Source organism: Alosa pseudoharengus, unplaced genomic scaffold, assembly GCF_046254945.1.
Source record: "Alosa pseudoharengus isolate Yale_2024_CS ecotype anadromous, Long Island Sound unplaced genomic scaffold, YU_APseudo_1.1 YU_APseudo_1.1_scf_6, whole genome shotgun sequence".
NCBI classification, from domain to species: Eukaryota; Metazoa; Chordata; class Actinopteri; order Clupeiformes; family Clupeidae; genus Alosa; species Alosa pseudoharengus.
In genome coordinates, this window is record NW_027468848.1 from 24,191,611 (window position 1) to 24,262,767 (window position 71,157).

Here is a 71,157-nt window from a genome sequence, read left to right on the forward strand (position 1 = left end):
ACTACCATACCAACGAGCTTGGCATTGGCCAGGTGCACAGACAGACAGACAGACAGACACAGATATACATGCGTGCGCACACACACAGACCTCGGTTGAACTGTTTTAGAGACGAAATAAGATTAAACACAATTTTAGGAGAAAACCTTTCAGTACCCAACACCCTGAACTAACTCTCGCTCGCACGCACACACACACACACACACACACACACACACACACACACACACACATACACAGAAAGAGAGACCCCCCCCCCCCCCACCCACACACACACACACACACACACACACACACACACACACACACTGACAGAGACACAAGCCCTCAGGATGCTGGTGGTGTGCCACTGACCTCAAAACAAACAAATATGAAAAAAGAGACCGAAAGTGGACACTGGAGAGGTCTTCTGTCTGCACCGTCCCACAGAACAAGAGGAGAGTGTCATTGTGATTTTTGATCTCTTAAATGTTTTTTTTTAATGTGTAAACAAATTCAACTCTGTTGTAAAGCCTATGTACACACAGACACACTTCCTCTCTCCTCTCTTCCCTTTGTCTCCTGTTCCCCTTCGTTCTCCCAAGAACTCTCGTGGGCTATTGAGACGAAACAGACAACGCCGCCAACCTCAACCTCAGCCCTAAATGTGCACTGCCTCGCATATTCTCAGGCCAAAGATAGCGTTCCGACAGCATATTAGTCGAGTTTTGCTCCCGTTTGTTTTGGAGGATCCCCATGTTTGTTGGCAGAGAATGAGATGACTTTTGCTTCAGAGAACCAGAAGTTAGAGGCAGTCAGTGAAGGTTTGTTTATTGCTGTTAACCAATCATAGATCGGCTAACTGAAATTGGCAGCTTTAGTTCCTCCAGTCAACAAAGAAGGAGGAAGGGTCACCCCCAATATCTCGAGGGAGATGGTGCATCTGAAGGTAGCCTTTACATTGCCCCCTGTATTGAAGACACTTGATTGGTGAATTATTTGGTGCGCACTTAAAGATAGTGTACACTTAAAACATACTGTACATTTAAAAGATAGTGTACACTTAAAAGATAGTGTGTGTGTATATACCCTACTGGCATTCCACAGCGCAGTCTTTAATATTGCCATCGGATGCCTCTATTGTAACATAGTGTGCTTTATAGAAGATTCTGTCACTTACATAGTGCCTAAGTACATAATACTGACCCCGCATATAGTGCATCAGTGAGTCGCCTGAGACTCAGCAATCCTGTGTTAGGTGTGCTATGAACAGAGGATGAGGAGCACACGTGATTACTGAAGGCCAAATGGAGACGCAACAGAACACCAGCAATCCATCCATTATGTCAGTAAATAATCTAACTACACTCTCAAACATACAGGAGTGCCCAGATGTAACACAGACGAACTCAAGTCGGGATGAGAAAGAGGCACTGAAATCTCACTGCACATGCAAATTAGAAAACAAAAGAAGCATTGAACTCAAGCACAAGAAAGATAAACAGGAGAAGAGGAGGGAAATCATGTATAGAGAGGAGAAAATTAAGGGAGAGGGAGGAATAAAAAAAAACTGACAGGGAACTTGCAGCATTGCACCCATATTTGAAATAAACTTGACAGGGAGCTTGTCTCCAACAGTGGCAGAGGAACTCGACCACATTTCCCTTATGTTAAAAAGAAACTATACTTAAAAAATGACATGGCTTATGACATTGTTTTGCTGTGATTCCTGGTTCTTTTTACAGCAACAACATTCAGCACTATATCTGCCCTAAGGAGCTCTAAGCACCAGAACACCAATAGGAGCTTGCAGGAGTGACAGGGAGAAAAGATTGGAAGTTCAAGTGCCACACCAATAAACTCAGGACTTCCTGTGTTGAGGGAACTCTATTAGGAACCAACCAACTGTCATGTTCACAAAGACAGCAGAGCTGCACTAGCTATTTACAAGCATTTCTCAGTTGTTGCCTCAATGCCAACAGCATTTCATCTACAAATTGTATTGCCTTCATAAATTTGTAACAGAAATTAGTTTTTCAGGCTGCTTTTGGACCAAGTCAGACATTTCAGGACATTCAGTGCTAGGAAGCTGGTTACTCTTGTGTGCAGCTGACTTCGAGAATAATCTTTTAGAGGGATTAGCATGCTGAAAGCATTGCAAACATTACATTACATCAGAAGTCATTTGACAATAAGTTACCTTTCCACAGACACCAAGACCCAATTACCATTGTGGGACAAGGGCCTTTTATATCTGAACACTGTGTAGGCATTGGAAAGTAAACATCCTATTTTGTATATTTAAAAAATGATCTACAGTCTACCATTATATACATACACCATCTGTAGCATCCAGTTTATTTATTATCATAATCTGCACCATATTATTTGGGCACTGTGCTGGTGTTACAGCATTGTATGCGACTTAAGGGTTCCTCGTCTTTTAAAGTTGGACTGCCGACATAGCAGAGTTCTCGGTTAAAACTACAAATACTTCTGGACCAGTTCATTATTAGAATGACGGTAAGAAAAATTCAATTCAGTGTTGTTGCTTGTCGTGTACTCCCTGTTTTATAGGTTTTCATCTTCCTTGATGGGTAGTGGGTAGATGACCGAGTTCACAGTGTGTTCAGACATCCTAATGTCAGTCTTGACTATTGTCTGTTACTTCTCCATCACCAAAGCCTTCAACAAGTATACCTTCAATCATAAACCTTTGTTCATTTCTAAAATGTTGACCAGGGGAACATGATTGACTACATAGACATAATGTGATAGATTATTTACAGCAAACGGGAGTTTCCATCAAATGCTTTGGCCATCATTAAAAGGGATTTTTAATATTATTGTCCAAAGCTTTCCTTTTTATGTTAACATTTCCAACAATACAATCATTTGAGAATCAGTGAAGTGCCTCCCTCCAAAAACAGTGCAGGCTATGCCCAGATTAAAGTTTGCACCTTCCATGTTAAGCATTGTTCATTGTCTTGTTTAGCAACACACACTTTACATACTGTTTCATAGGGTTACATAGGAACTGGTTGTAAGATACTGATTGCATGTGAAAAATCCGATGAGTTCTATATGGTCTGATTAAACGGGGCTGGCCTGAGGAAGTCAACGTGTGGGTCTCATTTCTTTAGACTTTCCTTGTGCTACTACACGGTATGTGGCCAACATAAATATTAGCAGTGAGTGTTAAATTTATTGTGTTAACTGCTTCAGCTGCATTCATTTTAACATGGTTTTCACATTGTGTTTGAAGATGAAAGAAACCATTTTCAAGCAGTGAAGTGTTTTCAGTGCTTTGAGACATGGACAAGAAATGGAAGAGAAAATGAAAATCAAAATAGGACAAAAGTATCATGCAAATGCTACCCAGATGTGCTGAGAATTTTTTTTTGCATAGTTTTCCTTGGCATTTGTCTCAAACAGCGTCTTTATGTAATATATATAATGAAGTCATGATTTTGATTTGTCATGGTGTAAGTTGACCTGGCTTGCTCTGGCTTGTCATACTTCTCCTTGGAGTCCATATCTCTTATCATAAAATATGCGGACCCACCCATCACAGCCTGTATATTGACCTTTTGAGCATATAAATCAGGTCAACATGGTATAATGCAAACATTGCAATTAAGTCTTAAGTAATTGAGAAACAACAGGCTACATAAAAAAATTAAAAATAAGAGAAAGTAATTAGTTATAATAAATACACTAAAATACGGAAGCACAAGAACTCAAAGTTACAGAAGTGAACCAAAATCTTATAATACCTTGTGTATAGATTTCAGATATGTGGCATCTAGAGTCCTGTGGAGTTACAACAGGAAAAGAAGGTCACTATTGGCCCTCTATTCAGTATTCGTGTCTGTAGGGCTGACCCCAGTCGTGGTCTTCCTCATATGGACTCTAAGGCCCAAACACATGGACTGTATTACAGCTAATCCGATTTGATCACTATAAAAAAAGCCCGCCTCTTTGTAATGTACAGTATATATACACATGTTGTCCAGCTGCATGGGAGTTTGCACTTCTTAGCTAGCCTCATCATGATGTCTGCATCTTTCCATGTCGGAGATTTTCTGGACAGCACTATGCCACTCCATCATAACACTGGCATTAAAGTCAGATTTAACCACATGGACGCATGAAAGAAACGTCACCAACACGCCCTCTCACTATGTGTGAATTTTAAAGCATGTTCTACGCCTCGTTCAGACACAGCACATTTACATAATGTCCGGAGGAAATACTAGGTCGGGGGTAGTATAAACACCGGGTGAATTCGGACTTCCATATGACCGGTTATGTCGTTCAGATATACGGCCCCACCGTTTAACATCGGCAGAACCTCCGGTCTTACACGTATGTCTGAAAGCGCTTATTATCTTCGTATTGGCTGACCTTTTAACGTCTGCTCAGACACAGCAATATGACTGCCTGCTTTCACAAGGCCTACTGGCCTATCAAGCTCAAAAGATCATGTTAATATTTTCAGTGCTATGAATACACTATGACGTGTCCAGAATAACCATTCTAGTTTATATTGGCATGTATTCCCAGGTACTGCAGCAGCAATATCAATTTTCATGTTTTTTTCTTTTCACTCGTCAATGCTTCAGTGCATTTTATCGCCAAACATAGTTTAGCTTACCTTTAAGCAGACAGTGCATCATCAATTGTTGCCTACAGTCGGTGTGCACAGACAAGGTCTGAAATCAGTAGGTCAACACACGATTTTTTATAAACCACTTTTTATTCCTAGGCCTATTTCCCCTTATATGTATTAAGCCTTGTCCTGGACTAAAAGAGAACTTTAGAAGAGATTCAGAAAGAGCCTTTAATCTAGGACTAGTCAAAATCGGCCCCAGAACTATTTGTGCCATGGGGGGGTAGAGAAAAAAAACTCTCATCTTTAGAGAACAGCAATTAGGGCAAACATCCTTGCAAACTGGGAATAAATTACCCTGTGTGGCAGCAGATGGCACATAGGGGTGGCAGGTGAAGGAGACTTTGGTCTGGCATGCGCGCACACACATGCAGCTGCCTACAACTTTGGGCGAAGCCCACAAACCCCCTTCCTGACCTACTTGGCAAGATAATATTTTTGTGCTCTTGAGAATGTCATTAAAGCAATATTATCCTGAGATTACGAGGGCCACAGGCCAGCCTTAGGAAACAAGGTTGTGAAAACGGGTTTGCTTAACCATAAACCACACCAAGGTGAGGGGATTTAGAAGGAGGACTTATCTGTCACTTCACTAGACAGTGTTCTCCTCTGACTGGTCACCTCATAATCCGATGGTGTAAAAGTAATCATAATCTGTGAAAGTTCATGGGATTTGATCAATAGCAGTAAGTAACCCAACAAGGGGGGACACATGCAATTTCTAAATTGGAATCAGATTCTGGGCAAATGTGCATCGCTGAGTATTCTTCATGTTCATCACACCTGGTTGAATTGAGATGAGAGGGCCTTGGTATTAACCCAGATGAGGGTTGAAATGTCCAGTGCAGTGGGCCACCATGAACGGGGCAGGGAGGGAAACATTCAGACGTGCCTCGGAGACCATCACCACAGATATGACAACTGATTACAGCACATGATGTCGCTGCTGACGTCGGGCCTTGGCTTTCAGAACGGATGTGTCGTTCATGTTGTAGCGTAGCCCACCCACTCACCCACCCTTAACCCTCACTACTCCACCCCACCCACTCAATTCATCTTGTTGCGTTTTGTGTCCACTCTGGTGTCTACGGGGCTCCCGTAACACAGTAGAGATCGCTACTCCTGTAGGTGTGGGTGCGCTCGTCTTCGGACTGTGAGGATTTCACAGGGTAAAAGAGGAGGTATGCGTTTTGTGACTACTCTGGTGTCCAAAGGGATTCCCTTTAACACAGTTGAGATCGCTACTCCTGTTGGTGTTCGTCTTCGGACTGTGATAATATCACAGGGCAAAAGAGGAAGTATCTTTCAGTGTGTGTGTCTGATGAAAGGGCCCCTTTTCGACGGGTTTAGGATGTACGAGAGGATTGACTTGATTGAGAGGCTCTCCCTATCTGAATCAAATTCCCTAATTTGGGGTTAAGGGGCTAAGGAAAATAGACCACTTCAGAGTCTCTCTCTATCTCTTAGTCGCTGTTCCCTATTCCCTTCGACTCGTACTTCAAAATGTGGTTAACCTCACTAAAAGAGGAAGAAATTCAGAGCTGTATTTGCCAGTTGTTTGTCATCAAAATCTGAGAGAGGTTAAAAACTCACTACAGACATTTGTCTGTCTGTCTAGATCTGAGGCAAAATCAACTACCCTATTATTTCGGGAGTTTTGTCAAATTGAAATTAAAGCTCTTTTTAATAACAGTTCTTGTAACATATAAGAACTTCAATTGACCACAACGGATCTATAACAATTTAGATTCTATCCCTAAATACACTTGTATTTATCAGCAGTGTTGGGAGTAATGCATTAAAAAAGTAATGTAATTACAGTAATGCATTGCTTTTTGCTGTAATGCAGTAATGTAAGGCATTACCAATACAATTTCAGTAATATTTTACTCGGTACAATTCTCAGTAACTGAAGTTACTTTGCTTTTTAATCCAAAATTGAGAAATGCTCAATTGGCACCAGAGAAGATTTTCCAAGAATTAAAAAAAGTAATCTATGCTGGTCCTGGAATTTGATTGCCTTGTTTAGATGACTGTAGAAATGGAAATTTGAGTTATCTCTGCCATTCATGCAACAGATCTAACATGGTTAGGCTATACTTCTCATTTCAAGCAGTGAGAATAACTAAATGTTGCTTTTACAGACAAAGATCGTAGCCATTATTTTCAAACTATTTGCATTAAGTCTACAACACTATAAGTGGAAGGAAAGGCAACCAGCAATGATGAGAACCATTTAAAGTCAACATACAATTTCACTATGGCTATATTTTACTATATTAAGTTGTGAGTGACCTTTGGCCTTTGGGGCCTACATTGTCCCATGAGCCATAACTGCAACCATTATATTGTTCTTTTGTTAGCCTTAAACCTAGCTTAGTCATTATGCCATACCACATCACCTCCTGCCGTGTAATGAGCTGCATTGAACACATGAAGATCTATTGAGAACACCAAATCCATATTTCCTGTTATTTTGGTAAAAGTAATGTAAACGTAGTGTAATGCCTTACAATTCAAAGACAGTAATATTGTAATGTAACAAATTACTTTGAAATGACAGTAACAAGTAATAAATAATGCATTACGCTTTTGAAGTAATTTGTCCAACACTGTTTATCAGACAGATTTCCATATCCTCGCTTGGGTGTGTGATGTGCATTTAGACCACAACGGGTCCTAGACCTTAGCTTCACAAACAATTTGTCACAACAAATAAATTTGCTAACAAAGCCTATTTGTTTTTTTTGTCTGCCCTGAAGCATAGGACTTTCCTTCCAAAATGCCTGGCTGAGTTTACTACTCCTGTGTATGTCAGTGCGTGCGCAGTATGTTTTTTGCCCATATACAGTGTCTTAGAAAGTAGCCCTCAAACAAACGCCCTACTCACCCGGAGCGAAGTCAAGTCTTTGGAGCAGAGGCCCTGTTGCAAGGCATCCGGGGTTCTCAGCAACACAGGAGAGGCAGAAAAATACGAGAAAACGCTAGACTAGGGTTTCTCAACGGGGGCGGTACCGCCCCCTAGGGGGCATTCATACAACCTAGGGGGGCACTGGGAACGTGAGAGGTTTTTTTTTTTTTTTTTTACATTTTAAACTTCCATGGTTTTCACATATTTTTGGTGCAAAAATAGGCTACCTGAAATAAATAGCCTATTTTCATTCATGGGTTTCTAACCCCTCTACCGTCCCAGCTACATTTTACTGTTTATCTATGCTCAGTGGTCATACAGTGCAGTTCGGGCCTGCACAGGCCTGGAGTCACGTCCCCAGCCCCAGCTATCGTCATCTCTATAGCCCGTTTTCCGCTCGCTGTTGTTCTGCAGCTGCTCTGACCGTAGTCTACACGAAAAAGACCGTTGCTAATCAAATACGAAATATAGGCCTAAACAAGCCTTACGCGCAGAATCTGTTTTGTGATTGGTTGGATTGGTTGGACGTGTTGTTCACGTGATGTGCACTTGATTTTTGTGCAGAGGATCAAAGTAAGGTCAGGGGGGCGTTTGCTCAAAAAAGGTTGAGAACCACTGCGCTAGACGGTCTTTTTACAAACTCCTAATCAAAGGTTAGGATTTTGACTTTTATTAAATACAAATAAAAAATACAAAGAAAGAAAACTGTCTAAGCCTGAAGGCTAAATGCTCAATCCAAAGAAAAATAAAAAGGAAAAAGAAGAACAAAGAACCCTGAACAAGGGGCCGTTCTCTTTTTATACCCCTCTCGGTCAGGCAGAACATGTCCAAGTTTGGTATTATGTCTTACCATGAAATATTGGTTCTGCTTTTTTTTTTTGTTTAGTAGCCAGTCAGCTTTTTGTTCTTAGATTCTGCCTTTACATTTTGTTCAAAGCACATCTCATTTAGCATAACACACTTTAATTCTAACACAACCATTTTATATCTAAGCAAACACATTTTATGCTTCAAGTAAATATTCGTTAAGTCTCAGCAAAACAGTTTTATAAGTCAAAAAAGTTTTATAAGCAAACTTTCTTTTATGTTTAAGAAAAACACTCTCTAAATATAAGAAAATTATAACAGGTTATTCTAGCAAAAACAAGTTATGCTTTTAATTAAGAAAACACACTTTAATTCTAAGCTTTTTAACATTACAAGTCTAACTTGTTTCACACTGGTTGTCTATCATCACCTTGCAGCATTTGCACATTTTTATTTGTTTTAGAGCAAGCTGGATTTAAGCAGTTATATGACTAAAAATCTTTAATAGTAAATTATGATTCTTATTATTAAACTATTATCACATCTTCATATTGTAAAGTCACGCTACAATCTGAATAGGACCATCATGCAGATTCACCCGAAACATGTGGCCCTGATAGACAGAGAGAGAGAGAGAGAGAGAGAGAGAGAAAGGGGGAGCAAACCGGAAGGAGAGAGAGTTGTGCGTGTACTGGCACGGCATGGCCAAGTTTTTGGGGCACTGGACTGGATGTTATCTGTACAGTGTTTATGAGAGACGGAGACAGGCTCGCCCTGTACGCTGGGCATCCTTGGCCCGCAGGGCTTGACTGATGAGACTTTTTTTTATCTGCGAGGTGACGGCAGTGTGGCCTTGCATTCGGCCTATATAGCATCCACCAGCAGGAAACTCAGGCAGAATTAAGTAAGCTTCGACTCCAAGTGTTGTTGTACTCGTTCTGTTCCTTAGTGAGAGCTTATTTATATGTACAATGTTGCCTGCAACTTTCAAGCTCGCTGCTGGTATTTCCTATCGTCACATGCGAAACATGACAGGTAAGTTGATGCACTGGACTTACTTTTGTGACTGAGAAGCTAAAGTTAAGGAGCTGATGGTCAGCAATGAATGGAATTAATTTCACTCAGATATGACTATAAAATTAGTTTGTGTTTGTATCATGTAACAGAGTTATGTTCAAGATGTTTATACAAAAAACATTATTAATACCATACTGTACATATCTGGTAATGTATTTTTTATAAAGGTCAATGTTTTGGAGTTCTCCAGAATCAATCAGAACTTTTGTCAACCTGAACTATTGGTTGCTTTTTTGACATGTTTGTGGGGTAACAATGATCAGTCGGTTATAAATTCAAGTCAGGAAAATCATGCTGTCTATTATAATCTGTTTTTACAGTATTGAAAGGAAGTATAGGTGATGGGTACAATATATTGTATTGAGTGTAAGGTATTGCAGGATAATGTAGTGATGTTTGCATAAGCAAACGTAAAAAGCAATTGTGTTTTGGCATGGCCTGTGTATATATGTGTGTGTGTGTGTGTGTGTGTGTGTGTGTGTGTGTGTTTGTTTGTATGTTTGTATCTGATTTTCCTGTGCTTGCAGGTTTGCAGAAGAATGCGATTGTGGCGATCCACCACAAGCTCAGCTCTCTGTCAGGTCCAGGGCCCAGCAGTTGGATCAGCCATGTCCGTCGCAGGAGCTCACTGCTCAGTAAGAGCCCCCCCCCCCCCCCCACACACACACACACACTTTATATGTGCATCCAGTCACTCACAACACATAACAGTTGCCAATAACTGTCATTGTAAACTCCTCTCCCCTTCTCTCTCTTTCCATTTCTCCCTGTCTCTCTCTTGCACCATCTGATATATACTTCCATGCTGCATGCGTCATTTGTTTACTGCTTAAACCTACGTCTTTGCTTGGTGTGTTTATCCACTGTACTTCCTCTGTGCGTGCGTGTTTGTGTGTGTGTGTGTGTGCGCGTGTGTGCATGTCAAAACCAGGCAGCCGAATTGAGGAGGAGCCGGCGTGCACTGAGGTGGACCTTGCCTATGTAAAGCAGGGACAGGAGGCCTTGCAGAAATCTATCAGCATTCTCAGTGAACAGGATGGCTGGCAGACAGAAATTATTACAGTAATTATGCATGCAACCTCTCTGATATGCTGCATGTGTTTACAATGCTGTGCAAATCTCCTAAAAGGAGTATTAGGTCTGGATATATGCTTACAGTGCCTGTGACTATGTTTGAAGATGCACCTGCCATTTCATGAGGGGTAATTCTCCAAAGAACCATTTCATTAACCCCATGCAGAAACTGACCCAACAGAATTGATAGTTCATAAAGAAAATGGAATATCCACCAAAATGTGTGACAAAAAGAATCCTAACAAAGAAATGTTCTCCAGGAAAATGTCATCAATTCATGAAAAACTAAACCTAGCAGGATTTTGCTGGTATGAGGTTAAGTGAAAATTATGTTCCTAGAGATTTCTCGGAACCAGGTATTGAATGGGATCACATAGAAAGGCAATTAAACATTCACATCCTTGTGCATTATCTCACTAAAAAGGTGTTGCTTAAAGGTAGAGCCATACTTAAACACCCATATGCAGGACTTCTTCCTTTACTTACAGGGAGAATATGAATTTGCACCACCATATGTCTATAATACCACAGTGATTAGTGAGTAATGTTGCAATTGTGTGTGTGTGTGTCTGTGTGTGTCTGTGTCTGTTTCTTTCTCCAGGCCAGTGGTGATAAGGTTTTGAGCAAGGTGCTGCCGGACATCGGTAAGGTGTTCAAGCTGGAGGTGGTGCTGGAGCAGCACCCTGACGACCTCTATAATGAGTTGGTGGACAACATGGAGCAGATGGGGGACTGGAACCCAAACGTCAAACAGGTCAAGGTGAGAGGGCTGAACACCTGATCCGGAGGGCTGGAAGCTTCCCATAGCCAGTAGCTAGTATTATAAAAGTGTATGCATTTTTTTGTATGTAATGTGATGTTGTGCTATTGTTTGATACGTAGAAGCGTCAGTTTTGAATGGTGACCTATTGCATTGTTCTACCATCTCCTCCCCTAACTGCTTGATTCAAAAGACCAGTCCCTCTCCTCTTGCTTAACAAACTCTTCTGGTTTTCTTAGTTGATGTGTGAGTATTTTAAAGTACTCTTTTAAACACTTTAAATGCAGATCCCTCTGTTTCTCCTCAACTCTGTCTTAGATTCTCCAAAAGATTGGCCAGGACACCATGGTCACTCACGAGGTCTCGGCTGAGACTCCTGGTAACGTGGTCGGGCCGCGCGACTTTGTAAGTGTGCGCTGCGCCAAGCGGCGAGGCTCCACCTGTTTCCTAGCTGGAATGTCCACCCAGCATCCGGGTATGCCAGAGCAGAAGGGTGTTGTGAGGTACTGCAGCTGTCTAAATATTACAATAACAGGTTGAACAAAGCCAGACGATACCTGTAATGTATTTATTCTGAAGCTGTACTATGTGTAGTATGTATGCAACATCTCTTGGTGTTGAGTACGGATGGAAAAATCTCTTGGTGTTGAGTATGAATGGAACATCTCTTGGTGTTGAGTATGAATGGAACATCTCCATTCATCTTGGTGTTGAGTAGTCCATGGGAGCACAGGGGTCAGAAAGCAGCTGGTTCTGGAACAGCTCTGTTCAGGAATCCTGCCAGATGAGAGCCAATTTGGACCAGGCACAGGTCCAGAATCAGCTGTTGTGTTTCAATATTCAACATCTGGAATTGATTCACTGGTGTCATGTGACAGTTACAATAATTATAATCACCCTCTACTTGTTAACTGCTGATGAAAGTAGTATTTGGAGAACCTGAAGCAGAATTTGGAGCAAGTTTCTCAAGCATTACATTGTGTGACCCCACCTTCAGGGCAGAGAATGGACCAACCTGCATTGTGATGCGTCCAAGTGCGGAAGATCCAGACAAGACAAAGTTTACCTGGTTATTGAGCATAGATCTTAAGGTGAGGATTCCAAACGTACAGCATGTCATATATAGTGACATTAATTTCCACAAATTATCCTTACCTAGGTATTTTATCACACCATATATTTCTCACTGAATGCCTTTATCTCCAAGTACTGCAAATAGCAATGGCATAAAGTTTGAAAGTCTGTAATAAGATGTATATTTTATTCATATCAAATAGAATCATTCTGACCTCTCTACACTCTCCTGGTAATTTCAGTTTGAATCAATAACCATACTGCGTCCTTTCTCTAAACATATTCTATATTTAAATTCTATCCAAAAACCTACAAAACTTGTAAACAACTCCACCCACTCTACTTTACCTTTTCATCATGGGAACCGCATAGCCCACACCAAGATTCGCAGTGAGTTCTATGCTTACTTTCTTTCTTCAGTACATGGTCTGATTTGCCCCCTCTCTTTGTCTACCCAGGGCTGGATACCAAAGACAATCATCAACAGGGTGCTGTCCCAAACCCAGCTGGACTTTGCCAACCACCTGCGCCAGAGGATGATGGTCAGTGGTGGGCTGGAGGCGGCTGCTCTGGCCTGCTGACCCCTCTGGCCTGTGGCTGCACGTCGGACGCTTGGCTCCTGAGCGCGGGATTCGCCGGCAGCCTCCTTCTTAAATACAGACTTGCCCAGCCATGATCTCCTTCACACCCACTTTTGTAAATACTACACACATGATTCAAGAGGAAAATGTTGCCCAATCCCCAATCAGTTTATAATAGCTCAGTGGAGTCTGAATGCCCCATTCCATTCCTGACAGGTATTTTGAATCCAAACTGTAAATGTAGCAGAGTATCTGGATGCACAAGCTCCTTTTACCATCCTGTTGGTCTTGGACAGCTTCAACAGCCAACCTGTGTGTCCACTGCCTTCTCCAAATTGTTCTGCCATTTATCTAGTTCTCTCTAGTCCAAATGTCTATGTATTTCCAATCACATGTGGTCACTTTGTATAAAGAAAAACACTTTTAAACTATCTTTAATATTTATTACGTTTATGTCATTGCCTGTCACCCTGGGTAAGGATGTCTGCCAAGTGAATAAACAGAAATGATCTAAATACGATTGGAAGTGTGTTTTACTGTTTGCACTAAATGCTTTTGTTCCAACCTTGATTTGCTCAATATAGTAATCTCTACAACTGTTGAAAGAAAAATAGCACTGCATGGCTAAGTTAGAAATCTTGGAATTGAGGAAGCATTCAGGTGCTTGAGGAAGCAGACATATAGTTGCTGTTATCTTCTTGATTCTATCTGAGCACGCTGACTAATATCAAGTGTGCTTTGTACAAAGGTTGCTTGTTGGGGTCACAAATGTGCATTCTTGGTCTGTAAGTCCTCTTTTGTGAACGAGTTCCTTTGCATGTGTTGCATTATGTACACTGTGTTCCAAATTATTATGCAAACTGGATAAGTGTCATAAACATTTATTTTTTGTTTTTCCAATTAAACTCATGGATGGTATTGTGTCTCAGGGCTTTGAAATCAATCTCAGATACCTGTGATAATTAGTTTGCCAGGTGAGCCCAATCAAATGAAAACTAAGAAGGATGTTCCACATTATTAAGCATGCCACAGGTTTCAAGCAATATGCGAAAGAAAAAGGATCTCTCTGCTGCTGAAAAGCGTGAAATTGTGCACTACCTTGAACAAGGTATGAAAACATTGGATATTTCGTACTGTGAAGAAATCTGTCGCTGATTCAGAGCACAGGCGGGTTCATGCAGACAAAGGCATAATAAGGAAGGTTTCTGCCAGACAAATTCATAGGATTAAGAGAGCAGCTGCTAAAATGCCATTGCAAAGCAGCAAACAGGTATTTGAAGCCACTGGTGTCTCTGGAGTCCTGCGAACCTCAAGGTGTAGGAAGTGTGCATAAACCACTATTCGGCCACCCCTAAACAATGCTCACAAGCAGAAATGGTTGCAGTGGGCTCAGGAATACATGAAGACTAATTTTCAAACAGTTTTGTTTACGGATGAGTGCCGTGCAACCCTAGATGGTCCAGATGGATGGAGTAATGGATGGTTGGTGAAAATGGGTGGCGGAGTCATGTTTTGGGCCGGAATCATGAGGAGAGAGCTGGTAGGCCCCTTTAGGGTCCCTGACGGTGTGAAAATGATCTCGGCAAAGTATGTAGAGTTTCTGACTGACCACTTTCTTCCGTGGTACAAAAAGAAGAACCGTGCCTTCCGTAGCAAAATCACCATCTCATGCTGCAAAGAATACCTCTGGGTCATTGGCTGCTATGGGCATAAAAGGAGAGAAACTCATGGTGTGGCCCGCATCTTCCCCTGAGTATGGGACTGGAGGCAGTTCACATCCAAGCAGCAGCTCTGGGAGGCTATTCTGACATCCTGCAAAGACATTAAAGCAGAAACTCTCCAAGAACTCACAAGTTCAATGGATGCAAGAATTGTGAAGGTGATATCAATGAAGGGGTCCTATGTTAACATGTAACTTGGCCTGATGTTTTTGATTGAGATAACTTTTGATTTAATTTATGACTTCTTAATGCTGCCAATTCAACAAATGACCATTTTTAGTTCTTTACAACCTATAAAATGTTTTGAAACTCTGTTGTGCATAATAATTTGGAACAGTGCATATTGAGTTTTTTATTTTTTTTTAAATATTGTTATCATTGGGAGATTTGTTCAATAAAATTTGAATTATACTCTTAACGGTTGATAACTTGAAAATTATACTGACTGTCATTTGCATTAACTATTTAGGAAAATCTAAATTTTAATTTGCATAATCATTTGGAACGCAGTTTGTGTGGTGTGTATGTGTGTGTGTGTGCGCATGTGCATTTGTGTGTGTGTGTGTGTGTGTTTGTGTGGTGTGTCTATACAAGTGAATAATACTGAGCCGATGAATTCATGAAAATGTCCTTCCTGCCGGGTGGACATTAGTGTGCACAGGGTGTTTGCCAAAGCAAGCAGGTGTTTGGCAATTCGCATGTGTGCGGGAAACCTCACAGCCCTTTGAAAGCACGGTTCAGGCGAGCTTCACACATTCCAGGATATGAGGTAAGCCCTGAAGCCTGCGCCAGAGGAAGTCTGACCCCTCCATTTTCGCGCTCGTAACATTTTCCTATGATGTATATTTTAACAGGATCCAAGAAAAGACTGGAGAGGCATGCTCTTTTCATGACTTTGAAATGCAACCTGTCAAGACCATTTCAACACTGTCAGTGGCCGGCCTGAATAAAACAAATCAAAGACAAATGCTGAATCTGGGATCCATGTAAATTCATACGACTGATTGGTAATGATGAGTTCACTACTGTTCCCTGTGGGCATATATGCATTTTGAAGCCATACAGCAAACACAGGTTAATGTTGATGTCTGGCACAAAAAAAATAAAGTGCCTACAGTTAATGTTATTGCATTTAATGCAATAGCCTATTCAATGGCCTGAACACCACAAATGAGATTTTTAGATACTATTATTTGAATAAATTAAGCCCCAAAAATGCTGTCACCGTCTAAACGAAAGGCACATCTGATAAAATATTTTGTTGGTTTAACCCGGGAGCGTTGTCGTGTAAAGCCGGCCTAATGCAGGGCTGACTGCATATAACCAAGCAATACACGAGCAGGGATACCCTAAAACAGCTAGTATAAAAGTGTACCTCCTCTGTGCTCGTCAGTCTATGCATCCCAAAAGGTTTGAACCGCACACACACACACACAAACAGTGGCGTCGTTGGCAATCACTCGGCACCACCTTAACCCATAAGAAGACAATAAAACCTGCCTTAGTGCATTAAACCCCAGTAACCATTATAGTCTTACAATAACAGAATGTTTGTACATACCTTGCGCTACAATCAGCACCCCGAAACATTGCTACACTCCAACACGTTCGCAGCTACAGTGGACGGCCACCGGCATGAGGACCCCAGGTGCCTACTGTATACACCTGCCTGCTCTCAATGGCGAACCTCTCCCACCCACATTTGGTGACGTAGAAATAAGAGGAAAAGCGAGCGGGGGGCAGAGAAGAGGGAGGTGAGGGAGAGTGTAAGGGACCGATCAGTGAGGCATGAGGACACAAGGAGGTTTGGTTCAAAATGGAGGGTTTTTATTACCCAAAGAATGATCAAAAATTGACAAAGTCTACAAACTGATAATTAGGCCTATAAAAGAGGTCTACCAAAAGTATAATCACTAACGTGACATAGTCTGAACAAAAAATTGACCTGACACAATGAAACAAAAGGGAACATATATATCGGTTTGGCCAAACCAAAGGACACAAAAAGGGGATACACTAAATACATAGACTTAAATCATAACACAGAGCAAAGTAACTAAGGCCAAATTCCCCCCTCGGGCACATGGCAGACGTGGTACGGTCTAATAGGTCGGCACCCAGACTTAGGTCCTCTTAGCCCTCAGCCACGCCTTTGCCCAACCAGGAAGGGAACGCCCCCAACGCTCAGCCCAGGTAACTCAAGACAAGGAAACACATGATTAGTAACAAACAACTTATATAACCTTACAGTGTTAAAATGTGTGCACCCATATAAAACAATGTAAGGCTAAAATACAAAAACTAATAAAGTAAATAAATGAAACAAAATGTTGAGTGAGTTATTTGAATAGAATAGCACATGTGACTGCAAACAATAAAATGTGCAGCAAATTCATGATGTACCAAAAGAAACTAATAATGTACATTTGTAAAGTGAGGGCTTGTGTTACCATGTGTGGCTGTGGCCATCACAGAGAGAAAAGAGAGCGTCTCAAACCTACAGGCCACTCTTGGAGCACGATAACAAGCCCATCCACATTTGTGGATCCACAATATGTCGTTGTTATATATTATGATGATTGTATTGTTGTTATGGCATATTGTCTCAGTCCAGGTATACGCCATATCCAGATTCACATGTTCTCTGTCCAGAATTTTTTAAAAATAATTTTATGTGGTTCTTTTTTCCTTTTCCTGGTTCTAAATGAATGGCCTGTGTGCTCACATATTTTTCTCTTCTGGATATAAACCAGAAGATAAAATGTGCCACAGAGATGTCTGAAAAAATTGTGGCAACTTCATGACTGTCACAATCAAAACCGAAATAATTGAAATGTTCTTCCTTACAATGCCTTATCTGCAAGTGTGCCTCATCGGTGTCAGCAAAGTGTTACCGCAATGACGATTCAAAATCTTCTTCTTCTTGCTCTTCTTGTTCTTTTTCTTCTTGTTCTTCTCTGACTTTCTCTGTTTGTGTGGTGGTGATGTGGTTGGCTCAGGATATGGGATAAGGGCCCCACACAACACCATGCCATTAGTGTGCGTAACATCAGCCTCCACCACCCAGGAGTGCAGTGACCACAGAAGGGGTTGGTCTGGTGATGTCCTTTGAGACTTTGAGAAGTTTGGGAATCTGTGAGGTGCAGCATCTTTAAGGTAAGCTGAACCAGTGCTTTCACCTTGGAACACTGAGTGGAAAGGTCTGCTTCAACTACTTTATCTTTTTTATAGTTTATAGTTTATAGTTTGTCTATGGAAGAAAAACATTGCAAAGGCATTATTAATCAACCAAAAAGGAAACATGATCATTAGTGGAAATTTGTCAGAATGATCATAACTCATGGCCGTAGATTTAGGGTGGGACGCTAAGGACTAGTCCTAATCAAAATTTTAAGATGACAAAATTGTCCCCACCAATATTTTAGCGAACTTATTATGACCGCCGCTAGCGAAGCTAGCGAAGCGGTCATATAGGGATTGTCAAAGTTTTTTTTTTTTTTTTTCCCGTCATCTACTTCCTGAAATTTTGGTCAACGATACCCGGGGCACCGAAACACCGGGGCACATGAAATTTGGTGGGTATGTAGCCCCACTAGACTTTTACGGAAAAATTTCGTTTGGTCCCCGGGGGCCACTCCCCCTCCGCGCGGGGCCCCCCGAAACCCAAAAAATGCAGTTTTTTCTAAATAACTACCTGAACCGTGGAGGATGAAGAAATTTTTATGGTATGTTGGTCTCAAGGGCCCACATAAACCTAGCCCATAATCACTCATTTGTGATTTGCACCCCCCCGGTAAAAAATGAAAATGCAATATAATTCTGCTTTAATCGCCCCTCTCTTCAGTTAAGAAGTTCAGAACTGCACCAAATTTTATGTGTATGATTAACCTGACATTCTCTGGGGGTATGCCAAGTTTCGTAGAATTTCATCCATGGGGGGGTCTAAAAAATGAAGTTATGTGTACATTTAGTGACTGTACTGTACACTCATTGGCCTGTAGATGGTGGTGCACACATATACACACATACACACACAGGCATGTATACCATCAGTATCGGCAATTAGAACGGCCGATACATAATTACAAATTCAGTAGGATTAAAGGAAAACCAAATATTCATCATAATAATTTGGCTTCATTTCCAGTATTGGCGTCCCGTAGTCGTTTGTCCACTAGATGGCGCATCGTTGCAGTGAGACGTAATTTTGTTGGAAATTAATCTAAAGTGGTTTGGAAAGACACTATGCTTCCTACAAGGACAAGACAGTAGGCCTACAGTAGTTTACCGCAGAGAACGTCTAAGGCAGGGGTGGGCAACTAATTTCCCCAAGGGGCCACATGACAAACTGGGACTGTTGAGGAGGGCCGGACCCAAAATACCGAACTCAAGTCTGAACTCAATTCTGGTCAATTCTATTCTGTTCTTGTATAACATTAAGTAAATCATATGGTTTTGTTTACTAGTCGTAAGAACAGATGAAAATGTGAGGGAGACAAAGGAAAAACAGCAATTTAGTCTATGTCCAGTATTTAGGCTAATCCTCATTCTCGAAAATGATTTTTTGACATTGACATTTTTTTCAGTTTTCAAAGACTGATATAAAAAAGTACTACAATATCTATATAATTAGGCTAGGTCATGAAAATGTGAAGGAGTCCAACCGATAGGCCTGTGCCACCATTTCATCAACACTCAGCAATATTTCATCATTAAATCATTACCATCATTAAATAACTCTATGCAGAATTAGACTACGAAAATGTGGAGCAGACAATAGTAGGCTGTCATTAGTTAATCAACATGCACAAAGAAAACTATTTAAAAAATGTAGGCTATGTTTTTGCTTTAACTTTATGCACATAACTGTGATTGGTCAACTCGCTCTGTGTGTTGAGCCGGCTGCTTCAAGCAACCTAGTAGCATCATAGTTCGCTAACATAAGCTTTGCAAATAAACTCAGACATATTTTGGTTACAATTACGGGTTATCCGATTGTAAACTGTCTATTTGCCAGTAACGTTTTGAAATGAACACTTCGTATCGCCAACAAACAGCAGGAGTTCGTTCTGACAACCTTTGCGGTGGTGAGCGACGCAGACATAAGACACACAAAACTTTGAAAGGTTTACGCCGACTTAAAGGCAACTGCATTGTGTCGACGCAGAAGCATAAATTCTATTCACCAGCACAATTTAGTGAGGGTGTTTACATCGTATGCATCCACGCACAAATGTATGGGCGTACAAATAGCAGTCGCTTTCAAAATAAAAGCAACGATATTGATTTGCGTGCATCTCTATGCTAGGCTCTTGACTATTTGTTCTTTCACGGACCTTACGCGGGCCGGTCAGGGAAAGCCCACGGGCCGGATGTGGCCCGCGGGCCGTATGTTGCCCATGTATGGTCTAAGGGTAGGATGATTTCTGCATGACATGTAATTCCCATTTCCTCTTGAAGCCGAAATAAATCTGAGAATGTTTATCGGACATGCTTGTTTTTTACTGCAGGTAGGCTACGTTAATCCTATCAATAGCAGAACGTAGGTAAAATAATGTTACCATTAGCATGGTTGAGTGATGGAGGCCAATTTGATTATTGATGTATTTGTAGGAAACCATAAATGCGTTTATAGGCTACCAAGCAAATTGATAACAGCACTAATTGTATCTTTCGACTGTCATCTCATTTGCTTATGACCATAACCTAGGCTACTAACAGGAGCTAAGTGAGTTAGCCACAATACTGTAACAATCTGCAAGGTTGTCTCAAAATGGTCTTTATTGGTTTCGCACCAAAACACACGAACAGCATTATGGGAGTACAGTCATACAGCTAGGCTCAGATCATTACACAGCCCCCCGAGACTTAGTCCATGTCCCCTTGACTCAAGTCTTACCCTACGTCAGTCCATGAGCCTGGCTGGGACGCGACGCTGGCGTTGTGGGCGCCCCGCTGTCGCGGCGGTGACTTCCGGTGAAGGCTGCACGGTGATCGGTGTTAGAGCCACAGCTCCATTGTCACCAAGTTCCACAGAGTCAGTGTCAAAGTCTCCACGACCCTCAGCTGAGGCCAGGGGTCGATACGGGGCCAGTCGATCACGGTGGAGAGCCACAACTCTCCGACGCTTAATCAGTCTCACACGATAGACCACATCAGACAGCTTCTCTAAGACATCGCACGGCCCGACCCACTGGCTAGTGAGTTTCGGGGAAATGCCTTTCTTTCTCTCCGGGCAGTACACCCACACTTTATCGCCGGTCTGGAACTCCTGGCCGCGACAGCGCGTGTCGTAAGCTCGCTTTTGACGTATTCCAGCTTCACTCATAGCCTGCCGGGCCAACTCGTGTACTCCCTTCAGTCTCTCGCGTAGCTGCTTGTAGTACTCCAGCCCTGGCTTACCTCCAATCTCCGCTTCCGGAGGCGAACCGAACACCAAGTCCACCGGCGTGCGTAGCTCTCGCCCGAACATCAGAGCTGCCGGTGTGCATTTCGTTGACTCTTGCACCGCTGTGCGATATGCCCAGAGCACCAGGGGCAAGTGTAAGTCCCAGTCCTTTTGTCGGCGGTCGGCCAATATGGCCAGCTGCACTGCTAGCGTCCGGTTAAACCGTTCGACCAGCCCGTCGCTTTGTGGATGCAGAGGTGTCGTTCTCGTTTTCCGGATGCCCATGCGCTGGCAAACCTCAGCAAACACCTCCGCCTCGAAATTCCGCCCTTGGTCGCTGTGGAGCTCTTCCGGTGCCCCGAAACGGCAGAACATCTCAGTGACCAGTTTGTCCGCTGTCGTGTGGGCGCTCTGATCTGGCACTGCATACGCCTCCGGCCACTTAGTGAAATAGTCCATAGCCACGAGCACGTAGCGATTTCCCCGCTCTGTGACTGGCAGTGGGCCCATGATATCGACGGCTACCCGCTCCATGGGAGCCCCGACTGCGTATTGCTGCAGCGGAGCGTGCGAGCGTCGCGTGGGGCCCTTCTTCGCTGTGCAGGCGTCACAGCAGTGAACATGCAGTTCAACGTCCAGCCTGCATCCCGGCCAATAGAAGTGGCTTCTCAGCCGACGAAGAGTTTTTGCGATGCCGAAATGAGCCGCCCCCACAGCCCCATGTACCTGTTCCAGTACACGGGCTCGTAATCCAGCAGGAACCAGCAACTGGAAAATGTCAGATTGTCGATCGGGGGCTCGCCAGTGTCTATACAACAGTCCTTGACGTGCTACTATTCCCGGCCACTGTGAATAAATCGCTTTGGTCTCTGGATCGAGTGCTGATACGTCAGTCCATGGCGGTCGCTGACCGGCTTCGATCCATGACCACACTCGGCCAAGCGTGGCGTCCTCCGATTGCGCCTTCCGGATCTCCTCCCTCGACATCACGTCCACCGGCGACTGCGCGTCCATGGCCTCAGCTGCCGCTCTGCAGTGCTGTGTTGTGGCGTTGGGCTGCGGTGCGTTGTGTCTCTCGCTGGCGTGAAGCTGGCGAGCGGTGGCTCTCTTGATGGCGCGGCGCTGGCGAGCGTTGAGTCTCTCGCTGGCGTGCTGTTGGCGAGCGTTGACCCTCTCGTTGGCGCGACGCTGGTGAGCGTTGAAAACAGCGACTCTCTCTCTCTCTGCCAGCGGTGATGCAGCCTGTAGCCGACGAGCGGGCTCCGGTTGAGCTGCGGCCAGGCTCCTCTCCTCCCTCCGGTGGCAGTGTTGGCACTGGTCTGCTGCACACGGACGCCTGGACAGGGCGTCCGCGTTGCCGTGAAGGCGACCCGCCCGGTGTCGAATCTCCATGTCGTAGTCCTGGAGCGCCTCCAGCCAGCGAGCCAGCTGGCCCTCCGGTTCTTTGAAGTTCAGCAGCCAGGTGAGTGACGCGTGGTCCGTTCTCAGCAGGAACCGTTTGCCGTAGAGGTAGGTTCGGAAATGGCGCACTGCCACCACCACAGCCAACAGTTCTCTGCGTGTCACGCAGTAATTCTTCTCCGCTCGGTCCAGTGAGCGGCTGAAGTATCCGACCACTTGCTCGCCCTGCTCGCCTGCTTGTGAGAGGACGGCGCCGACGCCCACGTCGCTGGCGTCGGTGTCCAGGATAAACGGCAGTCGAGGGTCAGGGAAGGCGAGCACTGGGGCCTCGCATAGCGCCCTCCGCAGCCGCCGGAATGCCGCGTCGCACTCTCGTGTCCACTCGAAGAGCTGGCCTTTGTGCGTCAATCGATGCAGCGGGCTGGCGACTGTAGCAAAGTCCCGAATGAAACGCCGGTAATATGACGCCAGGCCCAGGAAGCTCCGTAGCTCAGCACCGTCGCGTGGAACAGGCCAACGCCTCACCGTCTCCACCTTAGCTGGGTCGGTGGCCACTCCGGCGGCCCCCACGACATGGCCCAGGAACCCGGTTTGCCTTCGGAACAGGTGGCACTTTTTCGGGTGCAGTTTGAGCCCAGCACCTCGTATTGCGTCGAACACCTTTTCCAGATGTCCTATGGCACCGGTGAAGTCCGTTGCATGACACAGGATGTCGTCCAGGTAAACCACGCAGCATGTTCGTGGAATGCCCGCCAGGACACGCTCCATCAGTCGCTCGAAGTTCGCTGGCCCGTTGCATAGGCCGAACGGAAGTACCCGGAACTGCCACAGCCCTTGCCCGATGGTGAACGCCGTCTTCGGGCGAGCTTCCGGGGCTAGCTCAATCTGCCAGTAGCCACTGCGTAAGTCCAGCGAGCTAAACCAGCAGGAGCCGGCAATGCTGTCCAGCGCATCGTCAATGCGGGGGAGCGGGTAGGAGTCTTTCCGGGTTACCTGGTTGAGGCGCCTGTAGTCAACACAGAACCGCCACGAGCCGTCCTTCTTCCGGACGAGTACAGCCGGCGCAGCCCAGGGACTACTGCTTGGCTCTATCACTCCTGCCGCGGCCATTTCCTTGATCTTTTCTTCAGCTGCTTGTCGTTTGGCGAACGGTAAGCGATGAGGCTGAAGTCGGATGGGCCGAGCATTTCCGGTGTCGATATCGTGTTGGACCAGGCTCGTTCGGGTGCAGTCCTCGTCTCTTGCAGCGAAGATATCGGTGTACGCTGCTAGTAGTCTCCGCACCTGGCTACCCTGTGCTTCACTCAGCCCCTCACAGCTACGAGTGCAGAGTTCATTTACGGCTTGCCTTGTCTCTAAAGAGGGCCGCGCTCTCTGAGCGGAGAGTGGTGTTTGCTCAACCCGCTCTCTTGGCTTCTCCCTGGTGGGCGTAAGCTGAGGAGTGGCGGCCTCAGCGAGCGGACCTGGATGAGGCCTGTTGTTTTCGCGGGCTTGTGTGGGGAGGGGCGGAGACTCAGCAAGCGGACCTGGATGAGACCTGTTGTTTTCGCGGGCTTGAGTTTCGCGGGCTTGTGTGGGGAGGGGCGGAGTCCGGGATGACGAGTACTCTTTGCGAGTTCGCTTCCTGCGGACTTGTGTGGAGCGAGTTGGAGAGTTCTTCGTCGCGCCAGCTCTCCGCACTTCATGCTCTGTTTTCCCTGCCGTGTGCAACACTACGCTGCTCGTCCCCAAGTGTAGTGTGAACCGGGAAATGTCCACCACAGCCCCCCATTTCTCTAGCACGTCCAGGCCGAGAATGCAATCATCCTGAATGCTAGCCAACCAAAGCCGGCGGCTTGCCGTCTCACCGTTGATGCACACGCACACCAACTTTTGTCCATACAGTTCCGCTCGCTCTCCGGTAACTGTCGTGATGCGCGTTTTTGTCTTTTCCCAGCCTCTGGGTCTGGCTACCAGCGTGTCGGGTAAAAGACCGGGGCGCACAAGCGAGATGGTGGAGCCAGTATCGATCAAGGCGCGACACCGAGTCCCATCCAGCGTGCAGTCCACATACAGTCCTCTGGTTTGGCCGAGCCGGCCCAGCCGAATGCAATCCATAGCCCCTCCCGCCGTGCCACCTTCTTCTAGTAACTGCTGGGGTGCGAGCTTGAGGGGTGCCGGGGCTGGGCAGTACCACGCGATGTGCCCCAGCTCGCCACACCGGTGGCATCCGTCTCCGCTGGCCGGCCTCTTCCACTCGCGTGGGCGCCGTTGTGGTGGCTGTGCCGTGGTCTGCCGCGTCACCTCCAGTTCCTCCCCGTCTTCCTCCATCGATATCTGGCGTGCGCAATGCCGCGACTCTGTTGTGCGGAAGATGTTTTCCACCCGTTCGGCTTCCGCGAGTGCCACGGACAGCGAGCTGGGGGCACTCAGGCGAAGGTGTTCTTTTAGCCGCTCTGGGTGGATGCCTCGCACGAACGCTTCCAGTGCCATCTCTTCATGTAGACCCTGGCTGTACGTTGGGTAGCCCCGCCGGGCATACAGCTGCAGGTCAGCCGCGAACTTGCCCAGTCTCTCGTCTTTGTGTCGCCGTCTGGAAGCGAGTTGTTCTTTGGCATCGCTGATGAAGATTCTCTGGCCGAATCGTCGTTGCAGAGCTGCTTCGATTGCAGTCCAGCTTACTTGCTCCGCCGGTGGCAGGTCTTCTAATACTTGTAGCGCTTCCCCCTCCAGGGCCAACGCCACCTGTACGCCCGTTCTCTCCGCCGACCAGCCATTCAGCTCGGCTGCCAGCCGGACCTGTACCAGGTATGTCGCCAGTGGCCTTTCGCCATTGTAGTGGGGCAACTTTACGCTGGGGCGCCCTTCTACCGCCGCCGTCGCACCGAGGACCGGCCGGTTTCCATCGCTCCCGTGTGGAGCGGGTTCAAGTGGCGGGATGCTGTCATCAGCCCGGTTCCTTTCCTCCTGTGGCCGGGGGCGGGTCTCTTCATCACGGTCACGCTGCAGGCTGGCTCCGTCTGCTTGGCTCAGCAGGTGGCCATGGGCGAGCGTGCTGTCGAAGAGCCGTCTTGGCAGGAAACTCATCATCGCCAGGTAATCAGTTACAGCTTTCTCCTCCCGTCCAGTAGGGGTCGTCATCCCACTTCTGACACCAATGTAACAATCTGCAAGGTTGTCTCAAAATGGTCTTTATTGGTTTCGCACCAAAACACACGAACAGCATTATGGGAGTACAGTCATACAGCTAGGCTCAGATCATTACAATACGTTCGCTACGTGATGGTTTTTTAATGGAAAATATATAGGCCTGAAAGATAACCTGTCTATGATGCATCCTAAACACCGGGCTAGGACATTTCTGCTCGAAGTCTCAAAAAGCAGTCAACGTTCATTCCCAAACACCCATATAGGCTACTTCAATACTCTATTTTTAAGGAAGAGCATGGCTCAAAGTAAAGTAACTGACACTACATAAATTCGTCAAAGTGAATAATTTGTGTCAACTCGCCGCAATGTATTTATTAACGCACCCGTGATGATCTACATCTCCATTTAAACCAGATGTTTTAGAGCGCACGTTGAGATGTATTCAGGGCTGGGCACATATTTGTTGCACGTGCTACAAAAATAATTCTTTGCGATGAATGATTTAGTAAACGTTACACCGGTCAGATACAGTTTTGCCTATGGCTATATCGTGAGACTGAGGCGCTTTTTGTTTGTTCGAAGTGCGTGTTTAGGGTGTGAGAGGGGAGTCGATGTGCTTTGATTCCAGCTTGGTAGTTGTAGTCTATGCGATTAAAAAACACGTGTGTGTGAAGTATCCAAACAATGATAACGCTTTCATTATGGCTGCTTTAGCCACAGACCTTGAGCTACTGTACAGTGGGTTGGGTTCCATTTAGAAGTGTCCACTTCATTCGCCCTTTCGGTGATTCACACAGCTACTTGAAATGTATTACTACTGATATGCATAACTTTTCGCCAAGAGGTGGCAGCTTGATACTGTAAGGTGTAAGCCATTGGTTCCAAAGGAGATTTTATTTGGGTCGCCAGCATAGCCTAGTGACAATTTGTGTTGTGTAATAGGCCTAGCATAGGGCCTACCTTATATAGCTTATAGTTTGTTAACAGTCACGGTTTTGTCATAACTCCCTCTATGCATTTTTGCATTTACAATAGCTCTGAAACCGGGGGGCGAACACGTCGCAGGGAGGGCGCCAGTGCGTGGATATCTCAATCGCAAAATTAAACAATATTTCTATCGGGCGCCTAGCATGGACTAGGCTGGGTGAAAATCAAAAGATTGCGTCAAAAGATTGAGCTTGGTCTGGCGAAAGCCAGACTAACCATGGACCTCGTTGCAAAATACAAGGGAACATGAATCAGCATATTATTTGCACAAACAATAACGGACAGTAGCTCTTCAACTTTGCCCGTTAAAATGTGTATGAACAGTCTCGCAACGCATTTCATGAAGGCCCTTTTGGACATGTCAGTTATTTGCTCCACTGGGTAAAACGGCATTTTGTTTTAGACTACTGGTATTTCATTTGTGCATTGACAATAAAGCTGAATATCATATGAACTAGATGACTAAACTTGAATGTAGAAGAAACATTCACAAAAATCCGTGACATGACCTCTCTTCTTGATAGCTGTTGAAAACGGCATGGAACTGACAGGGATTGTTTTGTTTAATAATAAATAAATTACATTATGCTGCTACCTTCTGCTTTTCCCAAATACAATGTAGCCTACAGGTGTACCTTTCATCAGTCTAGTTGCAATGGAAGGACTGTGATGAACTGCCCTACTTGTGATTGTTTAGAGATTTTAAAGGTTTTATAACAATGCTACAAATGTTTTGGCCCAGAAACAAATCTATTCACCTTTGCAGTGCCAGTAGGCTACTTTGTGTGCCAAACAAGCATACACAAAAGTTTCAAGAGTGGGGGATGGAGTAGAAGATGGAGACAAATTCATTAATATGATTTATTTTCGCGGAATGGATGTACAGGACTGAGCGGCGGTCATATTTTGTACCGCTATGCGGTACATCTAGTTTCACTTATATCCGACAGCCAGCCCAGCACGACAGTACAAGAAGAAACGTCATTTGATTGGCTGATCGAGGGGTAGGGGGAAGGGTTATCTGACACGCACGCTACACGCATGGAGAGTGCCAATGCACGGGCTACTTTGCACTGGCAGTCAAGCGAGCAGGTGTGTTAACGACAACGGTAAGTTACCAGGGCTGTCTGCCAATACATACCCCATAAAAGGCCAAAGTAAAACATTTTGATATTCCCTTTGCCCTTCAGCATGTACATGTTTGGCCCTTTTTGTGGTTTGTAGGCTAGATCAGCTATGCCACCCAAGAAGAAGAAAGAAAGCTTTTTCATTATGCAGAGTCTAAGCAAACTAGCCATACAAACTGGCAACTGGTGACCAGGCTTTCAAATTCGGATTTTACTGTGTAAAATAGCATTAGCTGTAAGGATATTGTCACAGCTAAACCTAGCTTCTGTAATCTTTCAACCAAAGTTAGGAGTCATGTTGAATAGGCTATGGGTATGGCATGGACAGTCGGTATAGAAGAAGAATAGCCTAGAAGTCACTGGGCTGCCAATCTTGCAGTGTATTTGTGAATGTAGCCTGATGCAAAGAAATAAAAGATAAACAATGCAAAGAAATAAAAGATAAACTAGGTGCATTTCCTTAGAAATTAACATAGCGAGACACCAGATATTTCTTCTATGATCTCATCCCATAAAGCTTTTCTTTGACTTAGTTTTTTGAACATTTATTTTATCTAATAGCAAACATGATGAATTGAATCCACATATCCTTGCACTTGCGAAAACTATTTTTCACTAGCCTAAAACAATGAGGTCGCAAAAACAATGACTTCACACTTGACTTGCGACTCCACACAGAAGACTTCAGACTTGACTCGGACTCGAGCTTCGAGACTCCTGAACAAGCTGTATTTCATGCAATTATTTCTTTTTTTAATCTAAATGTATTCATGTATTTCTATTTTATTTTATTGCTACATACAGAATACTTTGGAAAACGTATAACGAGCGGTATGGCCCCTTTGCCATAATGTGCAACGTAACACATGTGCGCACTCACAGAAGTAAAAAAAAAAAATGCATGCGACAAGAAGTCCTCCCGGAGTTGTGCCTTTTATCATTACTTTCGGTTACAATAACTTAGTGCACAGAGGAAATAAGCGAACAGCTACATGCAAGGTGTGTGGCACCAGGATAAATTATGCCTATTCAACAACGTCTGATTTCATCAGGCATCTCCAAACGCACCCAGATAGGTCATGGCCTAGCATATCGTCACAGGTGACAAGCTAACCATCGCAAAGTGTTGTGCTAATGCTGGGATGGACAAAAATACATCAGAATATATTTCAAAATAAAATACATAATAGGCCTACCCTAATTTTTAATGTATCCAAAATACTGTATTTTTGTATTTAGAAAATACTCAAAATACTTTTTTCAAGGAAGTATGGAAGCACTGCAAAAAAACGTTTTTTATCCCAAACATTTAGCCTATTAAAACTATATAGTAAAAAACAATAAAATTTGGCCCCTGTTATACCAAATAGTATAGGCCTACCGTATGCAAGTTCATGTAGTGTGATCAGAATTAAGTGCCCTTGAGCAAGGCACCTAACCCCTCACTGCTCCCCGAGCACTGCTGTTGTTGCAGGCAGCTCACTGCGACCGAGATTAGTGTGTGCTTCACCTCACTGTGTGTTCACTGTGTACTGAGCGTGTTTCACTAATTCACGGATTGGGATAAATGCAGAGATTAAATTTTCGGGATCAAAGAGTATATATACTTATACTTACTTACAGTTTTTTTCAAATGCTTACACACTAAATCTTTGCTTGTCACACAATTTTCTAAACATGTCTTCCAAACATCATAACCCCACACCAAATCTGCAAAACCATACACTAATTCTCAGTATTTGACTCAGTTTTCAATTGACTAAAACACATTTTGCAAAACACCACACACAATTTTCTACTTAACACACAAAAATCGAACAGGAAGTAACTTGATTTTATTTTTCAAACACAACCTATCATAACGCCACACTAAATCACCAGTGCTTCACTCTCTCTCTTCACATGTGTAAACATTCATTACTTTACGGAACACCATCCAGTCATTGCCTTACAGTTTTTTTCAACTGCTTACACACTAAATCTTTGCTTGTCACACAATTTTCTAAACATGTCCTCCAAACATCATAACCCGACACCAAATCTGCAAAACCATACACTAATTCTCAGTGTTTGACTCAGTTTTCAATTTACTAAAACACATTTTGCAAAACACACACAATTTTCTACTTAACACACAAAAATCTAACAGGAAGTAAATTGATTTCATTTTTCAAACACAACCCATCATAATGCATCCATCCAATCATTGCCTTAGTATAGGCCTATGAATAGATATACTCTATATGTAGGTATGGACCCTTTCAATCTGCTCCTAGAGGATTTGCGGTTGAAATGTTCAGAACCAACGCAGATACTTTGAAAGTAAAAAAATTACAGTAATCTGACTTTAGCTTACAGTAATGTTCTACAAAAAGTCGACTTTATGTAAAACCTGTCTTTTTTACTCTATTTTTTGTTTCTCCCCAAGTTACCATTAGCTCAATACAGTATTTTTTTCTATAGACCTATGAATACATACACTACCCCCCCCCCCCCCCCCCCCCCCCTCACACACACACACACTTTTCTTTGGAAGAAGCAAAGTAATTTGATAGTAGTCAGTCATTTCCGTCTTCGGGCAAAATCAGCTTTTTCAAAACTCCATGTAAATCTGGTGGTCATTGTATTTAGCTTTTTTTTTTCTTGCTGGCTGTAAAATACCGTATTCGCAACAGCAAATTATCTGGGAAAAATAACTATTTTTGGTTTCAATATTGCTAGCATTTTTACTGTGTATTTCAACTTCTCTCTGTAGATACCGTAACTTTCACTCTTGTATGGAAATACATAAAGCATATGAAAGACAGAAAAGCATTAGGTTTTGAGCAACAGTGTGTACATGATGTATCCAAAATGTCATATTATGACAAAAGTGTTTATAATGTGAGGCGAATGTTTGCTTTAAACATGTGTTTATGACATTTTGAATGTTGTGTGTCATTTTGCTGTAGATTTGAGGCATTTTGCATTTTGAGTGAGCAATTGTGGGTTTTGTGTGTGGAGTTTTGAAAAATAGACACAGAGTTTTGAAAACGTGTGTAAACAATTGTAAAAAACTGTAATTAACCACATTAAAATCAATAGGCCAAAATCATAATTGTGTATCTGTGCCGAATTTCGTAATTCAAGTCCAGTGCAGAACTGAATAAGAAAATCATAAGGCTATGTATCTTGAAGTTCCAGTATGTGAGAAACTTGACATGCCTTAATATATCCAACCTCAAGTATGCAGCTAATAAGGAAATAGAACTGTTATTTAATTAAACAAGGATAACTTCTCCCCACTGTGGAATACAGATAAGGGTGCTACAAGGAAGGGAATTCAAACACACTCAACACCTTACCATCTATTGATGTCATTGTGGTTCATTGAGATATCTGACATTTTTTCTGTTAAAGATCGGCATGGAGACAATAGGACATTGTTGCCTTTGTCTGTGTCCTTATGTGAACTTGCACAGGTAAACTTGCTCATCTTTACTTGCGTACGACTTCACACCAGTGCTTCAGGGCAGCCGTGGCCTACTGGTTAGCGCTTCGGACTTGGGGGGTTGCCGGTTCGAACCCCGACCAGTAGGCACGGCTGAAGTGCCCTTGAGCAAAGCACCTAATCCCTCACTGCTCCCCGAGCACCGCTGTTCTTGCAGGCAGCTCACTACTGTATGCCGGGATCAGTGTGTGTTCACTGTGCTGAGTGTGTTTCACTAATTCACGGATTGGGATAAATGCAGAGACCAAATTTCCCTCACGGGATCAAAAGAGTATATATACTTATATTGTATTGTCTATTTGCTTATACTTACTTATACTTCAGACCAGAGCTGATGCTTCAGCAGCCGTCACTGAAAAGCTGTGTCGTTGAACACAGCTGTTCTCACATTAGCTGATTGCGATAAACATAAACCATTGTTGCCTAATTACCAATTATTCATTACATTGTGTAGTATCTACTTTTTAGTGTCACATATAGTATTTTGCAATATTTTTAAAATACAAAAATACAAAATACAGAGCCATTTCTTTCAACCCAATAAAATACAAATGACAAATTACTATTTTGTATTTGAAATACAAAATAGTAGGCCAGCACTGTGTAGCCTATCTTGACATGTCTAAGGTTTTGGTTACAATATACAGGTAGTGGGCTCTCTGTTGATTTTAATGAGTAGGCCTAAGCCTGAAGTTACAGCATTTCTATCACAATTGACCAGACTTCGACTTTTGGTCTGCTTTTAACAAAATTCTGGCTATGATTTTTCCTTGTATTGCATCATGAGCCATCACTGCGCCTATTGCATTCTACTGTTGTTAGCCTTAAGCCTAGCTCAGTCATTATGTTCGCCCTCCATTAGAAGTGCAATGAGCTGCATTGAGCATAATAAACTGCATTTAGAATTCCAAATCCATATTTCTAGATATTTTGGTAAAAGTAACTTAAAAGGAATACAATAGTAGTGTAATGCCTTACAATTCAGATACAGATTACTTTGAAATGACAGTAATGAGTAATACATAATACATTACGATTTTGAAGTAACTTGCCCAACACTGATGACAACCAGCACTTTCTATGTGTGTGTGTGTGTGTGTGTGTGTGTGTGTGTGTGTGGAGGGTCAATCAAATTCTATGATTGCCACTGATGTGAATGATCTCACAAATCACACAAACCAAATGAAATTTTTTCAAAATCGCAAAAGTATCGATTCGAGATTCTTAGTATTGTTATTGAAACAATAATGTTGGTATTGTGACAACAGGAGTTGGGGATATGTCCCCACCAAAGCTGAGACCAAACCTATGCCCTTGTCATAACTGCATGCATTGGTTTTGGCTGCAAATAGACAAATAAGCTGCAGGCATGCTCAAAAATGCACACATCACACTTTTGTATTGCTCCTCTGTAAAGCGACCTTTTATCTTTATGGTTATAGTTATAGTTATCGTTATCGTTCTTGGTGTGAATGGGCCTTTAGGCTACTGTCAGGGCTCTTACGCCCTCTATGGTCATGAAATATTCTCGCACTGAACATGACTACACCGGAAGAGAGATTAAAAACCACAATTCCCATCACGCTTCAAATTACTGTAACAGTGGAAGGGGGAAGGGAAGCCGAGATTGGAGGGAGACAAACTGAGGTAAAAATAAAAAGCAATATTTTTTGACAACATTTGGTGTAGAGATGCAAGCTCATATTGAACCTTTAGAGGCTGTTGTTGCAAGTATAGCTTCGTTTGAGATTTGCATCATAAACGGTTTCTTTGCGAAAAATAAGAGCAACCTAGTTAGGACTGCACAAAAAGATTTAGCTAGATTTAGCTAATGTTAACATTATCTGCTAGCAAGCAGAGCTAGCATTACCTCCCCAGTTCTTTTACACTAACGCGAATATCAGTTGGTAGCTGTAAGCTAACGTTAGCCTGTTCTGAGGTAAAGTGACGGTAAGCAATGAGCGGCGGTAAGCGTGAGTTGTCGTTCTGTCATGTTTGAAAACTTAATTTAGACGCTATCTTAGAAACAATGCATTCTTCTTGCGGGTTTATGTTTTCTGCATTATTTAGGGTTGATTAACTTTTTATGCGTGATATTATGACAGATAATATGGACTGCTAACGTTGAATCTAGAGCTAGCTAGATAACGTTAACGTTAGAGTTTGAGTTGGAATTATTGTAGCTACTGAGACAAGCTATTGGTCATCCCGTTTAGAAAGTATTTGCAATCACCAACTATGTACTGTTTTCAACATTTTACAGCACATGATGTATGCACGTCTTGCAAACTTTTACCAGCTTTTATTTTTTCATCCGAGATAACGTTATACCGCATAAGTTACCTTTGCATGCGACAATGATCTGTCGCCAAGTTTATTCATTGAAAAGATGTTGTGACAGGGTTGGTAAGTGAAACGGCAACGTTCAGTGCGCTGTTGGATACTGTAGCGCTTGTGTGGTTAAAATGTTACTGATGGTTGTTGTTAGAGACGGAGTTGCCAGAATGATTTACCCCGCTGTTAGGTTTTAAAGTGACATGACTGGTGATTTCTCTGTTTGCGTTTAACCCCAGTGCGACAGTAGCCTACATATTTTGTCGCTATCTTCCCTCTGTCCCTTCTGTCTAATTTTATTGCGTGGTATTTGCCTTGCTAGCTTGTATGTGAAGATGACAGAAGGCGATGATGTCATTGATAACCCCTCCCATACTCATCAATATGACAAATAGAGTGTCCTTTGGCTAACTATTGAGAAGACACTGATCGAACCAAGCTGTAACGCCATGGCTATAGTGCTATAAATAGAGAAAGACGTAGGTTTTTCCAGGTTTTAGCTGATGTTGAAGTTGCATTCTTGAGATGGTAAGAAATGCAGGATTTATCGATGACGTCATCGATATGCGTTTTATATTGCGCCTGTAAATTTGTCAGAGCAATTACCAGGACTCAATGACAGAAGTAATCATATTTTCATTTTAAGTGCTTTGTGCTTTTTGTCTCCAATATAACGTTGCACGTGTATTTTGCCTATTCAAACGTGTTGTGTTACCGTGGTGAAACTTATGCAGCCTCTCTTTGTGTCTGCATGTATGCCGATAAAATAGGTCACCTTTTGAATGTTACTTAATTCAGTTCATCAAGCTGCATAATCCTTACGTTTGCAAAACGACTTTTGCGTTAATTAATATTGTACCAATGTGTGCTGCGTACCAACAAAAGGCTGCTTTCTTTGTTGCATTTTAATAACTTCCCTCTGGTGTCTTTTCAGAGCCATCCATTTGACGGAAGTTCCACAGAATCGTCCACTGGTTGCAGCTATTAGCAGGTGACACACTCACAGGCACACATACACACACAGGCTACATGATCACGGAACAAGACCATTGTCAAAGACCTCTGCACTTTTCACGTAATCTGGGGTTTCATGGGAAGAGCTTGTAAATAGGCTCTCTTTGGTCTCTCTGTCCACCCTTTCTGACGTTCATAGGAATTTGTCTCGTTGCTTTGCAGAGATCGGTGGGGATTCCAGGAGAGCCATGGGGGTTGGGAAGCAGGAGGCGACCCGGGCCCGTGCCCCCAGCGCAGCGCTCACAGCGTGGCTCCTCTGATGGAGCGTCCCAGTGGACGCCCTCTCAACTACGCCTGGCACGGAGGACGAGGAGAAGGAGAGGGAGTTTAAACGCCACTCTTCTGCCTGATCCGAAGAGGTCAATTACCGCCGTAGCCACAAACTACTCTGTGCTCTCACTCTCTCTCTCTCCAAACGACACAGGAAGCAAACAGCTTGACCCTTGGTGGTAAACCTCACAGAACCCGCCTGTAGTGACATCACCTTTTAGGAGAGCCACCAATCACCCTCCGTTCTCTTTTCTGATCCACCTGCACCTGTTACCTGTGGCTCCCACCATTTGCTTTGGTGCTCCCGAGCGAGTGCGGACCAGACTGTCAGAACGCTAAGGGTGAGAAAAGAAAGAGAGAGAGAGAGAGACAAAGAGACGGTGTGCTCGCGCTCTTTGACTGTGACTGCTCAAGCACAATGGCCATCTGGAGAACAGCAGGGCAGAGCGTCGCACCACCAGCGCTGGGCAGCCAGTAGGAGGGGCCCACCCCACCTAGCAGCAGCAGCCGCCGCCGGCGCCAAGCTCCAACACCCATGCCATGGAAGGGGACATCATCTTGGCCGCAAACACGGAGGTAGGAGCTGAGCGCTGAGCTGTCAGTGCAGCTACAGTCGCGGGTGGGTGTGGGTGGGGGCTGGTTGGGGGGGGGGGGGGGGGGGGTTGCATACTGGAACAGCCTGAGTGCATACCAGTTATGTTTAGTCCAGACTATGCTATGGAATATGACTTGGGGTGGGGGGGATGCATACTCAAATAGCTTTAGTACATGTCAGTTTGACTGCGCTATGATGGAAGACATAATTATGTTTGTGTGTGTGTCGGGGGGGTAGAGCTAATTTCCTTTCCTTGCAATTATTGAGGTGGTAGTGGATACTTAGGCCTGTGCTCAGCTCCTCTGAGTCCTCCCTTCTGGGAAGTCGTCTTTTAAGGGTCAGTTTCAGAGGTAAGGACTGAGGGCTACTAAAGTGCACGCAAGGGTCAGAATTTAGTCAGCCAGAATTATGGCAGAAAATCTATCAGCTCAATAGTATTAAGCAGGAAAAACCCTGAATTGCCGAATTGCCTGAATGGCTTTCTCAGCAGGAAATACATTTCCAGTCAGAACACCTGCTTTTATGCATTCCCATCTTTGTATAGAAAAGGCGTGTTGTATGAGTGAAAAAGAGCACATTGAATTTGTTGATGAATGGTAAATAGAGTGACTGCATGGCTGTCTGCTCTTCAAATCAAGCTTGCGAAACATTTCCCTTCTTCTTGGTTCACTTCCTATATAGCTATGTAGTGCTGACAATGGTACGTTTACTTTTGGACAGATCTGTTCAAGTTATTAAAACAATACAAGAAATGCCTTTCAGCTATTTCTAAAAATCCTGTCAATTCGTTGGAAATTGCTTATGCACTGGCTCCTACTTATTTAGCCACAAGTGTGCCTCTGTCATAGGAGATGCATCAGAAAGCATGTCTCCAACCATATCTAAATACCCCCATTGACAGATGTCTGAAAAATGTTTGACCTCTCCCTTATACATGTATGATCACACAGATACACAAAGAGACACTGTTTAAGAATACAACCTACAGGTAATCGTGACAGTGACTTCAGTCTCAGTAGAACATCAGATCATATTTTTTTGCACACGCCTACACAAACAGACATTGAAATTGTCTATTTTAAATAGAAATGCTGATTAATTTGCTTTTTGCTCTCACAGTTTTGACACCTTCTACCAGTTTTGGTAATATGGCGCATCCATTGTTCTGATGCACCTGCATAGCGTGTGTGGAGCAAGCATTTGTAAGCACTGCAATGAGTGGTTACAGACCTGTGACTATGGATGGGAGTTGGGGAGTTTGTTGAGTCAGTTTGTTGATCTGTTTCTGGAGTACTTAATGAAGTCCCTTGCCAGTCCAGATGACTCACACTGGCCCAGTGGAGGTTAGAATTGACACCAGGTTTGGCATATGTAAGTTCTTGCTGAATGGTGGGGATGCGCACTAAGGAGGGTGGAATGAAAGATTCTTATTTTAAACACGCTACATCTCTTTGTTCCGTAGAGAGTTTCCTTGTAGTTTGAGGTCTGCTCTTTCTCTTCTCATTCACTTTCTTGGGTTTCACGTGCAATTTCTGATGTGCTATTGGTTTTCAGGGTTTGAATGGGTTGCCTCAAGAATGTAAGCAGACAGTGGATCTAACCAATGGACACTCCAATCACAAACCTGTGAGTATCCTATTTGTCAGTTCCAAGCACTAGAAGCGGTCACTCTCTTTCCACACATTACAGTACAGTATACCTCTACTGAGCACTGTTTAACTTCCCAAGCACAGTCACGCAATGCAACTGCCCTGTGCTTCCTCTATACCATCTAGCGATATGGCTTGTCACAGCATATCTATTGCTCAGCACATGACCGCATATCTACTGCTCAGCACATGACCGCATATCTACTACACAGCACAGGACAGCATATCTATTACACAGCACAGGACAGCATATCTACTACACAGCACAGGACAGCATATCTACTGCACAGCACATGACAGGACAGCATATCTACTACACAGCACAGTAGAGCATACCTTCTGCACAGCACAGGGCAGGACAGCATATCTACTACACAGCACATGACAGCATATCTACTACACAGCACATGACAGCATATCTACTGCACAGCACATGACAGCATATCTACTGCACAGGACAGCATATCTACTGCACAGCACATGACAGCATATCTACTACACAGCACATGACAGCATATCTACTACACAGCACATGACAGCATATCTACTACACAGCACAGGACAGCATATCTACTGCACAGGACAGCATATCTACTGCACAGCACATGACAGCATATCTACTACACAGCACAGGACAGCATATCTACTGCACAGCACAGCACAGCACAGGACAGCATATCTACTGCACAGCACAGGACAGGACAGGACAGCATATCTACTACACAGCACATGACAGCATATCTACTACACAGCACATGACCGCATATCTACTGCACAGCACAGGACAGCATATCTACTGCACAGCACAGGACAGCATATCTACTGCACAGCACAGGACAGGACAGGACAGCATATCTACTACACAGCACAGCACAGGACAGCATATCTACTGCACAGCACAGGACAGGACAGGACAGCATATCTACTACACAGCACAGGACAGGACAGCATATCTATTGCACAGCACAGGACAACATATCTACTGCACAGGACCGCATATCTATTGCAGAGCACAGGACCGAGGATTTACAGTAGTGCCCTCATCTGAGCTTCTCAGGCCCAGAGTGCACTGCTCTGCACAGTCTTGTGAGAGGTGTGAGCAAGGTGAAGTGCACTGAAGCCTTTGTTTGACCCACAAGGGATGACCGCAGTAGCCAGGATGCTCTGTGCTATCTTAAGTGTTGATGATGATGAAAATGAGGGCACTTACATTTATAGATGAACTTTAATACATTTAGATGGAGAGATAATAATACATAGCAGGTGCCCAAATGCAGCTTTTTCAGTGTCTGCATCAAGTGGTGAAATATGGATACGAAGGTTCACTGGCCTGTCTTAAGACACAAAAGAATGTACCCACCTTTGCTGACTTACTAATGTCAAGGCTTTTTGTTTAATGATCACTTCTCCACACCCAACACATAGCTCTATACACATAGCTTGTCTTTGTTGTATTGTTTTTAATTGTTGTTGTGTTTTCCCTTCTACTATGTAAAGCGACCTTGGGTTTGAGAAAGGCGCTATATAAAATAAACATATTATTATTATTATTATTATTATTATATTAGCGCAGAGTATAGTGGAGGCCAGAAAGCCTCCCAACATAGTTAATTTTATTGCTACTTGGACTTGAATCCGTGACCCCGTGCTGCCCTTGCCATGCTCTGTGAGCTGACCGGAATTTGACCTCTGACCGTCTCTGTCGACTTGCAGGAGATGAATGGAGTGGCTCCAGGCCATGCCATCATTAAGGAGCACGCCAATGGAAACTCCCTTCACAAACCAGTGCCAGTGAGTACCTGGGACGGACATATTGCCTACATACATAAATACACATTCTGGGAAGATTGAGACAATAATATTGGCTATTGACAATAACAATATTGGCTATGTGGTTAATAAATGCTTGATGGTAGTTTTTCACCATACCCATGCAAACACACACACACACACTCACTCACCAACACACAACTCGTGCACGTCTTGAGCAGAGCGCTATGAATCCTTGTTGTAGATCTCCGCGCTGAAACAGAATGGCCTGTTGCAGTCCCTGGCAGCAGGAGGTGATCAGCCTAGGACAGAAGGTGAGAACGTGTGTGTGTGTGTTTGTGCCTCTGTTGTACTGTGCACGTGTGTCTTTTCTTCACCCACCTCCTGAGTGCCTGTGTGTGTTAATCTCAACATGCTTGCTAGTGCATTGATCTGTATTTGTTTACTGTTGAAGTGTGTGTGTGTGTGTATGTGTGCGTGCTAGTGCGTTGATATGTATTTGTTTTGTTACTGAAGTTTGTGTGTGTGTGTGTGTGTGTGTGTGTGTTCTCACCCTCCTCTCGGTGGCGTGTGATTGCAGAGGTGAACTCGGAGGTGAAGAGGGCCAGGGAGGAATGGGATGCCCTTGAGAGCATCCAGCCAGGTGAGCTCATCCTCCTTGTCGCCATGGGAACCACAGCTCTAATGTACTGCCTTACCTCAGCCACGCTAGCCTACCGCCATGGATACCAAACTCACTCGTCCAATCCAGAGACTTCCCAGAGACTTTGATTGGGTCAGCCTCAATAGGAGAAAGGAAGAAGGAACATGGCATTAGGCTTTCACTTGCTTTCAGACTCTCCTAAAATATTTTAGATAGTTTTGATTGATAAAGTTATTTCTCAAAATGCCGAAACTCCATCAAGCTCTCTAGTTCCTGTTTTTTTTTTTTTTTTTAAACATTTAGTCTAAACTCACGTGCTGACGTGTATGATGTTGACATTCAGTTATCCTCTTCCTCAAAAATCATGTTGAAGTTGACAGAATAATATGACAGTTGCTAATAAGTGAGGATTTCAGTCCTGGGCTCATAGCAGCAAAAATACTGTGTTTGTTATTCATCAACTCACATCTTATGGCATGAGAACCTTGGAATGGAAGCAGTCTGCTCGTTGAGGGGTGGTGTGCAGCATAAACGGAATGCTTTTCCAAAGGGCGTCTGGAGTGGGGGTTAGTGGCCGTTGGGCGTTGGGCCGTCGGGGTTGTGATTTTAGCTTATCTGACGCTGCCCTTTCCTGTGCAGTTCTCCCCGAGGAGCTCGCTCCCTCCCCGCTCATCTCCTTCAACGAAGCCCTGCAGCACTTTCAGACCACAGACCTCGCAGATCTCCTGGTGAGTGTGTGTGTGTGTGTGTATGTCTGTCTGAGGGAGAGTCTCCGTGTGAGTGTTGTTAGAATGATTTATGTTGATTTATGTCCATTCGTTGAGACACATTTACTAAAAGTGAATAGCACTGTTAAGGTACACCGTGCCTTTTTATGAGGTTTTATATGGACCTGATATACACGACCACAGTTAGATAGACGTTTGGTCAAATCAGTGGTCGGGGGGGGGGGGGGGTATAGAGAAGTAGTGCATTCAGTCCTGATTTTTAAAAATAAACACTTCCCTGTTTTGCCTTCATTTCCCTAAACACAACACATTTGTTCCTCCTCTCCCCCCATCTCTCTTCCTCCTTTCATTGACTTTTCTTTTTTGTGCCACCTCCTCTGCTTTTTTTCTGTTCCCTTTCCCCAAACCTCTTTTTTTCTCTCTCTTTCTTACTCACTCTCTCTTTCTCTCTCTCTGCCACCCCTCCACTCTCATTTCTTCTCTCCCTCTCTTCCTGTCTATCCCTATCTCGCTCTCTCTGTTTCTCTTTCGCCCTCCCTCCCTCTCTCTCTCTCTCTCTCTCCCTCTCTCTCTCTCTCTCTCTCTCTCTCTCCCTGTATAGAAGAACATCCAGCCCACCATTCGTAGGACGGGTCTGGCGGCCATCACACACTTCCTGTTTGGTCCGCCCCGACTGCACAAGGAGCTGCTGGAGGAGAGGGACCTGGTGTTTGCCATTGCACAGTGTGAGTACACGCACACACACACACACACGCAAACACAACCATGTCATAGAGGAATTAATTATTGTGTATATCCAGGGTTGGGTAGTAACGGATTACATGTAATCTGGATTACATAATCAGATTACAAAAATCAAGTAACTATAATCAGCCCAGATTACAATAAAAAATTGTGTAATCAGATTACAGTTACATTGTTGGGGATTACCTGATTACATTTTATCATGCAAGCAATGCAACTTTTTAATGATAGCCTAGTTATCTTTTAATTCAACTGCTCTCCCATGCCCACATCCACGGCTGTGGCCCTTGAGTAAGGCACCTAACCCCTCATTGATCCCCGAGCGCCGTTGTAGCAGACAGCTCACTGCTCTGGGTTGGTGTGTGCTTCACTAATTCGCGGATTGGAAGACCAAATTTCCCTCAAGGGATCAAGAGTATCTATACTTACTTACTAACTTATTTACTATTGGGGCAGGTCTCTCGGCAAATTGCCTGATCTTTTCCTCCTAATCTTAATGTAGCCTCTTGTTTTAGTGTCACCGTTTACTTTGAGAAAGTCACCAGGTCCCCCTGGTTGAAAAACATCCCAAAAGAATAATTTTCTCACCCCCACAATTGAAATGGACATGGTGTCATTCAATCTCAGGCCATGTCCCTGGGTCAAAAAATGAGTTGTGATGAGTTGTGCATGTTTGGAGAATAGTGATCCATGATCACATCCATGATGACTAAGTGATCAATTTTGGGATGGGAAAAATTTCAACCACCAAAATACCACCCCCAAAGTGGAGAATAGCTATAGAAATGTATTAGTTTTGGGTGTTTTTCAGACAATGGGACCTGGTGACAAGGGCTACATTAACATTTTTAGAGGAAAAGATCAGCTAATTCACACAGGAATGCTTTACTCAGAGCAAAGAGATTTCTTAGATGTAATGAAATAATAAACAGAAAAACTGAATGAGAATTCTTTCATCAATTCAGTGGTGGTGTCTTTTACTTAAGGGACATATTTATTGAAGTAATCTAAAAGTAATCCTAAAGTAATCAGATTACGTTACATGTTTTTGGTAATCCTGATTACGTTACTGATTACAAAAATTGCCATGTAATTTGTAGTCAGTAATGGATTACATTTCAAAGTAATCTGACCCAACCCTGTGTATATCTATGTAGAATCATACACAAAATGTATCCATAGCAATATGTACATAAAAAGCACTAAACACACACATATATACCCTGAATATATATACCATGATGCCCACAATTGGTCAGGTTTCCACTAACGTTCAATGTAGGCTTCCTCCTGTTCACAAACACACACACACACACACACATATTTTGACTGCGCTGAGCAGGTGGAGATCTTGAGTGTTCTGTACAGCATGTCTCTCTCAGCTGCTGCCCTTTCCTGCTCCTACCTACAATAAGCCTGTCATGAGCAGTATTTGTGTGTGTGTGTCTGTGTGTGCATGCGCACACATGGGGTGATCAGACGGTAGGGCTGTGGCTGCTTGGCCAAGGGCCCAGTCCCTCAGTAACAGGATGTCCCCAGCAGAGTGTTAGAGCCCAGCTAGACACACACACACACACACACACACACACACACACACACACACACACACACACACACACACACACACACACATACATACACATACATACATACACACACACACACACACACTCAAATGCAAAACCTGGAATTAGAATAGAGGAGAGCATAAGAGTCTCCTGCTTCAAACTCTACTCTACAAGACCATTCCATGCCTCTGTTCTTCTCTGAGTCGCGTCGGTGTTGATGCAATTAGCTGTTGTATATTTTAATCCTTCTTTCAATCTGGTGTACACAGACAGGACCTCTATTCCCAGCCCAGCTGTGGTTGAACCTTTATCAAAGAAAACAGTTGTCATGTTAGAAGTATAGCTGATTTTCCAAAAGTCGCCAGACATGGCAGGAGCCTTCTGACTGCAGTGCATGGCATTGCCTAAAGGGTATTTTCTCAAACTGGCTAAGCTCCTAGCTCACAGTGGCTGGCTGTCCATGCTACTGCTTGTGCTGTCTGTTTCTAAACAGAGACCACGAGTGCCATTAAAATCTTGCAGTACGACTTGTACTTTTTCCCAGGCCAAGAAGTTGATGCACTTTTAATGGCTGCCATTTTGGAAATGAGAGAGACAGAAATAGGAAGTCCTTATATGACCTGGAGGATCGTCATGCTTCATCATTTTTATTTTTTTTATTTGCTTGTCCTACATATGAGCAAACTGAGATCACACCCCAGACCACAAACACAAACACATACACATACATGCATACGCACTTTACATGTACGCACTTAAGCAAACATAAATGTGCATATCATTGTATGTGAGTGTATAGCCTTGTGTATTGTTATTGTATATGCTGCATATTATCGATGCATGTGTGCTAAATCATAAATTATATCTTAATGGAATCTGCATTCAGTTAATTTAAACTCCGACGACGTGACTTGATATTGTTTGATCATGCTTTGTTGATCCAGTGGCCTGAAGCTACTGGTAGGTGATTGCTGGCTGAGGTTGTGTTGGTCCTTATGTGACTGTGTTAACCTTTGACCTCTGTCAATTAGGCTCATTGGACAACGGGCAGCCTGTGCACATGCGTGTGCTGCAGACCATCTACAGGAAACTGACTGGCAACCGCAATGACTGCCCACGCTTTGGACCCCACTGGGAGAACGTGGGTTTTCAGGGTGAGTGTGAGACACATTTCCAGTGCAATGTGAAAATAGAGTGGCAAGAGGCAATAAATGGGGTCCAAGAAGTTGGATGAAGGGGCCCCTAGAGGGAAGAGGTTGAACTATTTTACAGCTTCAACATGTAAAAAAGGTACCTACAGTTTATGTAACAGAAATGGGAGTATATGGGACCAAGAAAAAGCACACCAAATTCCATATTTTGTCTGAAGCGGTTTTTAAGATAATGGCATGTGTCAATAGTAGCATCCCTTATGAAGTTGAAGATGATAATCAGCCATTCAGATGTTGACAGATACAGAAAAAGACAGGGCAGAAAAAGAAACAACTACAGTATACTGTAATTCCCTGCCTAGTAACTGAGGTTTATACATTGATTTTGCAAAACTTCTTCAGCTATGAGGGCATTCGTGGCCTGCTAGTTAGGGAATCAGACTTGTGACCGAAGGGTGGCCGGTTCAATCCCTGACAGGTAGTGAGTGATCTAAAACAGCTTTCCCACATCCACATCCATGGATGAGGTGCCCTTGAGCAAGGCACCTAACCCCCAACTACTCCCCGGGCGCCAGACTAAGGACTGCCCACTTCGCCGGATGTGTAGGTGTGCTCCTAGTGTGTGTGGGCTCCCAGCTCACTGCTCCAAGTGTTTATGAAGTTTATGAATGTGTGCACACTACACCCGGATGGGTAAAATGCAGAGAAATTTCCTCACAGGACCACCCCCTTCCCTCTTATGGAGCAGGCTAAATATGAAAATGCATTTCTTTTCTCTTTCTTCTTATTGATTGTCATAGCATTGTCAGTAGCATTTCCCATATCCCAAAGTCACCAAATTTATTCAGATGTTGCTGTGACTTTTTCAGCTCTGTGTGGTTTTTGTGTATTTTCTTGGGCCAATGCATCCGTGTTTGTTTCCAAAGGGACGGACCCGTCCACAGATTTGCGAGGCACAGGCTTCCTGGGCCTTATGCACACACTTTACCTGGTCATGGATCCAGAAACACTACCTTTAGCACGAGACATCTACAAGCTGTCCCAGCACCCAGTGCAGGTAACACTAACACACACACACGCACGCGTGCACACACACACACACACACACAAGTATACACTCACCTACCTGACGCAGGTATAGTGTCATGTAGAGAGAGGATTGTGATTAAATGTTCTGTGATGTCCCCTGGCAGAACTTCCCCTTCAGCGTGATGTCCATCAACATGACCCGCATTGCCTTGCACGCGCTCAGAGAGGAGGTCCTATCCAAGTGAGTTTACACAGCCACACACACACTTTCACAAGTGTACATACCACATTTTAAAATGATCAAAGTAGGAGGAGGCTTCTATAAACCTACAACAGATGTCCACCTTCCCACTTATATTTTGATATTTTTATAATTTGAGCTTCTGTCAGAACAAGAAGGATAGAGGCTTTTTGATATTGCTGTCCTGGGCAGGGCTCTACAGTGCGCCCATTTCACTCGCATGCGAGTAAAAATGATGGCGTGCGAGTACAAAAAAATATTTAGGCGCACTGGTGCGAATGACTTCTAACCATGTCAATGTTTGTCTACAAAATACACCGCAACATCGAGAAACATTACTGGTGAAAACCATAGAATCACATCGCGAATGCAGCATAAAAACTACACCTCCCATCAACGTTAGCAGTTTCGCGTTGTGACTCGCTAGTAGTCGCTTCTATCAAATCCAAGAGCGCGCAGAAAAAGCGGAAAGTTAGACTAGCCAGCCAAGATGCAAAGATTGAAGAAATTAGTTCTTCTATCCACCGAAGTCATCGGATATAGGAGGAACAGGATGAGATTCTGAGAATACAGTGACAGAAGTAACCTAACATGCCTTTTAGCCCAGTTGACGTATTGGCTGCAATATGCAAAATATAGCTGTAGCGAACAGGCACAAAAGTAGCCTCCCGTAATACTCCCATTTTATTCAAAGGTAGAACGCTACTGACAACTCCAGGCTTCCACGAATGCTTGTTTGTTTACACCGAATACAAGCTGAAGTGCAAAACGAAAGTAGGTCTAACGTTGGCCTACTGCCCCCATCAATGCAGATATTTCAAATAAAAAATAAAAGTATAATATATATCCATATATCCTTGATTAGCCTATGTTGGGTTTTGTGGAAGAGATAATGGACTGTTTTAGTAGTAGTATTAGGCAGTATGCAGTCAGATAGGTCACCATGGGCATATTTGGATTAGCTACAGATGGATTCACAAATAAATAAATTAGCCTACATTTGGCAGGATACTTGATATACAGGCTAAATGCAAATATGGCAATGTATTAAATTATTTTACATTAACAAAATGTAGGAAAATAGAACAGACTGAAAATAAAATAGGCACTGATCTTTAAAATCCTGTGTCCTGTAGCCTAAATGTTGTCAGTCATTCTTAATATTCGCAATTGGTGCACTGGAATGTTTAACTGTTAGCTGCAGTGTAATGTTAGATTATGTGTAAGTTAAGTACAGAACTGACTGTGCGCCCAAATTTTTGTCTGTGCTCCTACATTTTTTAACTTGGGCGCACAAGTGCTCCTGGAAAATTTTTTTAGTGTAGAGCCCTGGGGCCTCATGTACAAAGCTTGCGTACGCACAAAAATGCTGCGTACGCCATTTCTCACGCTCACGTCCGGATGTACAATGACTGACTTGAACGTGAGAATGTGCGGTCCTCCACGCAAACTTCATGTCTGGCGTACGTACATGCTGATGACTGGCTTATTAAACATTTCAGATTTTAAAAGAGCTTTCCACAAAACCTGTGATAAATGGGGTCGGCTTCACGCATTTGCCCATGCCTTAACATTTGCAGAGTGTTTTCCCTTCATATCTTTGATAGTTTTTATTTTAAAAGAAATACATATGGGACAGGATGCATGTGAATAGAGATAGGCTGACTAATAAGCGCGAATATAAGCTATTTCTCTTAGTGTGATTGACTGCATGGCTACTTTGACTCTCCTCCTCTGTGCAAACAGTATATTGACCCAGAAATCGTAATGTTGTGGCATGTTGGTCTGGATCAACTTAGTTTATTCCATTCGGGTGCACAATGCGTGGTAGGCTACTTGGACACGATTGACTTAATGATTTTTTTTAATAAATGCAGTTATGTTGTAATGGTCCAGATGCATTCAAACCCAGTTATGCGAACCCTGTCACCTACTTGCAGACTGGCCAATAATTCTGCCGGTCTCCTTTAGCCTAGCCACTGCCACGCTCTGCCACTACTGTTTTTTTTGTTATTAATTACAGATGATAAAGACGTAAGCTTCTTGCCATTTTGTCAGATAAGCACTTCTACCTCGCATTCGCTGGAAATAAACTTTTTTATTCATTTGATGATTTCAATTATTAAACTTTGCAACAGGTTTGAGTATGAATGGATCCACAGATGAGTTTTCATTGTTATTAATATTGCGGGATAGGCCATTTTGTCTTCGTGGAGGTCTGCGCTCTCAATTGTCCTTCTAGTTAGCATATTAAAATGAGCGTGATTGAGGGAGGAGAGAGGGTGAAGTGTAATGCTCGTGCATTTACTCTTAATTTCATGTTAATTGGGATGTACAAAGAAAAGCTGCGTGGAATGCTGCGTACGCACAGTTTCATAAATCAGATTATTTTTGTGTATACGCTACTTTCCAGGTTTGCATGTACCAAATGTTTTAGTATGAATTCCACGCAAGTCTTTGTACTTGAGGCCCCTGGTCTTGACATTAATGGCACCTTTCTTTAGCAGCTGAAGTAATGAAACTATAAATAAATGCCTAGGAAATCAAAACTCCTGAAATTAACGATTTCCTCCACTGTGACATCATCCAGGGAGTGCAACCGACGGCAGCAGGTTGTCGGGGTGATCAACGACTTCTACGCGGCCACTTTCCTGCACTTGTTCCAGCTGTGGAAGAGCGAGCAGAAGACTATCTCGGACTCGGGCTATGTGCTCAAAGGTAACACTGCTCGCTCGCTCGCTCGCTCCCTGGTGTGATTATGGCCAAATCATGGGTCATGTTCCTTTCTCTGGTCATGAGAGAAAGCTCCTCTGCCGTCTGGCCTTCTGCTGCACACTTATAGAACTTTCCGTTGCTTTCACTTCTGCATTCTCATGACTGTTAACTCCATCAATTTCTTAATGACCATGTCTCTAAAATGTAATTTGTGTATCATCATTGTAAAAAGTTGGTATGTTTTGTTTTGCTCTGGCCATCTATCACAAGCATTGCTGTCTCCTTCTTCTTCTTGTTCATCTTCTTCTTCTTGTTCTTCTTCTTTTTCTGTGTTTTGATGGTGCAGAGGTAGAAATCTTTGCCAAAAAGAACCCCAAACAGATCCTGAGGCGCCTGGAGACTTTCCTGAAGGAGCGACGCACCAGGATAGGGCACCGAGCATCACCGGACAGCCTGTCTCACAGCAACCGTTCCCCCAGCGACAGGGGGTCCAGTCTGGAGACCCAGGGGACCAAAGAGGGCAAAGAGATGAACTTCACCGGTGTGTGTGAGCTCCCGGCCGAGATGGAGGGAGAGGCCCGACTCATCTGAGAGAAAGAGACTGACAGTGTGAGGAGTGTGACACGTCTTGTGAGGGGAAAGGGATGGTCAAATTATGTCACAAGTTGAGATGGGTTTATCTCTTCTCTCAAATGTTCTTTTCCTCTTTTTTTCCCCTCTCGCTCACCGTTTGCACACAACAGCACACACACACACACACACACGTGTACACGCGCACGCCTAGCCAGCATTGCTGCACATCCATCTTTGAGAACTGTTCCTCTTTCACAGAGTAGACTTCAGGGTTCAGATTCACTACAGATCTCTCTCTCTTCTCTCCCTTTGCCTATTTCTATAGGTTCCTACTAGAATAACCCCTCGTCCTGTATGCTTACACAGAGAAGCCGCCAAGGTGAATAGTTGCCAAATATTTGTTTTGTTTTGTTTTTATCCTTCCCCCTAGTTGGAGCTTGGTGCTGAGACTGTAGCATTTTCACTGTCCGTAGGGTGGTTGGATGACAAGATAAGGCTCAGGGAGAGTGACTGAGGTCGATGAGGTTCAAAGTTTATGAGGTTGTTTGTTTGTTTATTTGTTTATGATTGACTGTGCACTGGCTGCACAGAGCCCTACTGTGAGGCTAGAAAGAGGGTCATTAAGAAAGGAAGTATCTGTGATAAGCGTGAGGTACGCCATTTTTATATTCATCTTGTGCACTAAGCGAGAGATTAATTTGGAGAGATCCATGCACATTGGCATAACAATATCTGTAAGCTTGCATATATATATATATGTGTGTGTGTGTGTGTGCGGGTGTGTACATGTCAAAGTGTTCTGTGTATTTGCTCAAAGGCGTTGGTCTGCTTTGTAAATGTTACGTAGGAAACATGGTGTCTTTCTGCGCAGGTTGTAGACGAGAAGCACTATTTGCAGTGCAATCCAAGCCCTAGTGAAGCTCTTTGAACCGTGCAAGTATTTGGTAGTTGTATTTGTTGGGTGAGTGAGGTAGATGGTTCAGTTGAGGTCTCTTGGCACTATTGATTTTTTCTGTTAGAGCTCTACAAGTGTTCTGTATGGATAAATTCTAGCTGTATAAATATATATGAGTATATTTTTCAAAGACTTTACACTGAAGCTATTTTATTCTTACCAGTATGAAGAACACAAAGAAACATGGCACCTCCTGATGTCCCTCAGGACTGTTTGTCAAGGAACCCCTGCTGGCCACTGGGCCTGGTACATTGGCTGCAGATTTTTAAAGCATTGATGGGAGGGGTTGAAGTGTGACTTCCGCCGCCCTCTTTGACTGTTACTGTGTCCCCCTGTCGCCTCAGAGAAATGGGGATGTGCATAAACCATCTCCCTGACACCGAGCCGCTAGCCTAGCAGAAGGCAACATCGTGGCTTAGCCTCCCCTTCTGAGTATGCAGGGTCTGCTGGACAATAGCCTTCTGGTGGCTAGTAGGTTCTTGTAATTTGCATGCAAAAAATAAACATACAAACAAAAAAAAAAGATGGGTTCCCCAGCGGAACTGTGCTGGTGGCTGTAGATTTAGTCCTAACCAGTGTATATTTTGTGTATGCAAAAAAAAAAAGGGGGTGTTGAATTTTCCCTAAAAGTAAAAGCGGTACGTCTTGGCAATAGTGGTAGGAAGCTAGCAACTTCTCCGGTAAATGTCTTTTGATGTTATTATGAAAAGTGTTTATGAATTCAGGGGAGTGTTTTCTCGACACTTCAGGGTAGCGACCAAAAACCAGATTGTGATAAAGCCTCTTTAAGTACATACGTTTCAGTCAGAATAGAATGGGTGTGTTGTCAGCTGAATTGATTGGCAGGTGAGTTTCTATCGAGACTCTGCGACTCGATGCAGCTCATCACGGCTCTACCACAAAGCACCAGTCGAAAGGTCCTCTGCAGGGTAAATATTTGTGTGGAAAACAGTGGCCTTGAGAGAAGCAGGACTACCTAGCTGCATTATATCTGGTGTGCTCCGGTAGATGACCAGAGCCAGTCATGGTTGACACAGTGATGCTTTGGTTTTTGTTTGAGAGATCCTGGATTGATCTCCTACTTCTTTGTCAGGTTTTTGAGGAAGGACGGTCTCTGAACTCACTTATTTGTAGCATGCTCCATAGCACTAGGACCGTAGCACCAGAGAATGGTTGTTGTTTTATTTGTTGTTTTATTTTCTGGTTTAAAATTCCTTGTTAAAAAAAAAAGGCTTGTTCTATTACTCTGTATGTTCACTTAATGTCTCTTTTTGGCAAAATCTTATGTGTTGTGTCTGAGAAACACAGTAGATTTTTTGTAACTTTCTCCAATATCTTCAGTTCCCTTTGCAACAACAAACTAGACTCAGTGGTTGAACGTGTTAGGAGTCATCACTTTTAGTCCCTATGTTTAGCTGAATGAAAGAGTAGTGTTTTCTGCACTTGAATGAGAGCAGTGTCTTTAAGACGGAGAATAATCTTTTAGGAGCTGCATGTGGCACAGAGAATCCCAGCCTCAGCCCCCCCCCCCCCCTCACATTAGCTGTGCATTTGTTTACTTCCTGATTCATTACCCAGTGAGTCATTGCCCAGCGAGACGTTTTACCCATCCAGGAATAATGTTAAGAGTACACAAACCTACACACAGACACACACAAGCAGACAGATAGAGACACACGCACACGCACACACACACGCACACACACACACTCTCAGTTAGCCCAGTGGAAGCATGACTATTAAATGTGACAAACTTGGCCACAAGCGCAACTATCCGTTCAACTCTGTGTGTAATTACATCTTTTATATATATACACACACACACACACACTCCTGTCTGCTTCTTTCCCTCCATTTGCTGTGACATCACCTCCATGAACACACTGGCTAGCATGCACACACACTTGGTGCTCAGGTGCGAGAGTGTGTGAAGCTCTGTGACGTGATGGGTTTGTTCTGTGAGTGGGTGTGACGGTGGGGAGAAACACTAGTGCCTCAGAGAAGAGTGTCCTCCCATAGCGCTGGGAGAAGCACGGTGGAACTTTATAAAGCATTCATAAGCTACTTACAAAGCATGGCAGCAGCTGTTTGTGTGTGTGTGTGTGTATTGGGGTGGGAAACAGGGGGGAGGGTACCTGCAAGCGTTTATAAAGCATTTGTAAGCACTACGAAACAGCTGCTGATTGTTTGCGTGTCGCTCTCCCACGTTAGCTACAGCAGACTAAGCTTATAGTAAAGTGAGCTCTGTCAGTAAGGCAGAGTCGGGGGTAGTGTGTTGTGTTGGGGAGGGGGTGGGGGGCTAGACTCGGCAGACGTCCCACACGACTGCTGTGTGTCCATGAAGGAACATTCCATGCCAGTCGCCCTTCCGTGCCAGTCTCCATGGCACGGGGGGAGTAGAACGTGGCGAACGCTTGACCAGAAATATAAAAAAAAAAAAAGAAAAAAAGTGAAGCTGCACAGGCACCCAAATTTTTAGCTGAGTGTGCATGTCTACGTCAGAGGCGCTGTTTGTCGGTGGACAATCTGCGGACGCTCTCGCAGAGGGGTCAGTCTGGTGAAGAGTAGCCTGACGGGACGTGTAGTGACGAGCATTGGCACGTGTACATAGAAGATACAAGTGAAGATTGTAGCAGTGTGATTGTTAACGGGGGGGGGGGTTGTAATAGCAGTAATGTCATGTCAAACCTCAGGCTTGAGACAAATCTCTCACTCTCTCTCCTCCTTTTTGCTTTTGTCCGGTAGCTGATGAACACCAGTGGTGTCATAACAGACACACGGAAAACATACAGCATTGTCCCTGAAGCCCAACAGCTTCACTGATCTCTTAGCCATCTTTTTAGTTATATTTTGGTTTGTTTTGGGTTTATTTTTGTACAGCAGTCTTAACAGTGCATTATCATACACAGTTCCCCCAAACAGCGCACTTGGCAATAGGGCAATTCAAAAGATTGTGCATTGTTTCTTTGAGGGAGAAGAAAGAGGATGTGGTTGGAATCAACCAGATCTCTCTTGGTTAGCTTTCAGGTCGAGTTAGCCCAATTCTTTTTTATTATTATTATTATAAAGTCATTCATCTTTTTTTTCTTTTTCTTTCCTGGGACTCACTTCTGTCGTGTGAATCGATGGGAGACTGGATGAGGCCTCAGTCTTGACCTTCTTCTCCCCCTTTTCCCCAAATGCATCTTAGGTGAGATAAGAGTCCTGTGCTACCCCCCCCGCCCCCCCCCCGCACATTCCTTTGGAGCTGTTTTGTTATTGTTGTCGTTGTTGTTTGTCTGTTTGTCCCTCAGAGCATTCTATCCTCCCAACACCCCTTCCCTCCAGTAATACCTGATTGTAGAAGTCCGATTTTATAATGAGAATATATTTCAGAATATATGCGTACAGTTGTACAGTAATGTATTGTATGAAGACTATTAAAATAAAATTGCAACTTAAAAATTATTTCTGCCTGCATTGTCTATTGGGAGGCTGCAATGTTGTCTGTCCTCCTGAGGGGGGCACAGTATTACAGGAAATCTACTTTATGAGGTGTCAATCTGAAATTTGCAGGATTTAAGATGTCACAAATATTATGAGCATGAACATGGTCAATGTGTTTCACTGTTTTGAGTAAATCATAATTCCAGATATATATACCATAAATCCATAAATCCTTTCTCATTTATCTCTTTTCACCAAAATAATTAAAGAAAGGACTGCTGTGTCCATCTGGACCTTGTTTTTTTAATTTCCTGTGCACTGGAATAATAATAATAATAATAATAATTGATTGGCACTGCAAGAATGTCTTATATTTTTGTTTCTCAGTACTGTAAATCCGCTCCGCTTACATTTTAGACAAAAATGTGACTGACTGTATCTTTAAGTTTGTCAACATTTTTATCACGTAACAACCTACTAGCATCAATCAAATAATTCAAATACAATATACAGTATGATTGAAACCAATAAGACTTGCTTTGTCAACTATTCATTGCATAAACCATGGAGAGGCCTATGTATGGTTGAGGGCATGAATTTATTGTGAGTCTCTCCATATTCTGCCCTTTCTGTTGCCTGTTTAGTGAGGAGTTATGGCTGTGTGGTTTAACCCCAGCTGTGTGATTGGAGCATGTAAAAACAGAGAGAGAGAGAGAACTACAACCGCGCTGCCAGGCCACAGAGTAATGGTAGTGCCATCAAAGAGCGTAAAATGAAGTGGTGGTCCAGAAGTGACTGTGTTGATGAAATGATTGGTCAATTAGTAAATGGAGTCTCTCATTGTCAACTTATTGCTTCTTATTTTTTTCTTTACTGTGGTTCCCAGCACTCACATGTGGTGAATGCTAGTCACTTTGGCTCCAAAGGAACAAGGGCAAGATGGAGTTATGGTGAAGTGCTTTTTGAGACTAGCAGAGTGGCTTGAACCTGTATCTCTTTGTAATGATGTGAAGAGGGCATGCATCTTGCATCCATCTCTCTGAGTCAACAGTCGCTGACTCATCTCATTAAATGCAATCCTTCTGCTGCTCTGCCTCCCCTCAAATACACACATACACACAGAATCCAGGCCTTGGCCTTGTGTTTCAGCCCCTCGGGGGGGGAAAGCTCCGTTTTCAGGCAAACTCTTGCCCCTCACTGGTGCTGTTGCCGCTTCCAGGAATTTCTGAAGCGGTCTGTCCCCAGGCCAGGGTGATGCTTGGATCTAGCCTGGCCCGGCCAGATCCGGCCTCAGCCAGCAGAGGATGGAGAGTGAGGGGAGGGAGGGAGAGAATTCACTAAATGTCATGAGTCATAAAAAAACTGAGTGAAAGCTGCTGCAGAAGCACTTGCTAAGCTGCAAAAAAGCTTACATGAAAAATCGGGTGACTTCTAGGGTGCTGCTGTTACACACTAGACAAACAAAAGAGGCACCTTGGAAATCATGGAAAAAATGCAACCTGTCATCAGTACTCTATGTCACAGCATCAATTTTGGCTTGAGGTCACAAACTATAGTACTGGTCCAGATTTCAATGAATGATGGGACCGAGAATTGCAATACTGCCAGTTCACAAGATCCAAGAATTGTGATGCTTGCGATTCCCAGAACTGAAATACAGACTATCAGATGTTGAGAAGTAAAATTAACTCCCAGAGAGACTAACCAAATAGTTCATCAGCACATTCATACGTACATAAATGATTATGGCAGTTCTAAACTAACATGCCTTAACATTACAGAGGATTTGCCTTTGTCTTGCAATCAGATGTGTGCTGTATTGATTAAAGGTTACAGTGTCTCTTCCAGTAGGCCAAGTGTGATCATTCTGGTTATGCCTTATGTTAAACGGTCGAAGCTTTAAGAACATTGCTTTAGTGCTTCTGCCCAGTGTTGTGGACGTTTGGTGTCTGTCTGCCTGTCTAGCCAGCTGAGGTTGGTGGGCGACCTTTCCTAAAGATTTAAGACCCATGTGGGCTCAGTCTGTCTGGAAGTCACAGAAATATGACCGCCAGTCCTGCAGCCTTTAAGTATATACACAGACATGCACTTTTTTACAGAAGAGCAAGTTTGGGCTGTTTGTCCGTCTGTGCATGTCTCCAGAACGGGACCTGAGGTGTGGTTTTACAAGAGACAAATCTCGACTAATAAAAGATGGTTTATTTCACCACAGTGGCAGACCAAAATATGATTTCAGATGTGATTTCCTGATCTGGGAAACCTGTGTGCGGCAGCAGTGACGTAATTTCAGCACTTCAAAAGCTGCCCTGACTATGGGCTTGTCAAAGGTGTTTACATTTGATATTTTGGGATATCTTTCTCTGTAGATAATACCACTTGTAAAACAATCATTCATATACTGATATGAACCATGTGGTTGAGCTTGGATGACTGCCAGGTTCTTAGCGGAACCATACATAGGAGCTATGCAGAAAGAATGTAACAGGAAAATGCCACATATGATTTTATGATACACAAAATCCATTAGTTCCACTTTCCTGAGGTTTGAATGAGCCTCATATGTACTGTAGATGACTTTGTTGGTCTTTTATTATCAACACCTGATCTTTAAACAGTGTTCCTTTTATTGTGTTCCATCATTTGTGGGATCAGTTGAGAACCTTGGTAATATTCTGTGAAGAAATCACGGTGACATCAACCTCCTCACCTACCACAGACCTTCTGCTCTGACACGACTCCGAATAGAGAGCTTCTATTAACCCATTTACTCCTAAAATGCCTGCTAAAAACGCCTATAGAATCCTATGGCATTCTAGACTAAATAGCCTTATTTCCTGAGGGTTTTCTGAAAACATACTAAAAATTGTCAACGTCTACCAAAATGTAATATCTAAGCCTCTGTAGCACCTAGAAACATGAAATAAAAAGCATGCTGCGCTACGCAGCATCCAGCGGGAGGGTCAATGTTGCGCTATGCAGCATCCATCGGGAGGGTCAATGTTGCGTCATGCAGCATCCAGCGCGAATGGGTTAAGGGGGCCAGACTGACCTTCCCAAGAGAAGTGACAAAGAGGCAGAGATGAAGAGCCGCAGAAACATACCAAGCCAGCCCTAGCAAAATCCACATCTGTGTGCAATCAAGCACGAAGCAGGCCAGCTTGGCCCATGTGTCCAGCAGGCCTTGGAGAGGCAAGCTGTGCGAGGGGTAAGCAGGTCAGTGACAGGACACCCCATGAGGAGTTTGACGGGAGAGAAAGAAGAACGTGAACGGATGCAGATACACCTATCAAGCCATTGGAGGTATGAAGGGCTACACATTAGTCACTACTTGCCTCATGACAGGCTAAGTCTGCTATTGTCATGTGTTGCTCTCTTGCCCACTCATATAATCTATAATAATTTTGTTATAGAGGAAAATGCAAGGTGTTTGCCAATACAAGTGGAATAGATTAGCTACCATTAATCACTTCCCTTTCTCTTCACCGCTGCAATCTCATCTAGTCTTTTACTTCATGCCCAGTTCCCCTTCTCAGAATCTTGAAAGGATAGATTGAAAGAAAGTAAAGTTTTGGAAGTTGTTCAAGCAGCATTCTTAATCTGGGTATAATCACAACATTGGTTTGACTTAGAAGAGCATAGTTGAGAGGTCTGTGTAATCTTTTTGGTAGTGGTAACTACTTGCAGACCTCTCAGACAAAACAAGAGCTGGTATATCCCCTTAAGAAAGATCTCTGCCACATACAGTATAACTGTATCAAGCTGAATAAATCCAAACCTTATGTGTGGTTATACAAGTAGTAAATACTGACAACAAAATATTTTCAGTTTATAAACTAATAGTACAAACTTGGTCAAGGTCTATTTTCAGTACTTCTAGTACAACACACCTTATTTGATGTAAATGGACACAGATATTTTCTGTATTCATATTTTCTTCACTTTACTTTCTGTACTCATACTATTTATTTGTCAGTGATATACAACTTCTATGGCGGTACAATCGGTGGTGGTTTAAGATGAAGTTGATCTTGACGCAGGGTTCAAGGCCACCCCATGGCTAAACTGACAAGTTTTCAGCTTGGCTACAACACCCCAGCTAAGCACACCTTTCTATACCACCTGATCATAAGAACCAGGCATGTTAGATAAGGGTTGAAATAAAATACTTCTATCTGCAATGGATTTCCAGGAGAAGGGCTTAAGGACAGTGTTTTCTATTTAACAACACAACCTAATTGTTATTTTTAACATACTTTTGTCACAAAATGGATATAGGATACTGTATATGGCATATACAATGAAATGATAACTTCATACTCATTTTGACATTGACATGCTAGAGTGGGTAAAACATGTTGGACTGTATTGGATTTATATATATATATATATATATATATATACATATATATATATATATATATATATATATATCTTTTGTACTATTGTACTATGTTATTTGCATCAATTATTATTATCTTTTAAATTTGAACACCTTTGAAGGGGTTTCAGTTTTAGACCCATATTACCTGAAATTCAAATGTAGGATATCGTGGTTTGTGACTTGAGTTACAAATGTACCGTAGGACTTAGCAACATTTTACATGTGTCCAAAAGACTACAATTACACTCCATCAGAGCTAAAGACAACAGTTTTACAAAGCTAAGGCTGAGCAGAGGGGAGGGATATGTTAGCTTGGCAACAATGAAAGGTATGGAAGTAATGACAGGACTTTTGCCACAGCAGCCATCCACTTAAAACTGGTAATGGCAGTTTGGGTTTTTACTTAAGAAAAGACTCAATGTGTTCCAGAAAGGTAGTTCTACAAACGAGTTTATTTAAAGAATCAAGCTGGATAATGGTATTCATGGCATTTACGGAAGTAAAAACCAATTCACCACAAGGTGTAACATACATAAAAATGTTGCTAAAGAATACATGATGTGATGATGTACTCAATGAATACAGATGTTGTCTGGTTTGAAATTATCATGTGGTGTTCCGCAAGGGTCGGGTTTTGGCCCTATATAATTCTTATAATGTCCATACCCTATACATCTACCCTAAGGCTAGATCATTTCTTTAATTGTGATGCAGAATATGTGCAATTATCTATGCTTGAAGTTTAGATATAGTACTGGTGTACACATCTGTTCTCTATGTACTGCTGACAACAACAGAATCCCTGAAACTTCCATTAGTTCAGCATTGCCAAAACAAATTAAGTTCATTCATTGCTGCACAGGATACTGCATGTCATATTCAGTTGGATGTTGGGTCAATGATCCCTCAGGAGTCTAGTAACAGACTTCCAATGTAAATTTTTGGTTTACTGACATATTGTTGGAAAAATAAATTGTTGGTCAAATGTAGCACTACTGCACACAAAATTACACCTGGTACAGTAATGACAATATCTAACAACAAAACAAAAAAAGAAAACTGTAAAATATTTAAGTGCATTTTAAAAAAACGTTTCCTTTCTGTAATCAGACGTATAATAAATATCTCTTCTGGTTGCTTCTTTAGTTATTTAGTTGGAATTGACATTCCACATGGAATTCCACATCCTGTCATACCCATATCATAACCATTTCTATGTAGTATAGTAGTAACAATGTTACATCTTCCTGCCCACACTGAGAATATAGTAGTATTAGACGTGAATCAATAGCACTGGCAGATAAAATGAAAATCGCTTATTTGCACTTAGTTTTTCATTCTCTTTTGGGATGAGGAGAGACCAAAGCCTTTCTCCTCCTGTCTTTGTTATTTCTGTATCCCCCCTCCCCCCTCTGCCTTTGCCTTACTTCCCCCTCTCTGCTTCAAAGTGCTTCATCTGATAACTCAGTTGCACACACTATAGTGATTTGAGCAATGCGCTCTTCTTGTCGTGTGGGTGGTTAGCTGAGCATTCCGGACTGAGTCGGTTTAACAGAGTCAGTGTCTGTGTGACTGCTCTGATTGGAAGCCACAGCAGGAGTGATTCAGACCATATGAGTGGAAGTGTAGGTGCAGTTGCACATGAGGCTCGAGCAGCCTGCCTGCCTGCCTGCCCCCATCTGTACCTGGAGAGCCTGCTGGAATACACACAGCCACTCTCGTTCTCCCCGCGTCCTCACTTCCCATTCTCTCAGTTTCACTCAGCAGTTTCTTTAACAGCCTTTTTACTTCCTAGCTCTTTTTTTTCTTCTTCTCTTTCTCCCGCTTCCTCCCTCTCTCGCTCTCTTTCTCCCTCTCCCTCTCTCTCTCCTTCAGCAAATGAGAGTCTGTGTTTCCTCTCTCTTATTCTTCCACTCCCTCCCTCTTTTCCATCTCTCACGTCTTTCCACCTCTTCACCAAGTTTTCTCCCCTACAAACTTCTCTGCTTCATCTCTTATGGCATCTCTATGGCCATGATGTGTTATAACTCATCATTTATCACAGGTCATTGTACATTATACTGCACACCCATATTGAAAACAACACCTCAGTGGTGTTTGAGAACCAGTGAATATACTGTTTTCTGAATCAAACTGCTTTGCCACTAATTAGCAATCATAAGTTATTATTCATTATACCTCTAACTGATATTCATTTCGGTATCACTTTGGACACTGAGGTAGAATGGTTAGCTTTTCTCCTGTCCAGTTAATTTTGCATTCTACCATTCTACTGGAACAGTTGGGACCCATATAAAGACTCCAAATGAAGTTCTCTATAACACCTATATTTTCTTGCATTTGCCAAACACACACACCTTAATCATCAAGGTTACAGACTAGCCGAGAAGCATTATTTGTCATTGTTATGATTGCTCGATAACAGCTTGTGTTGACTGCTATTATGTGGCCATTTGTCAGTGCTCTGGTCATTGGAGTATGGCCGGGTGTTATATGTAGGTCATAGAAGGGAATGTGTGTTACCAGATGAGTGTGTAAGGAATGAATGACCTGTCCTTTCCATATTACTCACATATAGTGACATACCGAGGGACTGTTAAATCTTATAGATATTCCGTGTGTGTGTGTGTGTGTGTGTGTGTGTGTGTGTGTGTGTGTGTGCGAGAGAGAGAAAAAACAACACAGTTCAAGGTAGTGACCTCATTTCTTATTTGTAAGGGAAGGAGGAAATTCTTCTGAAAGCAAGCAGAACGTCAAGAGTCAAACAGCAGAACGTTGTAGCAAGTTGTGATTGTCACGTAATTGCCTCACCACTTTCCCTTTCCACCTGAATATGAGCCCCAGGTGGTGGAAACGAGGAGGAATGCTGGATAACATACTTTGGCCAGCTTTATAGAAAAAGAGTCAGCTGCTAATTCAATTTCTCTTATGTTTTCGCCCATGTTTTTCTTTTATTTATAGTTGGCAAAGACACATATGATTACTGACTGCTGTAATTAATCATTGTAGTATGGTGTCATGAAACAATAATATAATGTCATACTACCTAACCTGGCTGATACAAGATGCACAGTGAATTTCCACGGTAGCTAACATCACATAATCTTTTCATTGATTCTGTTATGGATTGTGGAAATTAATTCCCTAAGACTACTTGTGTAGGCTACTACAGACACTTCAGATCTCATGTGCTGAGATTCATTTAAATTTTCCTCCCACAAAACTCAAGTTTGTTTCTCATGCCAAAAGTGCCAGATTGTTTCTTATGCCAAATGCTGACAGACCCCATCCATCAACTGCACATGTGGTAGGATGTAGTCAAGGTCAAAGATCTTTGACAGTCACTGGCCCACGTAAGTGTACCAGCCCACAAAAACACATTCACACATTCCTGTGCACACACAATGGATATATGTCTACTAAAGCTTCATACAGCTCAGGAGGGAGAAGAACCGGTGGCTTTCTAAATATTACATCATGTAAGCAAGTTTTTGAAAATGAGTGTGGCCAGACATACGGTAGTACATTCATACCTACAAATGCACACAAAAATAATTCCTACATGTGGCATTACGCTAGCCTCATTGAAACCAGACCCTTCTCAACTGAGATTGAAGGTGAGTCTGGCAAAGGTTCATTCGACTTCGGGCAGGGGTGTAACTAGCAGCTAAATTAAACTTACATTGGTACAACTTGTTACAAATTGTTTCAGAAGTGCAGCAATCTTGTAAACGAAGGTTTTAAACTCAGTTGTCTACTCAATTCCAAAGAAATACACGTCCATGACAGATTAGCGTTTGTATTTGCATGCCATTGGAAATGGGCTTGTACGGACCTCCAGAGCAAATCCGTATAGGTATTCCCAGGCTAGCATAACGCCCTACCTCATTCGAGTATTCATATGGTAATACATGCACACACGCGAGCACACACACACACAGGGGCGTTGCTTGGGGGGGGGGGGGGGGGGGGGGGGTAGGACGATTCTAAGGGCCCAGCACTGACAGGGGGCCCCCAGAGAGCCCCTCCAATAATACCGTACTATATTATTGTCTGTCATAGGGCCCAAATTGTCTAGCAGCGCCCCTGCTCACACATACATTTTCCATCCAGATCACTAGTATAGTAATAGCTAATCCACTGAAGTAGTAATGAGGGTGACATTTAGCCTCAATGTTTTTACAAGGCTTTTTTTTCTCTCTCCACCCTCTGAAAATACACATTGAAACATTCATGCATGCTCTCAAATCAAACCAAAACTGATCTATAATCCCAACAATCTGAAATTAGCTAGCGTCATCATCTTTTTTAAAAATTATTATTATTTTGTGTTTTAACATCATTAGTGTTCATACTTCTGCATAGAATAGGCATTTGAGAAACAGATATTATCTGATGATCTGATGGTTTTCATTCCTTTTGAATGAACACATACTAAAGTGTAAAGACATGATGAACCAGTTTCCTAGTCATAGATTTTACCTAGACCCAGAAAAACAGCTCTGTCTCAGTGGAGATATCTTTTAGTCTGAGACTAGTCTTAATCCCTGTCCAGAAAACCATCACAGAGAGTGGTAGATTATTTAGGTCATGTTACGCTAAGGAATCTTAAAATCTGGAATTAATCGCTTTGTCCAAACGGTATGGGGTCAAAGCCAAAGGTCTGAAGATCTTGGAACTATGCTTTGGGGATTCAATGTGTGGCTTGGTGTCTCATCATTGGATGTTAGTATTTCAACTGTAATCATAGGATTCACTAACGTAAATATGACAATCACAACTAGATAAATGTTTAATGTCAGAATAAAATCATCCCTCAGTCTCACAACTTGTAACATTTTGTATCAAATCTCAACAGTTTGATTTGCAATGCTCCTTATTTGAGTGTTATTTGAGTGAGATCACCCGGTATAATACAAAAAAAGTCTTTGTTGCACAATATCCTGATACTATGACTAGTAAGCATCATACATTCCAGCCTCTTTGAAAAGGTGGCCCCATTGCCAATGTTTTGTCTCAGTTTTCCACTTGAATTAAGCAATGGTGGTCTGCACTTGATTCATTTCCAGGACAAACACATTCTTTATTTCTCTGTAACTTATCAGTGGAAGAAGGGAAACAGAAAATAGCCATAGTGAAGTTAATAGAACTGTCACTCTGTTCTGATGGTCTACACACTCACTGAAGTCAAGGCTGAGAGGCCAGCCCAGTAATTAAACTAGATTTATACTGTTTCTTGCACATTTTAACTGGTTAAGTAGAGTAAGATAATGGTCACTTGACTAAACTCAACTTTAGCAATGTATAACTTAAAGGTTGTGTCAGCGATTTCAGGCCCAAAAAAGGGCCAAACATAAATGATCGCATTCATCTAATCTTTCCTAACGATCCACTAGCTGTCTGCCCCATAAGCAGGCCGTCAAAAATGCGTCTCTGTAGGCAGCCTAGGCTCTGAGATCTACACAAAAACAATTGCTACCAGCAAGGGTTGGCAACCCACTCAAAGGCAAAATAAAGTGTTTCAACCAATAACTGACGAGATGCACGCTTAGGGGAGTTTTAATTGCACGGGAGGGAGGGGGAGGGAGTAGCGAGCTAGCTCTCTGTTTTGTTTGAACATCAACAGAAGTGACGTATCCCTGATATCGCTGATACAACCTTTAATTAAATTATATTTCATTGACATAATGTCTTAAACCTAACTTCACTGTTATGGCATAGTGACATTGCAAAGCACCCTTGGAGTGACTGTAGCAAGAAAAATTCAAAAGGATTTTTACATAATGGAGGTATGTGCTCCTGGCTCCCTTCTGTCGCCCGTTATGAGCTACATTTATTTATGTATTTCCATCATTTCCTTTCTATTTCTTTCTTTTTTTCTTGTTTTCTTTCTTTTTTCCTCCTTTATCTTTGCTGGCAAAAGAAGATGGAGGTGAAGGTGGGGGGAGGGGGTTGTGTGGTGATTCTAGGCTGCACCTGTTTGGACTCAGATATTCCTCAATTTCCTTTGTTGTTTCAGCTGAGCCTCCTCTTCATATTACTCTGTAACTAGACCATCCACAAATTTCAACAGGACTCTGGGCTTTCCCTCCACACCACTCGTGCCACACTGCTGTCTCCATTCCCATCTCTTCCCCCCCTACACCCTCCTTCCTTCCCTCCCTCCCTCCCTCTCTCCTCCCCTCCCCTCCCCTCCCACTCAGTCTCCCAGCCGTCTCTCCCCCTCTCACACACACCTCTTTTGCTCACAGAGTTCCTTGCCTGTTGAGCTCAGGAGCTTTTCTCTCTCTCTCTCTTTCTCTCTCTGTCTGACTGACTGACAGACTAGCTCCAGGCATGACTCCTGTGAGAGGCACCTTTCTGTGCCTGGCCCTGCTGTTCTTCTGCCTGGGCTGCACACTGAGCCTCACTACGTGTTCTGGAAGAAACTCCATACAGACAAACACCGGGGACAAAGAGCTTGTGAGGAGCCAGGGAGATCCACCCCAGGATGAGGAACACAGGGAATCCACGCTAACTCAAGAGGAGAGCAGACGAATACAGAGAGTACTTGGGCTGGTCAAGCCAGTGGCCAAGAGGTCTGCAGAAGGTGTGCTACCAGGTAAAGCGGATGTTCTTTTGTTTTGAATAGCTGGTATGTAACTGTGAAGGTTCAATCTCATATGGGTGGACTTCAATGGGCTGAAGCCATGAATGGAGAAGCATATGGGGTTTGTGTGTTTCTGATGAAATCTCAATTGTACGAGACTCAGGGGGCATATTTGGAGGAAAAACTCTCTTGTCTCCCATTATTAGCAGCGCTGGTAATGTTTTATTGGCATCATGCATTCTGAATAATGTGCATGTGAATATCTAAAATACTTTTCTTTTCTATCTGTCTAACTTGTGGCGTGTGGTAATATATGGGCTAAATGACACAAGTGCCATACACATCTAAAAAGGTTCAGAGCTACAGTTGCAGGACAGCTGCAGGACAGATCGGAACAAGATAAGAGGTGGGGGAGAGTTGAGCTAAACCAGAACTTTCCTCAGTGACATGCTGACAGCATTTTGCTGGAATAACAAACACACACACACACACACACACACACACACACACACACACACACACACACACACACACACACACACACACACACACACACACACACACACACCAAAACTGTCCTCAGTGACATGCTGACAGCACTTTGCTGGAATAACACACACACACACACACACACACACACACACACACACACACACACACACACACATTATTCATCATGCATGCATTGCGAGCACAGTCTTGCAAAAGATGAGCTAAATGCATAATGGACAGATGGCCATGGTTCACCTTGGCAAGATGATTTGGGCACAGATCAACACAAGATTCTTCTTCAAACAGAACCAGATGACTCATCAGAAGCAACAAAACTCTCACCCACACTAAAATGTCTGTGTCCATCGGAAATGGAAATGGAAACATGTTTTTTTACCACCACTTTCCATGCCTTGATCGTTGAGGTTATATGAGTAAGCTTTTTGGTGTCCACTCACTGGGCAACGTCATTTCCCTTGCAAACCACCTTACAGTAGCATCCCTGTCTAGCCGCTGCTGTGGAACTGCCAGTGTTTGCAAATGAGGGAAACAGAAGGGTATGATGTAGCTGACCCAACTAATCCAAATCCAGTTTAGCTCAAGCGACTATACATACTACCTGGGCTCTCAAAATATAATGGCTACAGTTATAGCCACTCTAAGAGGTCTTTACTTTGGCCTCCATATTCTGGATATGTTTCCATTGAATTGCACATGTACATGTTCTCAGGATAGATTCAAAATGGTCCAAAAGAAATTCAAGTACAGTATGCGAGTAATTTTTTAAATAGCTGTTATGTAACTGTGAAGGTGTAATCTCATATGGGAGGACTTAGATGGGCTGCAGCCATGAATGGAGGAGCATGGGGTTTGTGTGCTTCTGATGAAATCTCAATTGTACGAGACTCAGTGGAATTTTTCGGAGGGAAAACTCTCCTGTCTCCCATTATTAACAGAGTTGGTGATGGACTCCATTGGATTACTTTATTTCACTTTGTTGAATGGCAGCTCTCCCAAAATGGGTTTAGTCTTTCTTGTCTGCCTCCATGCAGGGAAGAAAATCACCAACATTCACACACTGGTCTTGTCATACATCATTTTGAAAAGTCAACCTTAAATGAAACAAGTCATGTAATGACCATAGATTCCATTTATATAGGCTAACCCTGACAGAATAGCAGCCTTAAGCTGCCCTGGGATATTAAGGGATTTTTGGTCTGCAGTGGGCTATGTCTGGACCAGTTCAATGGGAGATAAATTTCAAATGAAAGTTGTGGAAAGAGTTCTCTTTTGCCCTTCTACAGAAAACTGATCCCATACCAGAGTCACTGACTGAGTCATATCGCTCAGCAGGATATGTCTCTGTGGTCAAGTAGTGAGAAAGAGAGTGAGTGAGTGAGAATGAGAGAGAGAGAGAGAGAGAAAGAGAAAAAGAGAGAGAACTTTTGCAGACTGTAAGAAAAACGTAGAGGGGAAGAGGGGTGAGGTGCATATTGAGCTGTGGAGAAGAAATGGAGCTTCGGTTGGGGGTGAAGATGGACAGACATGCCAGAATGAGTAGAAAATATGTAAGGAGTTGGATAAGGAAAAAATACCTTGAGAAGAGAGAACACCGAAAACCTTTATCCCTCAAAAGGTACCAGGTGGTGTTTTAGCTTTGACCCCATTTGTTTGTGTGTGTGTGTGTGTGTGTGTGTGTGTGTGTGTGTGTGTGTGTGTGTGTGTGTGTGTGTGTGTGTGTGTTGGAGGGAGAGACCACTTTGTCTTTTTGACCCCTTCAACACCTGTCCAGAGATTAACCTCACTCACCCCTAGTCCACACCGAAAAACCACTACACCGCAAGAGATACAAACCCAGCACTAAACCAAACAAAGTGAAGCAGAGATGTGTTCTCCTCAACTGTTAACATTTACCATTTTACACTCAAACTCTTAACTGTGGTGGAGAACTCTTAACCAGTTTGTGGAGAAACACACACACACACACACACACACACACACACACACACACACACACACACAAACACACACACACACACACACACACACACTGAATAACAAGTGAAAGTCAGATCTCTCAGTCCAGCTCAGTGTTTGACAAATGATGTCATTTGGAACATAGATTTCTGCTGAAAGTCTGGATTTTTCCCCCTCAGAGCTACCCTGTCTACTCCTGAGAGACAAACACAGGATGGGCTTTAAATACAGGAGCATCTGTATCAACATAGGATGACCTTAAGGGTGCCAACACACATGCTCCATACAGCATTCCTAATGTGGTCAGACCCATCATAACTTCACTAAAACTGCCGTTGTTCAAATTGTTTGAGTCTTTCACAGAAGAAAGGGTGAGGATGGCAGACATAGTGACCTTGGCAGAGTCACAGTAGCCTGTTTTTTGGAGTGTGTAACTGGGGGGATTTCTTTCCATACAAGGTCTAGAGCTCACAAAACAGAAAGTGGGGGTATAGTTAGCAAAATTGGCCATGGAGACTAGCCAACAAACCAGTGATCCACGTGTTGGAAACTTTGACAGATTTATCTGAGTGTTAGCCAGCTGTCTCAGTAGACATTGCTGAGTGTTCCCTCCCCATCGTCAGTCCAAACATCCACAAAGGAAACAACGAAAGCCACATACAGTTGAGGCTGTCTGAAAAGTTGCCATGGCCTCTTTAAAGTAATGCTTTTTTAAAAGAGTGAGGTATTTTATCAGTCTAATTTTATTGTTTCAGGTTAAGTATGACTGGTCATGCTGGTAATGGATGTAGTTTCCAGGAGACATCCTCTCTGTGTTATTGTTGTTTTTCATGATAGTATCTTTGTTTACAACAAACTTGCATAAGAAGATAGAGGCACCTAATTAACTGACCAAACATCACTCGGCCTCTGACATTTGCTTTCAGCTTAAAGCCACAGAGTGCCCTTTGGAATTTCTGGTGGCTCGATGTCTGACTTTATCACTGAAGACTAAAGAAATGTTTTTGTTCAGTATATCATATGTCATTGATTTGAACTAACTGAAACAAAGTGTTGATATAAACTAGACTTTGCTGTGCATTTTATCCACTGCAAGTTAAGCCCACTCTGGAGCTCAGGATCAGTCCTGAATACACAACTGTGATATACAGTCCATATGTTGAACCCTGACTTTGATTTTGTATTGGTGGGAAAGCTATCTGGCTCTCCTTCCCCTCTAAAATAAAGACTAATGATTCACTATCCCCTCCAAATAACTTTGCTGATTAAACATTCTAAGAGTAGCAAGAAACACAAGGATAAGCTGCCTCTATCAGATCCACTGCCATCTGGCCGGGGTCCATTCGTTTAGTTCTAGGATAGTATCCACATTAGTCTCTTGCATGGAGTAGTATCCACACTGCATCCTGAAAAGAATGTCTGCAATGGTACACAGTTCAGCAGCACACACAAGCCAGACAAGGTCATTAATCCAGAGATGAGCTTAAATTGTCATGTCTTCTCCTCCTCCCTCTTTTGAAGCACCGAGGACCAAGAGAGCACCGAAGGAGGGCCGGGGCAAGAGGCAGAAGGAGAAAGAGAAGGGGCCCAAACCCACCAAAAAGCCCAAAGGGGACAAGGGGCCGAAGCCCACCAAGAAACCCAAGGGGGAGAAGAAGAAAGGAGAGAAGGGGGAGAAGAAAGGAGAGAAGGGAGGGAAGAAGAAGAACAAGAAGCAGAAGGAGCTCACCACCACCCCACTGCCCACCACCACCACCCCTGCCCCCACCACCACTGTGCCCGTAGCGTACGATGACGAGGAGGACTTTTTCCCAGACTCCTACTGGGACCAAGGTTGGGGCCTTTTTCATTTCCAGACAGATTCAAAGCACATTCATTTCATGCAAATTAAAAAAAAATGTCATGATATAGTATTGCAGAATACAATAATGATATGTAGTTGGGCACACTACAGTTTGATATCTTTATATCAATGTATGTTGTTATTAGGGCTGTCAATCGATTAAAAAAATTAATCTAATTAATTACATACTCTGTGATTAATTAATCTAAATTAATCGCATATATAATTTTTGCTGTGAAAGTATTTTAAATATTTAAATTCAAATGAATCATTGAATAATCAGCATTAGTGACATTAAAGTTCAAAAACTCTTTTATTATTAGTTTCACTGTTCAAATACTTGCCATAATAATCTATGATATGACCTAATATGCTGAGGAAATCAATTCAAAAGTGCTTAGGGAAGAAGTTTTTTTTCACATACAAGGCATTTCAGGCCACAGATATAACCTAGGGGACACAATGAAAATATATTAACACTCCCCTCAATGTCAACACTTATTTCTTTGCATTGATGTTCGACTACAGAGTTGATGAACTCCGGTGATATGCAAATCCTTGCTGCAGACATTGCAGAGGACTTTATTTTCAACACTTTATTTATTATCAACACCGTTTTATCAGGCCGTTTTTTAAAAGTAAATGTTCCAATCAATGATCCAGGCAGCACATTTTCTTCTCTCTCCTTCATTTTACAGTCTAATTTTTATTGACTAGAACGGCTCGGGGTCAAAGGTCATACGGAATCGATTAATCTGCACTCATTTTTTTAATCAGTTATTTTTTCTCAAATTAATTAATCGAAATTAATCAGTTATTTTGACAGCCCTAGTTGTTATAGATGATCATTGCAATTAGAGACTTTTTTTGTAGTATCGCTACTGTGTGTATATCTTAAACATGAAAAAAATAGGGGTACAAATGTGATCCAAGTTCTTCTATTTTCATAGAGTACCCTGACAGTACTGCAGACAGCAGCGTAGAACCACCCACAGAATTCCCTACGGAACCTCCAACAGATCCTCCGGTCGACACCTTCACGGATCCCATCTACACCATCGAGGCTGACACCGAGGAGTACGCCTACCCAGACCCTGGTGAGACGGCCGCGTCCCCCAGCAGGCCACGCTGGAGTGCTTGGGGTTTCTGAGTTATTACCCTCAGTCAGGAAATGTGGGTCTCTTGTGTCAGCACCTAGAAGACACACTAATTGAGGACACGCAAATCATTCTGGTTAGGAGTTGTGTGTGTGTGTGTGTGTGTGTGTGTGTGTTTTAAGACTGCAGAAACCATAGAAGTATGGTCTTGCCTTGGATTGGAGGCTAAACTGCTGCACTTTATTAGTCTGAAATGAGTTATGTGGGGATTTTGTGTGTGTGTGCCTGTGTGTGTGTGTGTGTGTGTTTGTGTATGTGTGTGTGGGTGGGGGGGTTGCAGTTTTTTGCAACTGTTTACACACATTTTCAAATCTCTGTGTCTATTTTTCTAAACTCTACACACAAAACCCACTATTGCTCACACAAAAGGCAAAATGCAAAATGACACACAACATTCAAAATGTCCTAACACATGTACACACCGTTGCTCAAAATCTAAAGCTCTTCTGTCTTTCATGGGCTTCTATGTATATTTCCATACAAGAGTGAAAGTCAGAGAGATGTTGAAATACACAGTAAACATGTAAGCAATATTGAAACCAAAAATAGTGATATGTGTATGTATTCATAGACCTATAGACCCTTTCAACTGCAAAAACATTATGCGTTTCTAAGGAATTTCCGGTCACAGAAAACAACATTGAGCTAATGGTAAACTGGGGACAAACAAAAATAAAAAAAGTTTTACGTAGACTTTTTGTAGAACATTACGCTAAAGTCAGATTAATTTTCTATTCAAAGTAGGGTATCTACATTGGTTCGGAAATCCTCTAGGAACAAATTGAAAGGGTCTATTCATAAGCCTATACTAAGGCAATGATCGGATGGTGTCCAGTAAAGTAATGAGTGTTTATACATTTAGGACTGAGTGTGAACAAGTGGCGAATAAGTGGTATTTTGATAGGTTGTGTTTAAAAAACCGAATCAAGATTTTTGTGTTAGGTAGACAATTGTGTGTGGTGTTTTGCAAAATGTGTTTAAATTGAAAACAGTCAAACACTGAGAATAAGTGTATGGTTTTGCAGATTTGGTGTGGGGTTATGGTGTTTGAAAGACATGTTTAGAAAATATGTGACAAGCAAAGATTTAGTGTGTAAGCAGTTGAAAAAAACTGTAATGAATTTGGAAGTTTTATAGTAGGCTTTTGTATTTTAAATATTCATTTGTGAAGACATCTCTTTGATTTTCTTTCTTTTGTTTGTTCGTTCTCTGTTGTTCTTGCCCCAACACGTGTTAATCTCTCTCCTGTAGAGTCCGATGACTATTGGAGGCAACCAGATGAGCAGACCAACACAGAGACAGACAGGCCACCCGAGGAGCGGGTCCAAGAGCCAACCACCCCTCCAGTGTTTGATCTGGTGGACGAGGACTACTGGGACTCAACATGCAAGTGCCACTCAACTTCAAGCCTTTTCATGATCTGTTATTGTGTGTTGTGTCAAAAAGTGGTAAAATATATTATGAGATATTACACTAATTACGTAGCTCACACAACACAATAGCATGTTCCTCCTCTCCTCATCTTTTTGTCCATGACAGAGACATGGACTAATCCTGTCTGCCCTCTCAAACAGCTCCTTTGCCAATTACCACTGTCTGGGACACCCAAGCATGGGAGCATTTGAGCCAAGTTTGTTTAAATTCTCTGCCTCTCTGACGGCCCTTTTTTTTCACATTCCAACAGTTGAGGTTCCAGAGAACTTACCCTTTCCAGATGGTAAGGAGGTGAGCCCAACCGCTGACTGGAACTATAACATAGGTGGGTTACATATGTGGGTCACAAATCAGTTGCTGTCTAGCATTAAGGGCATAAGTGCAGATCTGGACACAGCAGAAGTGATTGTGGACACACACACACACACACACACACACACACACACACACACACACACCCACACACACACACACACACACACACACACACACACACACACACACACACACACACACACACACACACACACACACACACACACACACACACACACATTTTTACTTATTCAACCAGTTCAAACTAGTCCAAATCAAGGACCAATTTCAACAAGTCTGTTTTCAGCGTCTGCAACAACATTTCGTCAATGTGGGAGTTTTCAATTCTTGTAAATGAACATTAAAGTCTTAACCAGCCAAATAAA

General features: G+C 43.1%; 4 protein-coding genes across 8 annotated transcripts in view; all 4 read left to right on the forward strand.

Moving 5' to 3' along the window:
- Positions 1–3,095, forward strand: part of grk5l (G protein-coupled receptor kinase 5 like) — a 45,162-nt gene extending 42,067 nt beyond the window's left edge. For both annotated transcript variants that reach the window (XM_076270409.1, XM_076270408.1), the window contains exon 16: positions 1–3,095. This exon is cut by the window's left edge and continues 246 nt beyond it. The gene's annotated coding sequence lies outside the window, so the exon portion shown is untranslated.
- A 6,077-nt stretch (positions 3,096–9,172) lies between these two features.
- star (steroidogenic acute regulatory protein) lies at positions 9,173–13,418 on the forward strand. Its single transcript, XM_076270410.1, has 7 exons — positions 9,173–9,404; positions 9,974–10,081; positions 10,378–10,508; positions 11,122–11,280; positions 11,599–11,783; positions 12,278–12,371; positions 12,813–13,418. The coding sequence occupies exons 1-7, from the start codon at positions 9,341–9,343 to the stop codon at positions 12,933–12,935; spliced, it is 864 nt and encodes a 287-aa protein (XP_076126525.1). The 5' UTR covers positions 9,173–9,340; the 3' UTR covers positions 12,936–13,418.
- Positions 13,419–32,767: 19,349 nt separating this feature from the next.
- Positions 32,768–52,604, forward strand: elmod3 (ELMO/CED-12 domain containing 3). 4 transcript variants are annotated; one of them, XM_076271197.1, is made up of 14 exons: positions 32,768–32,825; positions 34,447–34,503; positions 34,689–35,372; positions 36,946–37,017; positions 38,754–38,831; positions 39,055–39,124; positions 39,391–39,453; positions 40,093–40,181; positions 40,783–40,906; positions 43,525–43,647; positions 44,571–44,701; positions 44,838–44,914; positions 47,505–47,632; positions 47,976–52,604. In XM_076271197.1, exons 3-14 carry the CDS (start codon positions 35,337–35,339, stop codon positions 48,218–48,220), a joined length of 1,236 nt encoding a protein of 411 aa, XP_076127312.1. In that variant the 5' UTR covers positions 32,768–32,825; positions 34,447–34,503; positions 34,689–35,336; the 3' UTR covers positions 48,221–52,604. The 4 variants fall into 4 exon arrangements, with proteins under 4 accessions (XP_076127312.1, XP_076127315.1, XP_076127316.1 ...); XM_076271200.1 differs by lacking the exon at positions 32,768–32,825 and adding an exon at positions 32,854–33,151; XM_076271201.1 differs by lacking the exon at positions 32,768–32,825 and adding an exon at positions 32,854–33,128.
- A 10,614-nt stretch (positions 52,605–63,218) lies between these two features.
- aebp1b (AE binding protein 1b) overlaps positions 63,219–71,157 on the forward strand; it is a 21,937-nt gene continuing 13,998 nt past the window's right edge. Inside the window, exons 1-5 of the mRNA XM_076271139.1 lie at positions 63,219–63,565; positions 67,544–67,855; positions 68,816–68,962; positions 70,274–70,408; positions 70,707–70,781. Coding sequence (XP_076127254.1) covers positions 63,301–63,565; positions 67,544–67,855; positions 68,816–68,962; positions 70,274–70,408; positions 70,707–70,781 — 934 coding nt within the window. The 5' untranslated portion in view covers positions 63,219–63,300. The remainder of the gene's footprint in view (positions 63,566–67,543; positions 67,856–68,815; positions 68,963–70,273; positions 70,409–70,706; positions 70,782–71,157) is intronic.

What these genes read in the sequence shown, in the direction of transcription:
- star (XM_076270410.1), top strand. Translation starts at nt 9,341, where the DNA reads ATGTTGCCTGCAACTTTCAAGCTCGCTGCTGGTATTTCCTATCGTCAC. An exon ending in CAAACGTCAAACAGGTCAAG is followed by an intron (nt 11,281 to 11,598) that starts GTGAGAGGGCTG and finishes ACTCTGTCTTAG; the next exon opens with ATTCTCCAAAAGATTGGCCA. An exon ending in TATTGAGCATAGATCTTAAG is followed by an intron (nt 12,372 to 12,812) that starts GTGAGGATTCCA and finishes TTGTCTACCCAG; the next exon opens with GGCTGGATACCAAAGACAAT.
- elmod3 (XM_076271197.1), top strand. Translation starts at nt 35,337, where the DNA reads ATGGAAGGGGACATCATCTTGGCCGCAAACACGGAG. An exon ending in TCTTGGCCGCAAACACGGAG is followed by an intron (nt 35,373 to 36,945) that starts GTAGGAGCTGAG and finishes ATTGGTTTTCAG; the next exon opens with GGTTTGAATGGGTTGCCTCA. An exon ending in GGTGTTTGCCATTGCACAGT is followed by an intron (nt 40,907 to 43,524) that starts GTGAGTACACGC and finishes TCTGTCAATTAG; the next exon opens with GCTCATTGGACAACGGGCAG.